General features: G+C 41.9%; 1 protein-coding gene across 1 annotated transcript; it reads right to left on the minus strand.

Annotated features, from left to right (window-relative positions):
• Positions 1-386: 386 nt before the first annotated feature.
• Positions 387-45,737, minus strand: HSD11B1 (hydroxysteroid 11-beta dehydrogenase 1). The gene is made up of 6 exons (XM_027565702.1): positions 45,545-45,737; positions 44,659-44,789; positions 43,831-43,942; positions 43,521-43,706; positions 2,897-3,040; positions 387-1,003 (listed from the first exon to the last, which is right to left on the minus strand). The coding sequence occupies exons 1-6, from the start codon at positions 45,630-45,632 to the stop codon at positions 786-788; spliced, it is 879 nt and encodes a 292-aa protein (XP_027421503.1). The 5' UTR covers positions 45,633-45,737; the 3' UTR covers positions 387-785.
• Positions 45,738-59,866: the final 14,129 nt, after the last annotated feature.

Below are 59,866 nucleotides of genomic sequence, written 5' to 3' on the forward strand. Positions count from 1 at the left end.
AAGTGTTGGATAGATATTTGTTGAATGAATGAATGACTAAATGTGTGAGTGACATGATTTGAACTCCAGCCTGTCCTCAACAAACGTCTAATATTGAGTGTTCACATGTAAATTATAGATGCTTGATGCACTGTGAGTACATTGAACAGGTGTAGATTCTGTGGCTTCATAGAACCACAGGGACCTCCACTTCTCTGCGTTTGCTCTGTTTATTCACGTTCAGATGTTCTCCTTTCCAGATGAACAGTATGAAAGAATATAAAGAGCATCTGAAATATACAAAATTGTGAAGATGCTATGTTCACTAAATGAAGTAGGATGATTTCTTCAACTCAGAAGCACATAAGAGGTTCATATCACAAAATAAGAAATGTACACTAAAAATCTCACGTGTATAGGTTATAGTTTTTAATGGAATCATGCTGAATGAACTGAAGTTAAAGCCAATGAGGTATGAATTTACAAAGTTTATGTAACCTTTATCAGAATTAATATTGATTAAATATAGCCTTATTACCTTTGAGGTAAACTTGATGTAAGTATCTTGTAGTTATATCTATGGTTACAGTCAATTTCACAACTGTTGATTCATGGCATTCATTATGATCACCTTTCCACAAATGTTAGAGGGACTCCTTTAAATTGTGGGATGTGCTGTGTGACTTGCGGTCCCCTGGGGGCACTCACTTATCTCTCTGGGGAGATACCTTCATGATGGAGCTCGGATAAATACCAGGCTGGATTGTTCCAAGCTCCCTTTATGATGCCTAGCCCTCAGGAAGTGCCTAGTTGTTTATAAATCTTTCCATATTATATTTCTTCAAGAAGAAAAATTCCATGATCTTCCTTCCTGGATTTCTCAGCAGGAGAGGAGTCAAGATTGAACTGTCATAATATACTTCATCTTGGCGCAGAGTTCCCCCTTTGATAATCTCCAGGGCACATTCTTCCTTTGGAGATGCTTTTGCATTAAATATCCCAGCAACTGCCTTCATGGCTGTGTCTGTAGAGCGAGAAGAGAAGAGTGTGGTTATCCAAGACGAGTAGAGTCTATGTGATGGAAGGCCTGCAGACACCAGCAGCTTAGCTTTTATGGGCTGCTGGCCAGTGCTTGCTCGGGCCGTGTTGGGAATACATGGAGAAGACTGGGTATGTTGAGGGCCTATTAGGCAAAGAGAATCTTAGTGTTCATATGGACTTTGTCTTCCTGGATGGAAATTTGTGGGGGCAACTGGAGGTTACTAGTTGAGTGATTTGAATGAATCAGACTCCTCTCTTGGGTGTTTTGGTTGGAGTGAGGGAGTAATATTGGGGAGTAGAATGCAGATAGAAGTCATGTGATGGGAAGAGTCAATGAGCAAAACCAGAGTGAGGTGTGATAATGAGGACTGACTTGTAAAAGGAAGAGACACAGGAATCCAGGCCTTTGCTCCCTTGGCAACACCAACCACTTTCACTTGGAGGGAAACTATTATTACCTGCTCTCTCCTCCTAGGATTTGTGTCCTTCTTGCCCAGCTTCTCTGTTTCTCCACCCCTTCTTGTTTCACTGTGTGTCTGTGTCTTTCTCTCTCTTTTGTTCTGTAACTACTACTCACTGTATTCAGTTTTTTAAAAAATTTATTTGGCTGTGCAGAGTGCGGGATCTTAGTTCCCTGATTAGGGATCAAACCCATGCCCCCTGCAGTGAAAATGTGGAGTCTTAACCACTGGACTGCCAGGGAAGTCCCTTCAATAAAGTTTTTAAAATCATACCTATCACATATTTTAGATAAATTTGCATTTGGACTTACAGAAAAGTTTTAAAAATTGTGCAAAGTCTTTCCTTATATCTTTCAATCAAAACATCATACATAACCATTATACAACTATCAACAACAGATATGATAGAATTGGAACAAATTACTAATGAAACTGCAGACTTAATTTTTTCACTAATGTCCTTTGTATGTTCCAGGATCTTATCCAGGAGTACACTTAGTAGTAATTTTTTCTTGTTTTCTCTCTGATCTATGACAGGTTCTTACTCTTTCCTTGTCTCTCATAGCCTTGACACTTTAGAAGAGTTCTGTTCAATGGATCTGTATGAAAGAAAGTGAAGTCGCTCAGTCGTGTCCCACTCTTTGCGACCCTGTGGACGGTAGCCCACCGGGTTCCTTTGTCTATGGGATTCTCCAGGCAAGAATACTGGAGTGGGTTGCCATTTCCTTCTCCAGGGGATCTTCCTGACCCAGAGATAGAACCCCGGTCTCCCGCATTGCAGGCAGACACTTCACTGTCTGAGCCAACAGGGAAGCCACCAGGATCTATATAAACCCCCTCAATTTGGGGTTTTTTCCTGTTGTTCTCATAATTAGAATGAGATGATGTGTTTTCGACAAGAATACCTCCCCCAAATGATGCTGTGTCCCTCTCAGCACCATGTATCAAAGGATTTGTGACATCTGTGACTTATTACTGATATGTTATTAAGGAAAAAAAACTCATATTTAATAGTCTCACATAGGAAAGTAATGGCCGTTGAGTTTTCATGAGGGACATACGGTGTTCAGAATAGGGTCAGGTGAGGAATGTGGTGTTACTCAGCACAGTTGGCAGTCAGAATGGAGAGAAGGGTCAAAGAGCAGTCAGAGGCTCCACAGGTGACAGAACACTTCATCAAAGGGGGACTAGTATTCTCGCCTGGAGAATCCCAGGGACGGGGGAGCCTGGTGGGCTGCCATCTACGGGGTCGCACAGCGTTGGACACGACTGAAGCGACTCAGCAGCAGCAGCAGTGCTGTCACTGGTTTTCAGTGCCTGACACACGATGACGTCAGGGAGCTCAGCGCCCTCTTTACCCACCACAGTAAGACAGACAGTCCTGCAGGCCATTTATTCCAATTTCTTGACCTTACCTGTGTCGATGAGGCCAAGAATACAGAGGGTGATTGACACATTGACCTTGGTCGCCTCATATTCCATCCTGAGAGAGGAGAAGAACCCATCCAGAGCAAACTTGCTTGCAGAATACGCAGCAACAAGTGGACAAGCTATTTTCCCTGAATGATACAAAAGTGGGTTAACATGGTCATCCATTGCAGCTCTGACAAAGCTGATCTGTGCTTTATCTGTAGCAGGCTTTGTAACCTCCATGAAGTGCCTCTACCCTTAGTTTCTCTCTACTCCCCAAAGAGATTACCCTGCTGTGCTGAATTTCAGAAAGAAAGAAACATGATGGTATCAAAGAAACTCCCCTCCACGGACTGGGATACAGTGTAGAGTGGGCTGCAGGAAAACTTTCATTGAAGAGGGATTAGTTAGATTTTTAGTAAAGGTGGTAAATAAGTAGGATTACAAAAGAGCCATGCAATTTCACACCTGGTAACTCTTCCACCTTTGACCCAAGAGCGCTGGAAAGCAGGTGTTTGGCAAGAGCTCTCTACCAGCACAGAGACCTGTCACTGGTCTTGCTACTCAAGGGGAATGAAAACTCCTGTCTTTATTTTCTATCCCAAATCACTTTTCTTACTTTCATCAGCCTGGTTAATTCTTAGTTAGTTATCAGTATTTTGGAGGATGTGTGGGCATATGCCCGATCAGTTCAGTTCAGTTGCACAGCTATGTCTGACTCTTTGCGACCCCATAGACTGCAGCATGCCAGGCCTCCCTGTCCATCCCCAACTCCTGGAGTCCACCCAATCCCATATCCATTGAGTCGGTGATGCCATCCAACCATCTCATCCTCAGTCGTCCCCTCTCCTCCGGCTTTCAGTCTTTCCCAGCATCAGGGTCTTTTCCAAGGAGTCAGTTCTTCACATCAGGTGGCCAAAGCATTGGAGTTTCAGCTTCAGCATCAGTCCTTCCAGTGAATATTCAGGACTGATTTCCTTTAGGATAGACTGGTTGGATCTCCTTTCAGTCCAAGGGACTCTCAAGAGTCTTCTCCAACACCACAGTTCAAAAGTATCAATTCTTTGGCATTCAGCTTTCTTTATAGTCCAACTCTCACATCCATACATGACTACTGGGAAAACCATAGCTTTGACTAGACAGCCCTTTGTTGGCAAAGTAATGTCTCTGCTTTTTAATATGCTGTCTAGGTTGGTCATAACTTTCCTTCCAAGGAGTAAGTGTCTTTTAATTTCATGGCTGCAATTACCATCTGCAGTGATTTTGGAGCCCTGAAAAATAAAGTTGGTCACTGTTTCCCCATCTATTTCCCATGAAGTGATGGGACCGGATGCCATGCTCTTAGTTTTCTGAATGTTGAGCTTTAAGCCAACTTTTTCACTCTCCTCTTTCACTTTCATCAAGAGGCTTTTTAGTTCTTCTTTGTTTTCGGCCTTAAGTGTGGTGTCATCTGCATATCTGAGGTTATTGCTATTTCTCCCAGCAGTCTTGATTCCAGTTTGTGCTTCATCCGGTCCAGCATTTCTCATGGTGTACTCTGCATATAAGTTAAATAAGCAGGGTGACAGTATACAGCCTTGAAGTACTCCTTTTCCTATTTGGAACCAGTCTGTTGTTCCATGTCCAGTTCTAACTGTTGCTTCTTGACCTGCATACAGATTTCTCAGGAGAAAGGCCAGGTGGTCTGGTATTCCCCTATCTTTAAGAAGTTTTCACAGTTTGTTGTGATCCACACAGTCAAAGGCTTTGGCATAGTCAATAAAGCAGAAATAGATGTTTTTCTGGAACTGTCTCGCTTTTTCAATGATCCAACGAATGTTGGCAGTTTGATCTCTGGTTCCTCTGCCTTTTCTAAATCCATCTTGAACATCTGGAAGTTCCTGGTTCATGTACTGTTGAAGACTGGCTTGGAGAATTTTGAGCATTACTTTACTAGCGTGTGAAATGAGTACAATTGTGCGGTAGTTTGAGCATTCTTTGGCATTGCCTTTCTTTGGGATGGAATGAAAACTGACCTTTTCCAGTCCTGTGGCTACTGCTGAGTTTTCCAAATTTGCTGGCATATTGAGTGCAGCACTTTCACAGCATTATCTTTCAGGATTTGAAATAGCTCAACTAGAATTCCATCACATCCACTAGCTTTGTTTGTAGTGATGCTTCCTAAGGCCCACTTGACTTCACATTCCAGGATGTCTGGCTCTAGGTCAGTGATCACACCATCGTGATTATCTGGGTCATGAAGATCTTTTTGGTATACTTCTTCTGTGTATTCTTGCCACCTCCTCTTAATATTTTCTGCTTCTGTTAGGTCCATACCATTTCTGTCCTTTATTGAGCCCATCTTTGCATGAAATGTTCCCTTGGTATCTCGAATTTTCTTGAAGAGATCTCTAGTCTTTCCCATTCCATTGTTTTCCTCTATTTCTTTGCACTGATCACTGAGGATGCTTTCTTATCTCTCCTTGCTATTCTTTGGAACTCTGCATTCAAATGGGTATATCTTTCCTTTTCTCTTTTGCTTTTCACTTCTCTTCTTTTCACAGCTATTTGTAAGGCCTCCTCAGACAGCCATTTTGCTTTTTGCATTTCTTTTCCATGGGGATGGTCTTGATCCCTGTCTCCTGTACAATGTCACGAACCTCCTTCCATAGTTCTTCAGGCACTCTGTCTATCAGATCTAGTCCCTTAAATCTATCTGTGACTTCCACTGTATAATAGTAAGGGATTTGAATTAGGTCATACCTGAATGGTCTAGTGGTTTTCTAATTGGTTTTCTTCAATTTAAGTCTGAAGTTGGCAATAAAGATTTCATGATCTGAGCTGCAGTCAGCTCCCAGTCTTGTTTTTGCTAACTGTATAGAGCTTCTCCATCTTTGGCTGCAAAGAATATAATCAATCTGATTTCGGTGTTGACCATCTGGTGATGTCCATGTGTAGAGTCTTCTCTTGTGTTGTTGGAAGAGGGTGTTTGCTTTGAACGCACCCCAGTGCATTCTCTTGGCAAAACTCTATTAGCCTTTGCCCTGCTTCATTCTGTACTCCAAGGCCAAATTTGCCTGTTACTCCACATGTTTCTTGACTTCCTACTTTTGCATTCCAGTCCCCTATAATGAAAAGGACATCTTTTTTGGGTGTTAATTCTAGAAAGTCTTGTAGGTCTTCATAGAACTGTTGAACTTCAGCTTCTTGAGCATTAATGGTCGAGGCATAGACTTGGATTACTGTGATATTGAATGGTTTGCCTTGGAAATGAACAGAGATCATTCTGTCATTTCTGACATTGCATCCATGTACTGCATTTTGGACTCCTTTGTTTACTATGATGTCTACTCCATTTCTTCTAAGGGATTCTTGCCCACAGTAGTAGATATAATGGTCATCTGAGTCAAATTCACCCATTCCAGTCCATTTTAGTTCGCTGATTCCAAAAATGTCGATGTTCACTCTTGCCATCTCCTGTTTACCACTTCCAATTTGCCTTGATTCATGGACCTAACGTTCCAGGTTACTATGCAATATTGCTCTTTACAGCATTGGACCTTGCTTCCATCACCAGTCCCATCCACAACTGGGTGTTGTTTTTGCTTTGGTTCCATCTTCTCATTCTTTCTGGAGTTATTTCTCCACTGATCTCCAGTAGCATATTGGGCACCTACTGACCTGGTGAGTCCATCTTTCAGTGTCCTATCTTTTTGCCTTTTCATACTGTTCATGGGGTTCTCAAGGCAAGAATACTGTAGTGGTATGCCATTCCATTCTCCAGTGGACCACATTCTGTCAGACCTCTCCACCATGACCCGTCTATCTTGGGTGGCCCTACACGGCATGGCTCATAGTTTCATTGAGTTAGACAAGGCTGTGGCCCATGTGATCAGATTGGTTAGTTTCCTGTGATTGTGGTTTTTAGTCTGTACGCCCAATAGCATAACTTATTCATTATACCCTTTGTAAGAGGAGAGAGGTGTCCTGAGACCCTTGAGCATTATTATAGTGAAAAGTGAAAGTGAAAGTTGTTCAGTCATGTCCGACTCTTTGCAACCCCATGGACTATGCAATCCATGTAATGTCTAGGCCAGAATACTGGAGTGTGTAGCCTTTCCCTTCTCCAGGGGATCTTCCCAACCCAGAGATCGAACCCAGGTCTCCTGCATTGTAGGCAGATTCTTTACCAGCTGAACCACAAGGGAAGCCCAAGAATACTGGAGTGGGTAGCCTACCCCTTCTCCAGTGGATCTTCCCGACCCAGGAATCAACCCAGGGTCTCCTGCATTACAGGTGGGTTCTTTACCAACTGAGCTATCAGGGAAGCCCATTGTTATAATATCTACTTTAAAATCCTTGTCTGCTGATTCTAAAATCTGGGTCATTTTAGTACTGATCTCCATTGATTGCCTTTCCTCTTGAATATGGGTCACATATCGTATTCTTGTATGTGCAGTGACTTTTCATTGTATCCTTGATATTGTTAGAAACTTTGGATTCTGTCATATTCTTCCAAAGACTATGATTTTTATTTTTTGGTGGGCGGTTAATTTGGCTTCCCTGGTGGCACAGATGGTAAAGAATCTGTCTGCAACGTGGGCTTGATCCCTGGGTTGGGAAGATGCCCTGGAGAAGGGAATGGCTACCCACTTCAATATTCTTGTCTGGAGAATTCCATGGACAGAGGAACCTGGTGGGCTACAGTCCATGGGGTCGCAAAGAGTTGGATACGACTGAGTCACTAACACTCAGTTGGCTGAAACTCTGGTCTCTTGCAGTAGGTGCCAAGTGAAATCTCTGTTTAATTATTTGAATCTTAACTGAGCTTCTTGATGTCTACACTGCCCTGTGAGTATTTCAGGGGATTAGCAGAGATTTGAGAAAAGTTTATATATAGAATTTGGTGTTCTTCTACTGTGGCTCTTTTCTTTCTGGGATGTCTTTCTTCACTTTCCACCTGCTACAGAAACCCCAAACTATTCCTTTTGCTTCTACAAGGTAGTAAGATGGCAGATTTCTGGCCTAAAAATGGCACTGATTGGGACCTTCTCTTGAGCATAAGCTACAAAATTGGGAAAAATCACCCAGTGTCATTTCCCTCTTTCAAGTACTAACAGCTCTCCAGTTTCTGTCTTCTTTTTCTTCTTCTCTTCAGTGTTTTCAATGGTTGTTTTCTATATTTTTTCCAAGTTTGCTATCTGGGGAAGGTTGGTCTATTAGGTATTTCCCTGCTATTATAGTTAGAGAATTTGCCTGCAGTGCAGGAGACCTGGGTTCGATTCCTGGGTCAGGAAGATGCCTTGGAGAAGGAAATGGCAACCCACTCCAGTATTCTTGCTGGAGAAATGGCAACTCACTTCAGGATTTGCCTGGAAAATCCTATGGACAGAGGAACCTGGCAGTCTACAGATCACGGGGTTGCAAGAGTCAGACATGACTTAGAGACTAAACTACCACCACTGTTATTATTGGAATTGGAACCTCTATGTGTTTTTAAAAATAATGAAGTTGCATTCCAAATCAATAAAGATGTTGAGAAAGTTGGTTAACTAATTGGAAAAAAGATTGTCAACTCCTTGTTTCATATCATATATCAAAAAATGATACATGGAAAATTATGGCAGGTGATGTTGCCATGTCCATTTCCCTTTGTTTAATAAAAGAATCTAATTTTATTCAGGATAGCAATGTGTTGAGATAAAAATATTTACTTCCTCAAGATTCCCTTGCTCTTTTGGGTAGTCATGTGATCTCGACCTGGCCAGTGAGAAATGTAGCAGATGGGTCTCCAGGAAAGATATCGATTACCTGTTAAAAGAGATGGATTCAGGTGGCATGTAGCTTTTATGTTTTGCCCTTTCTTCTTCTTTCTAAGTAGACTACAGATTTGATGCCTAGAATTACAGTAGTCATTTATGAACTTGAGGAAATGCTATATATTAATTATGTAATTAAGGATTATAGTACAAAAATGTGGAATGAGCTTAGACTTTTGAAGATCTAGTACATCCAAAAAACCAGTTCTGGACTACTTATTGCCCGAGAAAAAGGAAAACTTATTTAGTGTTAAATCATTGTAAATTGAGTTGTTACATGTACAGCAGGATGCATCTCCTGACTGATTAAAAATTTAATCATAGAAAGAGGATAATAGAGCCAAATACTTATCAGATTCTTATTTATGGAAAGTCATTCTAGCATAAAAGTTAAAAAATGTTAAGGCCAAGAATATTTGATTATAGAAAATATAAAATTTCTGAATGTCACAATGGTCACTATAATAATTTCACTATAAAGGTCAAGGGTAAAATGATAAACTAGAAAATCGTTTTCTACATATTAGGCAGAAAAAAGCTTAATATCCTCAACCTTTAATGTATAAAGAACTCTTAAAAATGCAAAAATACAAACAAATCTCTGTAGGGAACCACTCCATCCTCAGTCCTCAGTCATGAGTTTGGGGTTGAGATAACTCTGTAGTCAAGTTCTAGGAATGGGTGTGTGACACTGGATGTGCAAACAGGGAGGAGGAGCTAAGATGGCAGAGGAATAGGATGGGGAGAACACTTTCTCTCCCACAAATTAATCAAAAGAACATTTAAACGCTGAGTAAACTCCACAAAACAATTTCTGAATGCCGGCAGAGGACATCAGGCACCCAGAAAAGCAACCCATTGTCTTCGAAAGGAGGTAGGAAAAAATATAAAAGACAAAAAAAGAGACAAAAGAGGGAGGGACGGAGCTCCGTCCCGGGAAGGGAGTCTTAAAAAGAGAGAAGTTTCCAAACACCAGGAAACATTCTCACTGCTGAGTTTGTGCTGAGCCTTGGAAGCACAGAGGGCAACATAACAGGGAGGAAAAATAAATAAACAGTTAAAACCCACAGATTACAAGCCCTATGGTAACTCCCCCAGCGGAGAAGCAGCGCAGACGCCTGCATCCACCATTAGCAAGCGGGGGCTGGGCAGGGAGGCGCGGCGCGGGCTGCATCACTTAGAGTAAGGATCTGGCCTGAATACCCCGAGCGCTACCTGAGCGAAATAATTTGGGCTAGCAAAGCAGACTGTGGGATATCTACCATGTGAAAAGCCAGCCCTAACCTAAGACACTGCCAGGCCTGCGCATGGAACAAAGGACTGTACAGAGATAGCTGGCTTCAGACGGTCCCCCTCTGGTGACAGGCAGCCAGAGCTGGAAGGGGGCAATCGCAGCCCCAGAGAGACATTATCTACAAAACTATAAGCAGGCTTCTTTGCTAACTAAAACTTCTTGGGGTTCTGGACAGTCAACATCCGCCTGAGAAGGTGCGCCGGTTGTACACCCAGATAACTGAGCGGCAGGGAGGCGATAAGTCACAGCAACCGCGCTCGCCAAACACCTCATCACCTGAGCTACTTGGACCTGGGAAGGGCACAAAACGCAGGCCCAACTGAGTCTGTGCCTCTGAGGACTATCCGAGTGCCTGAACCTGAGCGGCTTAGACCTGGGAGGTGCAAGCAGCCCAGGGTGGGCCACGGATGGTTCCCAGCGGAGAAACCTACAGCCTGAGAAGTGTGGGCAGGGAGGCTACACGCGCCGTGAGCGGGCGCAGACCCAGTGTAGCCGAGGCACTGCGAGCACATGCCAGTGTCATTTGTTTGCAGCGTCCCTCCCTCTCCACAGCATGACTGAACAAGTGAGCCTTAAAAAAAAAAAAAAGTGTCCACCACCGCCCCCTTTGTATCAGGATGGAAATCAGACACTGAAGAGACCAGCAAACAGAAGAAGCTATAACAGAGGGAAACGCCTTGGAAGCGACAGGCAATAGATTAAAACCCCGTGGTTAGTACTGACTACATAGGAAGGGGCCTATAGATCTTGAGAAATATAAGCTGGAACAAGGAACTAGCCGAAAATGAACTGACCCCACAATACCCACCCACAACAACATCAGAGAAAGTCCTATATATTTTTTTTTACTATTTTTATGATGATTCTTTCTTTTTTTTTTTTAATTTTTTAAAAAATTTTAAGTCCTCTATTACTCCTTTAATTTTCACTTTTATAACCTACTATTACTTTGCAAAAAAAAAAAGAGACCCTTTTTTTTTAAAAAGCAAACTTCATATATATATTTTTTATAACTTTTGTGACCTTGTTTTTTTTTTTTTTCTTTTTCTCTTTCTTTCTTTTCTTTTTTTTTCTTCTTTTCTTTAACATTGTATTTTTGAAATTCCAAACTCTGCTCTAGATTTTTAATTTTAGCTTTTTGGTATTTGTTATCAATTTTGTACCTTTTTTTTTTTTTTTTTTATAACTTTCGTGACTTTTTTTCCCTCTCTTTCTTTCTCTTCATCTTTTCTTTAACATTGTATTCCTGAAACTCCAAACTCTACTCTAGATTTTTAATTTATGCTTTTTGGTGGATGTGAGTCTCAGTGAACTCCGGGAGTTGGTGATGGACAGGGAGGCCTGGTGTGCTGCGATTCATGGGGTCGCAAAGAGTCGGACACGACTGAGTGACTGATCTGATCTGAACTGGTCAATTTTGTACCTATATCTTCTTTATAATTTTTGTGACTTTGTTTGTTTTTGTTTTGTTTCTCTTTCTTTTCCTTCTTCTTTTCTTTAACATTGTATTTTTGAAATTCCAAACTCTACTCTAGATTTTTAATTTTTGCTTTTAGGTATTTGTTACCAATTTTGTCCTTTAAGAACCCAATCTTCAGTACCCATTTTTTACTAGGGAGCGAGATTACTGGCTTAACTGCTCTCTCCCCCTTCAGACTCTCCTTTTTCTCCACCAGGTCGCCTGTGTCTCCTCCCTAACCCCTCTCTACTCTACCCAACTCTGTGAATTTCTGTGTGTTCCAGACGGTGGAGTACACTTAGGGAACTGATTACTGGCTGAATCTGTCTCTCTCCTTTTCATTCCCCCCTTTTATCCTCCTGGCCACCTCTGTCTCCTTCCTCCCTCTTCTCTTCTCTGTATAACTCCGTGAACATCTCTGAGCGGTCCAGTTGTGGAGTGCACATAAGTAAGTGATTACTGGTTAGCCCGCTCTCTCCTCTATTGATTCCACCTTATCTCATCCGGGTCACCTCTAACTCCCTCCTCTCTCTTCTCTTCTCCATGTAACGCTGTGAACCTCTCTGGGTGACCCTCACGGTGGAGAAACTTTTCATCTTTAACCTAGATATTTTATCAATGGTGCCGTATAGAAGGAGAAGTTTTGAGACTACTGTAAAAATAAGACTGATAACTGGAAGCAGGAGGCTTAAGTCCACACCCTGACTCCAGGGAACATTAATTGACAGGAGCTCATCAAATGCCTCCATACCTACACTGAAACCAAGCACCACACAAGGGCCAACAAGTTCCAGGGCAAGACATACCAAGCAAATTCTCCAGCAACATAGGAATACAGCCCTGAGTTCAATATACAGGCGCCCAAAGTCACCCCAAAACCATAGACATCTCATAACTCATTACTGGACACTTCATTGCACTCCAGAGAGAATAAATCCAGCTCCACCCACCAGAACACCGACACAAGCTTCCCTAACCAAGAAACTTTGACAAGCCACCTGTACAAACCCACACACAGTGAGGAAACACCACAATAAAGAGAACTCTGCAAACTGCCAGAATACAGAAAGGACACCCCAAACTCAGCAATTTAAACAAGATGAAGAGACAGAGGAATACCCAGCAGGTAAAGGAACAGGATAAATGCCCACCAAACCAAACAAAAGAGGAAGAGATAGGGAATCTACCTGATAAAGAATTCCGAATAATGATAGTGAAATTGATCCAAAATCTTGAAATCAAAATGGAATCACAGATAAATAGCCTGGAGACAAGGATTGAGAAGATGCAAGAAAGGTTTAACAAGGACCTAGAAGAAATAAAAAAGAGTCAATATATAATGAATAATGCAATAAATGAGATCAAAAACACTCTGGAGGCAACAAATAGTAGAATAACAGAGGCAGAAGATAGGATTAGTGAATTAGAAGATAGAATGGTAGAAATAAATGAATCCGAGAGGAAAAAAGAAAAACGAATTAAAAGAAATGAGGACAATCTCAGAGACCTCCAGGACAATATTAAATGCTACAACATTCGAATCATAGGGGTCCCAGAAGACGAAGACAGAAAGAAAGACCATGAGAAAATACTTGAGGAGATAATAGTTGAAAACTTCCCTAAAATGGGGAAGGAAATAATCACCCAAGTGCAAGAAACCCAGAGAGTCCCAAACAAGATAAACCCAAGGCGAAACACCCCAAGACACATATTAATCAAATTAACAAAGATCAAACACAAAGAACAAATATTAAAGGCAGCAAGGGAAAAACAACAAATAACACACAAGGGAATTCCCATAAGGATAACAGCTGATCTTTCAATAGAAACTCTCCAAGCCAGGAGGGAATGGCAAGACATACTTACAATGATGAAAGAAAATAACCTATAGCCCAGATTATTGTACCCAGCAAGGATCTCATTCAAATATGAAGGAGAAATCAAAAGTTTTACAGGCAAGCAAAAGCTGAGAGAATTCAGCACCACCAAACCAGCTCTCCAACAAATACTAAAGGATATTCTCTAGACAGGAAACACAAAAAGGGTGTATAAATTCGAACCCAAAACAATAAAGTAAATGGCAACGGGATCATACTTATCAATAATTACCTTAAACGTAAATGGGTTGAATGCCCCAACCATAAGACAAAGACTAGCTGAATGGATACAAAAACAAGACCCCTACATATGTTGTCTACAAAAGACCCACCTCAAAACAGGGGACACATACAGACTGAAAGTGAAGGGCTGGAAAAAGATTTTCCATGCAAATAGGGACCAAAAGAAAGCAGGAGTAGTGATACTCATATCAGATAAAATAGACTTTAAAACAAAGGCCGTGAAAAGGGACAAAGAAGGTCACTACATAATGATCAAAGGATCAATCCAAGAAGAAGATATAACAATTATAAATATATATGCACCCAACATAGGAGCACTGCAATATGTAAGACAAATACTAACAAGTATGAAAGGAGAAATTAACAATAACACAATAATAGTGGGAGACTTTAATACCCCACTCACACCTATGGATAGATCAACTAAACAGAAAATTAACAAGGAAACACAAACTTTAAATGACACAATAGACCAGTTAGACCTAATTGATATCTATAGGACATTTCATCCCAAAACAATTTCACCTTTTTCTCAAGCACACACGGAACCTTCTCCAGGATAGATCACATCCTGGGCCATAAATCTAGCCTTGGTAAACTAAAAAAAATTGAAATCATTCCAAGCATCTTTTCTGACCACAATGCAGTAAGATTAGATCTCAATTACAGGAGAAAAACTATTAAAAATTCCAACATATGGAGGCTGAACAACACACTGCTGAATAACCAACAAATCACAGAAGAAATAAAAAAAGAAATCAAAATTTGCATAGAAATGAATGAAAATGACAACACAACAACCCAAAACCTGTGGGACACTGTAAAAGCAGTCCTAAGGGGAAAGTTCATAGCAATACAGGCATACCTCAAGAAACAAGAAAAAAGTCAAATAAATAATCTAACTCTACACCTAAAGCAACTAGAAAAGGAAGAAATGAAGAACCTCAGGGTTAGTAGAAGGAAAGAAATCTTAAAAATTAGGGCAGAAATAAATGCAAAAGAAACAAAAGAGACCATAGCAAAAATCAACAAAGCCAAAAGCTGGTTCTTTGAAAGGATAAATAAAATTGACAAACCATTAGCCAGACTCATCAAGAAACAAAGGGAGAAAAATCAAATCAATAAAATTAGAAATGAAAATGGAGAGATCACAACAGACAACACAGAAATACAAAGGATCATAAGAGACTACTATCAGCAATTATATGGCAATAAAATGGACAACGTGGAAGAAATGGACAAATTCTTAGAAAAGTACAACTTTCCAAAACTGGACCAGGAAGAAATAGAAAATCTTAACAGACCCATCACAAGCACGGAAATTGAAACTGTAATCAGAAATCTTCCAGCAAACAAAAGCCCAGGTCCAGACGGCTTCACAGCTGAATTCTACCAAAAATTTAGAGAAGAGCTAACACCTATCCTGCTCAAACTCTTCCAGAAAATTTCAGAGGAAGGTAAACTTCCAAACTCATTCTATGAGGCTACCATCACCCTAATACCAAAACCTGACAAAGATGCCACAAAAAAAGAAAACTACAGGCCAATATCACTGATGAACATAGATGCAAAAATCCTTAACAAAATTCTAGCAATCAGAATCCAACAACACATTAAAAAGATCATACACCATGACCAAGTGGGCTTTATCTTAGGGATGCAAGGATTCTTCAATATCCACAAATCAATCAATGTAATACACCACATTAACAAATTGAAAAATAAAAACCATATTATTATCTCAATAGATGCAGAGAAAGCCTTTGACAAAATTCAACATCCATTTATGATAAAAACTCTCCAGAAAGCAGGACTAGAAGGAACATACCTCAACATAATAAGAGCTATATATGACAAACCCACAGCAAACATTATCCTCAATGGTGAAAAATTGAAAGCATTTCCTCTAAAGTCAGGAACAAGACAAGGGTGCCCACTTTCACCATTACTATTCAACATAGTTTTGGAAGTTTTGGCCACAGCAATCAGAGCAGAAAAAAAAATGAATCCAAATTGGAAAAGAAGAAGTAAAACTCTCACTGTTTGCAGATGACATGATCCTCTACATAGAAAACCCTAAAGACTCCACCAGAAAATTACTAGAACTAATCAATGACTATAGTAAAGTTGCAGGATATAAAATCAACACACAGAAATCCCTTGCATTCCTATACACTAATAATGAGAAAACAGAAAGAGAAATTAAGGAAACAATTCCATTTACCATTGCAACGAAAAGAATAAAATACTTAGGAATATATCTACCTAAAGAAACTAAAGACCTATATATAGAAAACTATAAAACACTGGTGAAAGAAATAAAAGAGGACATTAATAGATGGAGAAATATACCATGTGCATGGATTGGAAGAATCAATATAGTGAAAATGAGTATACTACCCAAGGCAATTTATAGATTCAATGCAATCCCTATCAAGCTACCAAGGGTATTCTTCACAGAGCTAGAACAAATAATTTCACAATTTGTATGGAAACACAAAAAACCTCGAATAGCCAAAGCTATCTTGAGAAAGAAGAATGGAACTGGAGGAATCAACCTGCCTGACTTCAGGCTCTACTACAAAGCCACAGTCATCAAGACAGTATGGTACTGGCACAAAGACAGAAATATAGATCAATGGAACAAAATAGAAAGCCCAGAGATAAATCCATGCACATATGGACACCTTATCTTTGACAAAGGAGGCAAGAATATACAATGGAGAAAAGACAATCTCTTTAACAAGTGGTGCTGGGAAAACTGGTCAACCACTTGTAAAAGAATGAAACTAGAGCACTTTCTAACACCATACACAAAAATAAACTCAAAATGGATTAAAGATCTAAATGTAAGACCAGAAACTATAAAACTCCTAGAGGAGAACATAGGCAAAACACTCTCCAACATACATCACAGCAGGATCCTCTATGACCCACCTCCCAGAATATTGGAAATAAAAGCAAAAATAAACAAATGGGACCTAATTAAACTTAAAAGCTTCTGCACAACACAGGAAACTATAAGCAAGGTGAAAAGACAGCCTTCAGAATGGGAGAAAATAATAGCAAATGAAGCAACAGACCAACAACTAATCTCAAAAATATACAAGCAACTCCTACAGCTCAATCCCAGAAAAATAAATGACCCAATCAAAAAATGGGCAAAAGAACTAAATAGACAATTCTCCAAAGAAGACATACAGATGGCTAACAAACACATGAAAAGATGCTCAACATCACTCATTATCAGAGAAATGCAAATCAAAACCACTATGAGGTACCTTTTCATGCCAGTCAGAATGGCTGTGATCCAAAAGTCTACAAGCAATAAATGCTGGAGAGGGTGTGGAGAAAAGGGAAGCCTCTTACACTGTTGGTGGGAATGCAAACTAGTACAGCCACTATGGAGAACAGTGTGGAGATTCCTTAAAAAACTGGAAATAGAACTGCCTTATGATCCAGCAATCCCACTGCTGGGCATACACACTGAGGAAACCAGAATTCAAAGAGACACGTGTACCCCAATGTTCATAGCAGCACTGTTTATAATAGCCAGGACGTGGAAGCAACCTAGATGTCCATGAGCAGATGAATGGATAAGAAAGCTGTGGTACATATATACAATGGAGTATTACTCAGCCATTAAAAAGAATACGTTTGAATCAGTTCTAATGAGGTGGATGAAACTGGAGCCTATTATACAGAGTGAAGTAAGCCAGAAAGAAAAACACCAATACAGTATACTAACGCATATATATGGAATTTAGAAAGATGGTAACAATAACCCTGTATATGAGACAGCAAAAGAGACACAGATGTATAGAACAGTCTTTTGGACTCTGTGGGAGAGGGACAGGGTGGGATGATTTCGGAGAATAGCATTGAAATATGTATAATATCATATATGAAACGAGTCGCCCGTCTAGGTTCGATGCACGATACTGGATGCTTGGGGCTGGTGCACTGGGACGACCCAGAGGGATCGTATGGGGAGGGAGGAGGGTTCAGGATGGGGAACACATGTATACCTGTGGCAGATTCATTTTGATACATGGCAAAACCAATACGATATTGTAAAGTTAAAAAAAAAAAAAAAGGATGTGTAAACAGTTTCTGATACCACTGGGTTACTGACTAGTCTAAGGCTGAACCAAAGCAAGACCCAAGCAGGGCTTCAAGATAGGTTGTTGCCAAACCAGAGTTTAGTTTCTTTTTCTTCCTCTGTATCAGAACCCCAGATGAATTCATGTTTCCACCTGTTGCAGAAACTATAGTATTGTCTCCATGTATCTTCTGCCCCCCTTCCTTAGTGGTAGAATCCAAGATTTATAGCTGGGCTCACAGTTATCTGGAACAAAGTCCACATTTCTCAGCCTCTCTCAGCCAGATGTTGCCAGATGACTCAGTGCTGTCCAATAATTTGTACACAGAAGCATGTCATGTGATTTCTGGGATACATCCTTAAAGGAAGAAATCAGTCTCTCCCTTCTCAATCCTTCCTCCTTCTTGATTCCTCAAGAAGGAGGTTGTGACTGTTGGCTGTGACTCCAGAACTATCATGGATCATGAAGTAGAAGCCTCATGTTGAGAATGGCGGAGCATTTAGAGAAAAGGAAGGAACCTGGTTGACCGTGAGCTGCCATCCTAGCCCTATACTGCTTACCTCCAGACTTGATTTACCTTTTTAACTTGTTACACCTGCTATTATTTTAGGTTTTCTGAGTCAGAGAGCCGCACTTCTCTGTTGAGAGTCCCTGTTGCTTTTATGTAGCCCATGCGCCAAAGGGAAACCGATACTATCTCTTAATCTAGGGGTGGCTTGTATGATTTATTTAATACCATCCTCCATGCCCACAGTTGATACAGGGATGGGCATAGTCCCCATTTTGGACCAGTGAGGCTCGACGGGAATTTTGTTGGAGTGTCTGGGAAAGTTCTTTGTCCTTTTAGGAGAGTTTCTTGAAGTAGAAATCCTGTTTCTCTTCTGCTGGATGTTTTTGTGTATGGCTGAAATTGCTTCAGCTATCTCATGATCAGCCTGAGGGTGAAGCTGCATGTGGAAGAGCACAGAGCCAAGAGAGTCACAGGGACACTGAACTTGAGCCAAGTCAACTGTGAAGCCCGCCCTGCATCTGGACTTCCAGTCATGTCAATAATTTTCCTTATTGTTTAAGCCAAAAATAGACCCAAATTGCTTACAAGAATAGCATAATGGTTAAAAGTATGAGCTCTAGAGTGAGATGACTGGGGTGTGAAATCCCAAGCATACCATTTCTTAGCTATAATATGTGGATGATAATATTACTAAGCTGAAGTAATCCATGTATTAGATTTAGCACAAGCTGACACATAGAGAACACTTAGAAATGCCATTATTATTAGTATTTCAAATTGGTGAGAAAAGTGTAAGCTGTTCAAAAAATCATGTGAGAATGAATAGCTAGCTACTTAAAGAAAAGAAAAATGCCATTCTAATAAACAGATTCAAATTATATTAGGCAGTACTTTGTGGAAACTAAAAGAATACAGTACGGGTGAATATATAATCTCAAGGTAAGAGATACTTTTAAAGCATGAACTCAAAGGCATATGCTCTAAAGGAAGAGATAAAGAGATCTGAATATATGAGATTTAAACAGTGGCAGTGTACTAGAAATTCTCACCACTGCCTTCCTACACGGATCCCCTTCGAAAAGGATTTGCATTTCCATGCACAGAAGATCAGGCCAGTGGTGGTTAATGTGCACAATGGTTTGAACACGCATCATGTCTCTCTCAAGGAACTGAAATAAGAAACTCTAGGATTCTAATTAGCTGCTGTGGACTTTGAACTAAAACTTTATGTAAGACTGGGACTTGAGTAACCATTTACAGTCATGGAAAGGGCTAAGTAAACAGACAAACAAAATAGGCAGTGACATGGAGGAGACAAAGCAAATGAGCTTTAAAATTGGAGCTAAATAAGAGCTAAAGTTTATTTAGCTCTTATATATAATTTAAAGTCTCAAGGCTAAGTCATTGCCTACAGTTGCAGAATTGGAGAACTAGAATTCAAATCAGAATTCAAATTTGATTCTAGTGGCTCACACACATATGGTGGGGTTTGCTCTATAGAAGTCATTCTTCTTTATATGAGTGTTTCTTAGGAGCCATGTGTCAAATCCAACCTTTCCTGGAGTGGGTGAAGATGCTCTGTACTTGACAGTTAAGCCACAAACAGGCAAAATTTATGAAAAGCAGAAATATTTGCACTTTTAAGCTGGCAGCTGCTGTGAAAGTGCTGCACTTAATATGCCAGCAAATTTGGAAAACTCAGCAATGGCCACTGGACTGGAAAAGGTCAGTTTTCATTCCAGTCCCAAAGAAAGACAGTGCCAAAGAATGTTCAAATTACCACACAATTGCACTCATTTCACATGCTAGCCAAGTAATGCTCAAAATTCTCCAAGCTAGGCTTCAACAGTACGTGAAAAGAGAACTCCCAGATGTTCAAGCTGGTTTTAGAAAAGGCAGAGAACCAGAAATCAAATTGCCAACATCCACTGGGTCATAGAAAAAGAGAATTCCAGAAAAACATCTACTTCTGCTTCATTGACTACGCTAAACCCTTTGACTGTGTGGATCACAACAAACTGTGGAAAATTCTTAAAGAGATAGGAATACCAGACCACCTTACCTGCCTCCTGAGAAACCTGTATGCAGGTCAAGAAGAAACAGTTAGAACTGGACATGGAACAACAGACTGGTTCCAAATTGGGAAAGGAGTACATCAGGGCTGTATATCATCACCCTACTTATTTAACTTCTATGCAGAGTACATCATGCGTATTGTCAGGCTGGATGAAGCACAAACTGGAATTAAGACTGCCGGGAGAAATAGCAATAACTTCAGATATGCAGATGACACCACCCTTCGGCAGAAAGTGAAGAGGAATTAAAGATCCTTTTGATGAAGGTGAAAGAGGAGAGTGAAAAAGCTGGCTTAAAACTCAACATTCAAAAAATGAAGAGCATGGCATCTGGTCCCATCATTTCATGCAAATAGATGGAGAAACAATGGAAACAGTGACAGACATTATTTTCTTGGGCTCCAAAATCACTGCAAATGGTGATTGCAGCCATGAAATTAAAAGACACTTGCTTCTTGGAAGAAAAGCTATGACAAACCTAGACAGCCTATTAAAAAGCAGAGGTATTACTTTTCTGACAAAGGTCCACATTGTCAAAGCTTTGGTTTTTCCATTAGTCATGTATGGATGTGAGAGTTGGGCCATAAAGAAGGCTGAACACTGAAAAATTGATGCTTTTGAACTGTGGTGTTGGAGAAGACTCTTGAGAGTCCCTTGAACTGAAAGGAGATCCAACCTGTCAATCCTAAAGGATATCAACTCTGAATATTCACTGGAAGGACTGATGCTGAAATTGAAGCTCCAATAATTTGGCTACCTGATGGGAAGAACTGACTCATTGGAAAAGACCCTGATGGTGGGAAAGACTGAGGGCAGGAGGAGAAGGGGACGATAGAGGATGAGATGGTTGGATGGCATCACTGACTTGATGGACATGAGTTTGAGCAAGCTCTGGGAGGTGGTGAAGGACAGGGAAGCCTGTTGTGCTGCAGTCATGGGGTTGCAAAGAGTTGGACAGGACTGAGTGACTGAACAACAACAGCAGAGCTGACAGGTGAGGGTACCCATAAATAGATAGGGCTACTTACTCCTGGTCCTTTTGTATTAGTTTCCCAGTACTGCCATAACAAATTTACAGAAACTTGGAGGCTGAGACAACAATTTATTCTCTCATAGCTCTGGAGGTTAGCTGTCTAAAACCAAGGTATCAGCAGGGCCACATTGCCTCCAAAGGCTTTTGTGAAGAATCCTTTCTTATCTCATCAAACTTCTAATGTCTGCTCCTCATCTTTGGTGTTCCTTGGCTTGCAGATGCATCACTCCAGTCTCTGCTTCCATTTTCACAAATTTGGGTGTGTCTTTTGCTCATTTTATTAAGCCACTTTTCATTGGATTTAGACTCATCCAGATAATCTGGGATGACCTCATCTTGAGATCCTTAATTACATCTGCAAAGATCTTTTTTTCATATAAGCTGACATTCACAGGTTCCACGTGGACAATGTTTGCGGGTGGGGGGGTTACCTTTTGGCCCTTATACTCTTGTAGATGATGATAAAGATATTGACTGTGGCATTTCTTAACGTATCTGTCCAGATAGCAACAGAAATGCAGGAGGAAGGGACCATGTGAACCTATAGTCTGCATTCTTGTAGCAGTGATATTCGTCCCACTAATGGAGCTTAGTGTATCCCATTTTCTAGTCTTTTTCTACAAAATTAGTTAATTAATTAGTTTTTGGCTGTGTTAGATGTTCATTGTTATGCACAGGCTTTCTTTAGGTGGCAGCCAGTGGGGGCTGCTCTTGTAGTGCCTGTCAGCAGAGCATGGGCCGGAGAGTTCGGCTCAGTAGTTGGGATGCAGAGGCTTAGTTGCTCCGCAGTGTGTGGGACCTTCCCAGACCAAGGATTGAACCTGTGTCTCCTGCATTGGCAGGGGGATTCTTAACCACTCAACCACCAGGGAAGTCCGCACATTCTATTCTCTATTATGACTTAGGTAATGCTCAAAGTACAGAAAAGGATTCTAAATTGTTTTGCAGGAGAAAGGGAGACAGATTTTTGTTGTTGTTGTTGTTGTTGTTCCTAAAGGGAAAGAAGAAAAAGGAGAGGGATAGGGAAGGAGCCAGACGTGGCAGAAGAGTTTTGAAAAATTCATCAAATAGATGTATAGTTTCAAAAAACAGTTTAAGAGGTGAAGGAAAATACTGAATCGACATACGGACGACCAAGAGGCACGTGAAAAATGCTCAACATTGCTAATTTTTAGAGACATGCATATTAAAACTACAATGAGGTATCATTGCACACTGGTCAGAATGGCTATCACCAAAAATTTAGAAACAATTAATTCTGGAGAGGGTGTGGAGAAAAGGGAGCCCTTCTACACTCCTAGTGGGAATGTAAGTTGGTCCAACCATTATGGAGAACCGTATGAAGTTCCCTTAAAAACTGAGAACAGAATTACCATATGACCCTACAATCCCACTTCTGAGCATATATCCAGAGAAAACTAATTTGAAAAGATACTCATATCCAGTGTTCTTTGCAGCAGTGTTTACAATAGCCAAGACATGGAAACACCCTAAATGTCCATAGACAGGAATGGATAAAGAAGATGTAGTATACATATACAATGGAACAGTCCTCAGTCATAAAAAGAATGAAATAATACAACTTACAGAGACATGGACAGACCTAGAGATCATCACATTAAGTGAAGTAAGCTAGGCAAAGATAAATTTCATGTAATATCGCTTATATGTGGAATCTAACAAAATAATAAAAGTGAACTAATTTACAAAGCAGAAATAGACCCGCAGACAAAGAAAACAAACTTATGGTTACCAAAAGGGAGAGAGAGGGAGAGATAAATTAGGAATTTGGGATTAACAGATACACTATTATATATAAAACAGGTAACCAACAAGGACCTACTGTATTAGACCAGGAACTATACTGGATATTTGGTAGTAACCTGTAATGGACAAGAATCGGAAAAAGAATAGATATGTATACATAGCAGAATCACTTTGCTGTGCTCCTGAAACTAACACACATGCATACACGAAGAATACGGAATTATTAGATAAGAGTCAAGGCTGAACTGACTGCTGAAAGACATTCATCTTTATTATGAAAAATTATGCATGAGGTACACTGTAACCTAATTACGTATGGGAACTGTCAGTTTTTCAGAAGGCTGCAGCTGTCACTAACATTTATTATAACCATATTTCATCTCTCAAATTTTCTGGCCTGCCATTGATCTGCTAACTTTAACCCAGTAGTTCTCAGATTTAATTCCCACAAGGACTATGTGGGGAGAATCTGCAGATCTGAGTCCACCTCCTCCTCAGATTCCTGTAGTTGGTGTTCTGGGTTGGAGGGCTGTGCTGAAGGGTTCAGTGGGAAAGAGGGTCTCTATCCACTAATCATATCTAGGATGTTTTTCAGGGTGGTTATGGCAGAAGGAAAGGCATGGTGACATAAGCTTACTGAACCTGACCTAAGACCTCACAGGAGAAATGGAGGGGGAGGTCTTTGGAAGGAGGAGCAGTCTCTCACAATGACAGGTGGACGGGCTGTCAGTAAACTATGAGTTGTTGTATCTCTTTAAGGCTCAAACTAGTACGATCGGGGTAAACACATGTCCAAAATCTAAAGCGAATATTCAGGTGAAGAAAGATGTTGAGCTAATTAGGAAACTTCAGCTGCAGGTGGTAAATTCTGAACTCTGATTTGATGAAAGAAAATTCAGGAACAGCCAGGGTGGTGGGGGAATGGCTTGTACAAAAACTAGACATGAGAATTGGGTTAGTTACAATGAAAAGCCAACAGAGCAGGAAAAATAATAACAAGGTTTGTCATATTTTCTCCTCCGTAAAAGTATAGGCTTATAAGCACTTGTCCTAAACCCTTAGGGCCTGACGTGTTATGGAATTATTTTTGAAATTTAGAAGATGGTGTGAAGCTTACACTGTATATGGTGGTGGTGGCCGTGATGGTAGCTTAGTCACTAAGTCATGTCCGACTCTTTTGAAACCCCGTGGACTCAGCCCGCCAGGTTCCTCTGTCCATGGCGTTTCCCAGGCAAGAATACTGGAGTCGGTTGCCATTTCTTCTTCAATAATGTTTATTGGTGTATACAATATGAAAGTGAAAGTCATTCAGCCGTGTCTGACTCTTTGCAACCCCATGGACTATACAGTCCATGGAATTCTCCAGGCCGGAATACTGGAGTGGGTAGCCGTTCCCTTCTCCAGAGAACCTTCCTAACCCAGGAATCGAACCCAGGTCTTCCACATGGCTGGCAGATTCTTTACCGTCTGAGCCACAAGGGAAGCCCAAGAATACTGGAGTGGGTAGCCTATCCCTTCTTATCCCTTCAGGATAAGCCTATCCCTTATCCCGAATTGAAGCAGGGTCTCCTGCATTGCAGGCGGATTCTTTACCAGCTGAGTTACCAGGGAAGCCCGTCGACAATGTACAGTATTGTTTACTCTGTGTATAACACTTCTAGTAGAACCTGGGGAGGCATCCTGTAAGCAAACACAGAATTTCTGCACTGAGATATTTGAACGTTCACAGTGAGATGAAGGCTTTAAGTGGCCTCACTTCAGTTCAAATTAAATTAATTTTATATAATTAATTATTTTTTAAAAGTTCTTCCTTTTCAGAGCCTTTCTCTTTGCCCCTCCCTGCCCTGCCGCCAGTTTTTGGGTTTTGAAACTGCAGATAAAGGATTGTAAAACAGTGGAGGCTCACTGAAGGGAAGCAGAAATGTATCAAAAAATAGAATAAAGAGGGAAAAGCCTCCCAGGTTCTCACTGTTCTAAAACAATCTGGGTGCATTTCACGAAAGTCTGTTTTTCTCTTCAAAGCACTGTTCTCACTCACTTCCCGACACCATGCCACTTAGCTGTGTGAGGAAACCCTTGCATTCGAAGTTTCAGAGAGCTAAAAAGGGCAGAGTCCCTTTTAAAAAGCACAGACTTCTATTTTTCAGAAAGGATCTTTGAACTAAGGGGAACTGGTCAAAATGGAATAAATAATACGTAAGAGGATGTTAAAATTTGACTTTTCCTGCTCTAGTTTCAGCTGAGGTTCAAAGATTGAGAATGTAGTAAACTTCAAAGGCCTTCACCTTCTGAAGGAAGGTTCCAGGCTACCTGTGCAACTTATTTCGGATGTGGCAACATGAACAACAGCCGCCCCACCACCACCCGCCCTGCAAACCCTAAAATACAAAATCAAGTTTGCAACACGTAGACCCTTAACCATCCCGAGGGAATAAGAAGGGCCGAAGGTGAAGAGGTCAGAGAGGACAGGTATTAGGGTGAAGAAATGAACAGTGTCTCGCTGAACTTCCTAGAAGAAGGGGTTGATCCTTATAAAAGAGTTTCAGGGGCATCTCATGGAGACCTTGTCCACAGGAGTTTGGGGGGCACTCAGGGCTGGGATTTGACCCAGCCTGGGAGGCGCTGGTTACAGGCAAGGCCCCTGCAGAGCTAGTACAAACTGTCATACAAAAGGGCACTCTCCCTGTAGGGGCCTGAAATGCTGCCCAACTCTGCTCACTTCCCTATGGGCCTTGACCCAGGCCTCATCCTTTCTCCCCTGGAGTCATTTCCAGTTCCTGCCCGAAAGGACAGCAGTATGTGGTGAGTGTTTCTGCCTGCACTCCCACTGTGTTCTCAGAGTCTGAGGGAAATGACACAAGCAACTGCTGTCCAGCTCACTGGAAGAATTCAATATCCCAGCAGGGACCTCCAAAGAAAGTGCATGAACCTCCAAAAACCCACAAAAGCACCCAGTGACCGAGGCAGGTGTGGTCAGCCTCCCAGTCCAGAGAACATGAGATTTCAACATGGACCAAAGAGTCCAGAGGACACCGAGGCTGTAAGCTGGGCACCAGCCAGGGAACTCTCTATCCTGCATTGTCCCCTTGCTTTTCTAGGAACGGCCAGAGGGAGCCTGGTGAATAGGAGGAGACCGGGAGCAGGAGTTCAGGCTGAACACGTCTCTTTTCTATCCCGGATTTCCTAAGACAACAGGTTCAAGCTTGACGAAGAGGGAAACTTTTTTTCCCCCTTAAAAAAAATATTACTTATATACTTAGTCTATGCTGGGTCTTAGTCGAGGCACTCGAGACTCTTAGTTGCAGCATGTGGGGTCTAGTTCCCTGACCGGAGGCCCCCTGCATTGGGAATGCAGAGTCTCAACCTCTGGGCCACCAGGCAAGTCCTGGGAGAAGCTTTGCTTAGAGTTAAATTACAAACGGGTGGATGTTTTAATTACTGAAGTGAGGCCTTTCCTGAAACTGGAAGCAGCCAGAAGATCCTTTATTATTCTAGAGTGTTGCTGTCTACCCTTGATTGTGTCCAGGTTCAGAGAAGAACTCACCCATAGAACAGGTCTGAAGGAATGAATAAATTTGTTTTCTGATTGCACCCTATGAGATCCACTTGGTCAACTATTGTTCATAAAAAATAGGCTGGAATACGAAACTAGTTACATCAAATGGATAAATAAATAAATGACTGTTCTGATATGGGCTTCCCAGGTGGTTCAGTGGTAAAGAACCTGCCTTCCAAGCTGGAGAAATGAGTTTGATCCCTGGGTGAGGAAGATCCCCTGGAGAAGGAAATGGCAACCCACTCCAGTATTCTTGCCTGGAGAATCCCATGGACAGAGGAACCTGGTGGGCTACAGTCCACGTTGCAAAAGAGTCAGACATGGCTTAGTGCCTAATGGCTCAGCTGGTAAAGAATCCGCTTGCAATGCTGGAGACCTGGGTTCAATCCCTGGGTTGGGAAGGTACCCTGGAGAAGGCGAAAGGCTACCCACTCCAGTATTCTGGCCTGGAAAATTCCATGGACTGTATAGTCCATGGGGTGGCAGAGTCAGACACGACTGAGCGACTGTCCCTTTCACTTTCAATAGAATATGAAATGATGAAAGACATCTAAGATGAGAAAACCACCACCACCACTGTTCTAATATGCACTAAGCAGTCAGCAAGTGAAGGGATTAGAAGTCTGAGTGCTTTTGCTCAGGGTTAAGTTTTGGTTTATGTAGGGAGAATGGAGCCAGCAGTTAGATTTATCTTCTGGGAAGTTTTAGACCACAAAGAAACAGAACTATGGTGACCATATTTTCTAAAGCAAAATATAGGACATGGAGTCTGACAAGTAAGGGTGCAGACTTAGTGATAAATGGGCCAGCCTGTTTGCAATTAGCTCTGTCCCAGAAACGCAGGGACTCAGCCACTGTGGAAACAGCAAGAGCCAGGGAACTGGCAGCCTAGCTGTGTGCTGGAGCTGGTTAGCTGAGCAGAAGAAGAGGTCAAAAGCAGGCCTCCGTGCTTGATTTCAGACTCTTGGTCTTCAGAACCATGAGAAAATACATTTCTGTTGACCTCAGACCTGGCTTATGGTAATGTAGCACAGCAGGTGTAAGGAACCAATAAACTGCATTCCTCACTTGTATGGTTATTTAGGAGAATGTCCTTACTTGTAGGAAATGCATGCTGACATATTCAGGAATGATGGGATATCAGGTCAGCAACTACCTCAATTAAAATAGCAATTACTCTCAAATAATTCAGTTACGGGGCGACGGGGAAGTCATTTGTCCTATTCTTGCAACTCCTCCATAGGTCTGAAATTATTTCAAGAGACCAAAAAAAAAAAAATCCCTATCTTAGGGTTCTAGTGACCTGGAAGAAGTGATAGTGTATTTTGTGGGGCTTTTTATGGGTTCCTCAGAGGTCCCCGAGACTCCCTTGGCATAAGCAATGATTCCTCTAGCTCACTTCCCTAAGCGCCCTCCTCGTTCCAGGGCTCCAGTCAGTCCAGCCTTCCTGACCCAGTCCATCCACCATCTCTGAGCAGGTGGCCCAGGCCAGTCCCCCTCACCCCTCCCAGGTCTCTGGGAAGCCTGCTATGTGTAGATATATTTGATCCAACGATGCTCGCAGCTTCACTCTCAAGTGAAAACAGTTTCAGTCCTGCCTCTTGCCTTTAGACTTGCAAGTATGAGTCAAATACCAATCCCCAAACTCCAGGGACACTTGTAAAGGTCTCCAAATAATCCTCTTGAAGCCCCTCTCATGTGACATAAAGTGAAGGCGATGCAAATGCCTACCCTGAAACCTTCGTGGATGAACCTGACCCTGGTGGATGAACACGTGTGTACTTAGTCGCTCAGTCATGTCTGACTCTTCCCAACCCCATGGACTGTAGCCTGCCAGGCTCCTCTGTCTATGGGGATTCTCCAGGACAGAATACTGGAGTGGGTAGCCATTCCCTTCTGCAGCAGATCGTTCTGATCGATCCCTGACCCAGGGATCAAACCTGGGTCTCCCGCATTGCAGGAAGACTCTTTATGGTCTGAGCCACCAGGGAAGCCCATGAATACTGCAGTGGGTAGCCTATCCCTCTTACCGGGGGATCTTCCCGACCCAGGAACCAAACTGGGTCTCCTGCATTGCAGGCAGATTCTTTACCAGCTGAGTTACTAGGGAAGCCCTGGATGAACACACAGGACACTGACAAGTCTCTCTAAGCACAACTATTTAGGCCGCATGTGGGAGATTTGGTGATGTTGGTGGAATTGGTTTGGGTCCACCCTTCAACTGTGGGGATTCTTAGAATCTCTTTTTTTATTCTTGTCGTGGGAGAAGTGCTGAGTCTCTAAGGCAATCGGAGGAGCCACGTTTCCCAGGCCCTCCTGTACCTGCACAGAAATGCTCTTGCCAAAGTCACCTTGTGAAATTAAGCAACAGGCTTTATCTTATCTCCAAAGGATTTTTGGGCTGATTCAACACCATGCACTGCCTCGTCTTCAGCCAAAACCCTCCCCTGGGTTTCCTCCAGCTACTCTGACTGCCCCTTTCACTTCTCTCTTATTGGTTTCAGCCAGTCCTTCCAATGAATATTCAGGACTGATCTCCTTTAAGATGGACTGGTTGGATCTCCTTGCAGTCCAAGGGACTCTCACTAGTCTTCTCCAACACCATAGTTCAAAAGCATCAGTTCTTTGGTGCTCAGCTTTCTTTATAGTCCAACTCTTACATCCATACATGACTACTGGAAAAACCACAGCTTTGACTAGATGGACCTTTGTTGACAAAGTAATATCTCTGCTTTTTAATATGCTGTCTACGTTGGTCATAGCTTTTCTTCCAAGGACCAAGCATCTTTTAATTTCATGGCTACTCCATTTCATCTAAGGGATTCTTGCCCAGAGTAGTAGATATAACGGTCATCTGAGTTAAATTCACCCATTCCAGTCCATTTTAGTTCACTGATTCCTAAAATGTTGATGTTCACTCTTGCCAGTTCATTGGAAGAAAAGTTATGACCAATCTAGAAGCATATTAAAAAGCAGAGACATTACTTTGTCAACAAAGGTCCATCTAGTCAAATCTATGATTTTTCCAGTAGTCATGTATGGATGTGAGAGTTGGACTGTGAAGAAAGCTGAGCACCGAAGAATTGATGCTTTTAAACTGTGGTGTTGGAGAAGACTCGTGAGAGTCCCTTGGACTGCAAGGAGATCCAACCAGTCCATCCTAAAGGAAATCAGTCCTGATATTCATTGGAAAGACTGACGCTGAAGCTGAAACTCCAACACTTTGGCCACCTGATGGAAGAACTGACTCACTGGAAAAGATCCTGATGCTGGGAAAGATTGAAGGTGGGAGGAGAAGGGGACGACAGAGGATGAGATGGTTGGAAGGCATCACCAACTCAATGCATATGAGTTTGAGTAAACTCCAATAGTTGGTGACGGACAGGGAAGCCTGGCGTGCTGCAGTCCATGGGGTTGTAAAGAGTTGGACACGACTGAGCGACTGAACTGAAACTGAAAACTGTCACTGGGTTTAGGCCCCACCCAGGTAATCTTGGATGATATACTGAAAGATGCGTAACTTAATCACAACTGAAAAGGCCTTTTTTTTTTTTTTTCCAAATAAGGTCACCTACACAGGTTCAAGGAGTTGGATGTAGATGTGTGTTCTGAGGGCCACTATTCAACCTCCTCCATCAACACTGATTTATCCCTTCGTCTAATCCACAGGTGCCATTCAAGTTTGTCCCAGTGACATTCTTTACAGCAGAGGATTCAGTCAGGGATCATATTTTGCATTTTAGTTGTTATAACTCTTTAGCTTTCTTTAGGCTGCAGAATTCTCTTAGTTTTCCTTGACTTTCGTGACTTTGACATTATCAAAGAGTACTGCCAGTCATTTTGTACCAGAGCTGGCTTATCCTGGATGATGAGTGCTGGTTGTGCAATGATCATGAATTTTGCAAGCAGGTTGACCTCTTGTTGATATGACTATCAAGAGATTATTTATACCATGGAAATGCTACAAATCAGAGTTCTTAATGTTCCCTTTCTAGAGAGCTAGTTGGTAACCGTTTACCAGCACACTGCTGATGAATGTTCCTTAGTTTGGATTTCTGTTTCCTTATGATTTGATTCAGGCATCTATTTTTGACAGGATCATTACCAATTAGCTTCTCCCCTTCACACTGTATCCCGTCAGATGATGCATGATTTCAGTTTATCCCAGAGCCTGGGATATTAAGTAACTTTGATCATTTGGTTCAGGTGGTGTCTGTCAGGTCTCTCCACTATAACATTACTCATTTCATACCCCACCCCCCGTAATCAAGAAATATTTTGTAGGATCATACTTTTTGTTTCATTTTTCACTTTCTCATTTTTTCAAATGACCTTAACCATTTTAAAGCCTACGGTTCAGTGGTACTAAGTATTAATGCATTCATGGTTGTTGTGCAACAATCACCGTCTTTTATCTCCAGAACATTTGCATCTTGCAAACCTGAAACTCTGTACCTATAAACACTAACTCCCTCTTCCCCCTCCTCTGATTTTCTGGCAGCCACCATTTTACTTTTCTATGCGATCCTGACTACTCTCCATACCGCCTATAAATTTGATTATGCAGTATTTGTCTTTTTGTGACTGACTATCTTCACTTAGAATAATGTTCTCAAGGTTTATTCATGTTGTAGCACATATCAAAATTTCCTTTCTTTTTAAGACTGAATTGTATGTATGTCATAACTCCATAATTCAGTTTGCTTATCTGTTATCTGTCCATGGACATTTGGATGGCTTCCGTGTTTTAGCTATTGTGAATAATGGTTCCATGAGGGTACAGATATCCCTTCAAGACTCTGCTTTCTGAAAATATTGAATCACTGTGTTGTACACCTGAAACTAATATCGCATTGTAAGTCAACTATACTTCGATTTGAAAAAGGAAGGAAAGAAAAGAAAGACTCTACTTTCGGTTCTTCTGAGTATATAGCCAGGAGTGGAATTTCTGCATCATGCAGTAATGCTGTTTTTAATTTTTGAAGGAACCTCCATCTATTTTCCACAGTAGCTGTACCATGCTATGTTCTAACCAACAGTGCACAAGAGTTCTGATTTCTTCACATCCTGTCAACAGTTGTTATTTTTTGTTTCTGTTTTTGATTTTGGCCATCTTAACAGTTGTGAGGTGACATATTATGGTTTCAATTTGAATTTCTCTGGTAATTAGTGATGTTAAGCATTTATTATGCAACTCTTGGCTATTTGTATGTCTTCTCTGGGGAAGTGTCTATTAAAGTCCTTGCCCATCAGGACTTTAATAGACACTTCCCCGGAGAAGAATAGAATCAGGCTGTTTTGTTGTTGTTGTTGAGTAGGGTAGTACTTTGAGACTACATAAATACTGTATTTCTTATTAAATTTTACCCACTAGGTTTAGCATTGATTGATACTTCTTGGATAAATGACTACTGTGATGGTTGCCAAATGGTTGCCTAATTTCATTATTCCTTCTGTATTTATCACTTGGCTTTTTATTGTATGGGAAAACCTTATTCTCTCCCTGCTTATTTACTCATGTATTTATTTATATCATTATGAATTCTTATTGTCTGTAATAGCTTATAATCTGTTTTTATCATTATTATTATTTGAAAGTCCCAATGGTCCTAGATTTGTTTCACGGGAGCCCTTGAAAAGTTTCTATGTTCTAATAACATGTCATTATTCTTTGAGCAGTTTTTTCTTTATAGGCACAACACCATTTCTCTGAGAAGTCTTGGTTTCTTTTAGTACAGAATGATATTTAGAAACTAAGATCTGGGTGCTAAGTGTGCTCCCAAGGCCTCTCAGATGACAGAGCTGGAGAATATATGCACACACATATAGACACATGTATCTCTATTTCTGTATCTATCTATGTAGGTTAAAAGTTATTGATTCATACCAACACCTCCAATTCCAATTGAACATCACATAATTCATTCTAATTTTCTTCCTTTTCATATTTATAACTCCAGAAATGAGAACCTAGCTTTTGTTATCCTCAACATACACCACTTATTTGATTAAGGTGGTTAATCTGCGGTTGCTTCTGTGCCCTTTACATGGATGTCCTTTCCAGTACACCTGGGCTCTGACATCCCATGCCAGGACACAAGGATGCCCTCTGCAGTCTACGTTGGGCTGCCCCATTACAGCCCCCTTGCACATACCTTCTCTGCCTCTCTCAGTTCTGAAGCCCCATGCCAGGTGCCGTACGGACACCCTCTGCTGCCCACTTGAGGTCTGAAACTTTACACCAGACCACCACTGCTGCCCCTGTGTGGACACCCTCCTTATCTCAGTCTCAGTATCTCAAGTTAGGCAACCACTGCTTCTCGACAGAAGCAGTATTTAAGGAAAATCATGCAAAGGCTAACTTCCTAGGTTGCGCAGTTATAAAGAATCCACCTGCCAATGCAGGAGACACAAGAGACATGAATTTAATTCCTGGGTTGGGAAGATCCTTTGAAGTAGGAAATGGCAACCTGCTCCAGTATTCTTGCCTGGAAAATTCCATGGGCAGAGGAGCCTCATGGGCTACAGTTTATGTGGTTGCAGAGAGCTGGACACTGCTGAGCACACATGCTGCACGCACACCCAAAGGCTGTTAAGGAACTCAGGCACGTCTACAGCATTGCCTGCCTCGCTTCTAGTCCAGCTCTGTCTTCCCTCAGCATCGCCTCACTGTGACCTGAGTCAGTGACTATACGTCTCTAGGCTGGTCATCGTAAATGATTTGGGGGCTTGACTTATACAATTCAGCTGACCAGTTAGATACCTCTTCTCTGGAGGGAGTTTAGAGTTGGAAAATGGAGAGAGCAAGAGAATAGGCAATGGGGCTGAAGTCAAGGGTACGCTAAGGGCTGAGAAAGGACTGTGACGGCCAGATTGACTCTGTCCCAAGTGAAGCAGAGCTTAACAGGGAGAGCGGGAGGAGGAGCAGACATATCGAGGGAAGCAGGAAGGGCCTAGCCATGCTAGCTCTGGGAGAGCCTAGCCACAGTTCCCTCGAGGCCAGCTGGGAAGGACTGAGACTGATGTTGCCCAATGTGGGCGAGTGATTTGGTGCCTCTTCAAAATAATATTCTTTAAATATCATTCATTACATTTAATTATTTAGTGCGTGCTGGAAAAGTCTAGCTTTCTAATGCTAGAAATAAAGGATTTATGATATGCACTTATTACATGGAAGTTCCTGAACAAGACAAGTTCATGGGAAAATGTTAAATGATTTAAAACTCATATAATACACTCAGCTCAGTCATATGTTAATTTGGAACCTGACTTCAGGCACATGGCCATTGGCTGTTTTCAGGTAGGTGTTGGTAGTTTTCCTTATAGGTGTATAGACAGGTTGAAAAAAAATTCTACAAAAAGTGTTTTGTTTATATATCTATGATTGGATTGATGATTATTCCTTGATAGATTCTTAGCATTGTATTTGTTGGGTGAATTTGGGACTCACCAGAACACAGCAGGCTCCCCCCTACCCCAGATACAAAATCCCCTCTATGTCTCCCACCTCTTGTTTTTAGAAAAGTTGAAGTCTCCCAGGATTCCAAGAGTTATGAAAGAGCAGGCTAGAGCAGTTAATGATTAGGAGAGTACAGTCCTAATAGCCTCGGTGTCTGATGCATATTCCTGAGCTGTGTTTCAGATGCTATAACAGCCACAAGGGGACATGACATAAGCTGTTCCATCGTGGGCAGCACTGACTCTGTGACTAATACAATTCTAAGAACTGGCCTCAAGAGAATAACATTAGTACTCATAATGATCTCTATCTTTCTGGGCATCAAAATAATTATAGCTTGCTCTGACCGTATTCACAAAAGCAGACGTTTAAAACTGTCAGCAAAGAGATGCTACAGACCCATGATGGCATCTTGAACTCAGAAAATATGGAGTCCTTTGTCAGCATAAAGAAATTAGAGAAGACAGACCTTCACTCCTAAACCCGTAGAAATGGAATGATGTTTGACAGTGAGGAATTGAAACAGCTCTTTTGCGCCTTTCCTGTTTGCCCATTTCTGTTCCCCTCTAGCCTCAAAAGAACCTAACTATAGGAATGAGGTCACTAGGCAATTTAAACTAACTTCTGAGTTATGCTATCCTGAATGCATACCATGCCTGCCTAACTTGTAGATTTTTTTCCCTAGATTAAAAGAAGTAAGAATGAAGAATTATATATTTGAAGAGTAACTACCTAGCTTTTTACCCTCATTAGTCCCCTCAGTTATCCTGCAGGCAGATTATGGGGACAAGATAATCTCTGAAAGAGAGTCAGCCAGTCTGCATACAATGGAGAAGGATGCAGAACTCAGCCTCCTGCCTTGATAATTCACTCAGATTCTTTCCCTCCTTTTCCCTTCAAAAACTGTCATGGCTGAGCAGAATCTCTGGAGTTGGTCTCAGGACATGGGTCCACTTTCTCCCAAGATTGTTGGCTCTTCTGATGGAAGTAACTTTCCTTTCTACTGACACTTGCCTCTTTTGAGCCAAAATTATTGGCTTTTGAGCAGCAAGCTAGCCGAACCAGAGCTCATTAACAAAATGATGGGAAAATTCAAGGCTACATACTGACTATAGAATGTTCATATTCTACATATGGAAGACACATTGCCAAATTGCTTTAGGTACAATGGAAACTGAAGGACAAGACTTTTAAAGATCAATAGTGAAAACCAGTAAGAGTGCCCATCTCATACCCACTTTGTAGAGTTAAATATAGTCTGCAACAGTGTTGTAGGCAAGCAAAAAACCAACTAAACAAGAAAGACACCCCCGCCTCTTCACGGTATTCCGTGTTTCAGTAGTCTCAGTCATCTGAGTTTATTTGTTTACTTGTGAGATTGAGCACAATCTCTGTCCTCCTAAAGTTCGCCATCCCGAGAGGTGAAACATTTCGCTTTTGCTTGTTGTACAGAATCCTCTCCCTTACTTTTCTTTAAAAGAAATTATTCTAACAAAATTCATACCCAGCTTGTTGTACAATAAGCAGCTCCAAAGTGAATAAAATGAAAAGTGAAAGCCTGTTTCTTTAAACACAGGTCAGCTCACACTACATATACTGTTCCGTGAACATATAGTTCTTATAGTCAATACTCATACAAATTTACATGGCATTTCACTTCCACTTAGGAACCTGCCCCTGGTGGTGGGTATTCAGGTTTCTTTTGGTGTTTTTATGACCATGAAGAATGCAGTGAGGGTTGCTTGCACCGGGATGTGGGCTTCAGGTCATAGGTGCCTGGCCTTCCTCTCTTGCTTATGGCTGCAGCCCCAGCATCTGCAGCTATGCCTGGATCAGCGTGGACCCACCATTCATATTTTTTGATAACCGAATCGACACACTTGGGAAGCATTTATGCAAATTTACCTGTAGCATAAATTTCTCAGGTGTAGCGTTAATCTCTCTCTACCCAGCCATTCCTCATTTTGAAGTACCTTTGAGTAGATTTCTTCTTTTTAAAATCAAAGCTTTTTTCAAGAAGAAACCTCCCTGGGTCAAGCTCAACCATCTAAAGCTATCTAATGTCACCAGGTCAAATTCACTTTTCACTTTATAACTTTAAATTCAGCTGTTTCAGTGATATACCTTTGTCAGACTTTGCAGCATGAAGCTGCATGCAACATTGATTCACTGTATTTACTGTTAGAAAAGTTTTGTTAATATCTTAATAGGCAATGACATGGAAAAACAGCTCACAGAATAGAAAATATAGATGACCTATAAACACACGAACATGAAATTCACTCATTAATTACCTGACTTTTATGAAATATCCACCACAGGCCAGGTGCTATTGTAGGAAATAAGTAAATAAGTATAACCAAAAATAGAAGGCAATGGCACCCCACTCCAGTACTATTGCCTGGAAAATCCCATGGATGGAGGAGCCTGGTGGGCTGCAGTCCATGGGGTCGCACAGAGTTGGACACGACTGAAGCGACTTAGCAGCAGTAGCAGCAGCAGCAGCTCTTAAGGGGACAGGGACCTCACATTCCATTCCATAAGTAAACAAAGAAATTCAAACTGTAACCACTGAATGCCTTGTTCCTTTACTTACAGAACTGTCAATTGCTGAAAACTTGGTTAACTCTCCAAAGCAGGTGTGAGATGAACACTCATATATACTCAAGGTGGGAATGGAACATGATGTTCATATTCATTTAAATGGGTTTTTATTTTTGTGTATTTAAAAAGTCAGGTCTTTTATTTTTCACTTTTATATAAAGCAATTTGGAAATACATACCAATAGCCTTAGAATCATCAGTTCCATCATTTCACCCAGTAAATCTAGTACTAAAAATTTATCAAGGAAATACTCATCAACCAAGTCACAGATTTATGTATAAGATTCTTGTTTTAGGGTTTTAAAAATACATTGAGAGTAACTACATCCAAGTCCTCCTAAAACAGAGTTCCCCTGCTGAGCTTATGATTAACCTTTCTATTCAAAACTTTATTCCCTTTCTTGTCCCACCTTAGTTTCCCTCAGGATTGAGGTGTATCAAAGAAAAGGGGGGATTGAAACCAAGTAGGACCCTGTGGGGGCATTCCTGGGTTCTATGGGCCTTCCATGTCCTCTATTTCTTATCTGTAGAAAAAAAGGCTTTTGTCTCTTAGGCCTTCTCCAAGTTTCAAAGAACAAGTAGCTAATGATTAGGACAAGAGTCACAGGACTCCTATATCCTCCTAAAGGGATATAAGTTATAATCTGATGCTTATCTTTGATTTGTTCTGCAGAAACTGTGCCCGCTCCCCGACCCCACTCAGTAGAGGATGATGAGTACATGCTGATTACAAGCACATAGACCCAGACTCTTGAAACTAGAAGGCTGATGATTGAGATCCCAGAAACATCACCCTGTTACCTCACCATCAGCCAGTCAGAAGAAGGTCCTCAAGCTAATCCTATGACAGTTTCCACAGCACTGTCTTAAAAAACCCTTGTCTAAAAGTCAGTGAAGAGTTTGAGTCTTTTGAGCATGGGCTGCACGTTCTCCTTGTTTGGTGCCCTGCAATAAACGCTGTACATTCCTTCACCATAACCTGGTGTCCGTAGATTGGCTTTGCTGTGAAACAGTGAGCAGACCTGAGTTTGTTGTTGTTGTTGTTCAGTCACTCAGTCATGTCTGACTCTTTGTGACCCCGTGGACTGCAGCACGCCAGGCTTCCCTTCCTTCACCGTCTCCTGGAACTTGCTCAGATTCACGTCCATTGAATTGGTGTGGCCATCCAGCCATCTTGTCCTCTGTCATCCCCTTCTCCTGCCTTCAATCTCTCCCAACATCAGGGTCTTTTCCAATGAGTCAGCTCTTTGCATCAGGTGGCCAAAGTATTGGAGCTTCAGCTTCAGCATCAGTCCTTCCAATGAATATTCAGGGTTGATTTCCTTTTGGATTGACTGGTTTGATCTTCTACCTGAGTTTGGTTCCATAAGAATAATTGTTCTGTATTTATATGTATCTAGAAGTAAATTCTTCAAAATATTGGCACGATTATGGAGGAGTTTTATTCTCAGCTTTGTGCTTCTCTTCATTTTTCCCAATTTTCATACTCTGTGTGTGTGTGTATGTGAAGCTTTTATAATCACAGAAATATTTTTAAAAAGTGTTAGGGCCATTATTAGTTCCATTATTTTGTGCCTTTAATTTATAATCTTTTATGAGAGGTGTATTTCAGAATTTGCTTCCTATGATGCTTCCTTCTTTTGAATATAATCTTGTCTATCATTGATTCTGTTTTATTCCTTTTTTTGTCAAGAAACTCAAGAGTCAATTTAGAAACTTAAGCACAGCATCTATGTTGAGTCTAATTTTGGCATTTTTATATTCTTCTCTTAAAACCTCGTTTTTTACTTGGGTATTTCCAAATAAAGGGTATTTGTTATAAGCCTTTTCAAACTCTTTGGTGAGTGGACATAAAGGCATGGATGATGGTAGAACTCTGCTATTTTCGTCAGGAACAGTACTTGAATGAAAATAATGGTCTAGCAGGATTAAGGAGCCATGACTACTTAAGTTTTTCCAACCCACCCCTTTCAAGGGAGTAATGGTCACATGAATAGCATTATTTTTTCAACCTGCACTAATAGCATTGTTTTCAACCTTCACTAAATTGTCGCGGTCACAGCAGGGAGTCTTCTCCCCCACTTTAAAGTCTCCCCTCACCGCTCTAGGGCAGCAGATGCGACACTGAACTCCAATTCCAGTGTGCCAAGTTGTTTGAGTCCTCCGGATTCCGTCTGAGCACAGTCTCTTGAATTTAGGCAACAATGACTCCTGCAGTTTTTATGTGCAGGTGGTTGGTTCTTCCTCTGAACTCCTTTCGGTCTTCTCCCAGGCCCTACAGAGGACAAATCTATACACACACACACACACACACACACACGCCTCACCTTCCTGGTGTTTCTCCCCACGCCCCTCGACACTGTTCAAACCTGCAGCATTCCCCTCATCACGTAAATACCTACATCTATATGTAGAAATACTTCCACTCACCTTGGCAATTGTGCACCCTGAAAATTATTTCTGAGGAAATCAGGTTTAAGAGTAAAGATTCATCTTAGAAAAATTAAGACAATTGGGTGAGGGATAAATTACCTCATTTTACTGTATTTGCTAGGCTTATTTGCATCCTAGGCAATGGCACCCCACTCCAATACTCTTGCCTGGCAAATCCCATGGATGGAGGAGCCTGGTGGGCTGCAGTCCATGGGGTCGCTGAGTCAGACACGACCGAGCGACTTCACTTTCACTTTTCACTTTCATGCATTGGAGAAGGCAATGGCAACCCACTCCAGTGTTCTTGCCTGGAGAACCCCAGGGACAGGAGAGCCTGGTGGGGTTGCACAGAGTCGGACACAACTGAAGCGACTTAGCAGCAGCAGCAGTTTGCATCCTAGATCTTGGTTGCCACCCTCCCTGCTTCCCTTCAAGTCATATCCATACATTAAAAATGAGCCTATATTTCAGGAACAAATGAATGTCAGAGCTGAAGGCTCTGAGATTAACAGCTCTAAACTCTTCCCCTTGTCTGTATGCAAAGCGGAATTTTGCATAATCCAAATCCTGTTAGCTGATCAGTTGAGAAACCTGTTTCTTTTTCTTCTTTGTAATGTAGAATTCTTGAAATAGGTTTAGACCACACAGCCAGTCCACAACCAACAAGTGGGTTAAAGTCCAACAAATAACTTCATGCACTGGTTTGAGTTTTCCCAGGAAAGCATTGTCTTACAGGCTATTTGCCTCTGGCTAGTCAGCTATAATGTGATTGAAATACTACACGTATGTATACAAAATAGTAGGAAACAATGCTGGGAATGAGTAAACAGGGAAAGGAATACACTTGAATAATTCTTATAAAATATATAGGAAGCTGATCTTTTTAAAAGATTTACTTGGAGAATAATGAATAGGTAACTGGAGACATTTTATGGAGCTTCCAAAGAGAGATATGAGAACTCAGAGGTTACTGACAAGGTTCTTTTACTCCTTTTGGTGTGTTTTTCATTTCGAATATTTGAAGAAGCCCCGTGTTTTATTTCGTCTAGTTTCATTTCAGAATAGGCCTTAGATTTTTCTTGCTACGGAAGAATCACGACCCCTACCCTTATACTGGCCCAATGCAGTTAACATTTGTACTCTAATTATTGCTAATATTTGTATCACCAATGAAGCGGAAAAAGAGAGAGGAAGTAGGGTTTCTAAAGGTAACTTAGCAAAATGAAGTAGGTAAGAATAAAGAGGAAACATTGAAAGGAATCTGGTGAAGACTGAAAAGTCTTTACAGGAGATAATGTTAAATGGATCCTCCGGGGAAAGCCAGGGTGGCGGGGGCGGTGGTTTGTCCATGATTCCCTTGATGGGGCATAAAGGAGGGGCAGAGAAGCAGTATCAGATGCTGGGTGCCAACTGTCGTGTGTGTAGGTGACATGGTTATGGGGTTCACAGAATCAGGGGATTCAGAAATGGAATGACTTTTACTTTTCTAAAATTGAACCTAAGATAACTTTTTTGACTCATGGCCGATAAGCTTTCTTCAGATGTTTTCAAATGTTCTCTGCCTAATTCAGTGATTTCCGCGCCGCCCCCCCCCCCACCCCAGTCATATTGGAGTATTAATCTTCCTGTCTCAGTTTGTTTCACAAATACCATGCAGGTATTTTCTTTCCATTCTTTATCCTACCCCACTGTCCCCTGTTTCACTGCCTGATCTTTTTGACTTCATGATGGATCTTGGATGTGACAGAGATTGGGTCCAGAATGTGTGTGTATGGTGTGAGGTACACGTGTGGGGTGTCCTAGAGGGAACACCACCTCTAGTCTTATACGCATGGGTGATGTAGGGGAGACTGTTGTTTATCAACATCAGTGTCTTTTATAGAAATAGAACCCCTGATTTTCAGCTGGACACAAGTCCATCCTGAATCAAGACCATAACTACAATTAGCTGTAGCAGAAGTGTGTGACATTCAAGTTCTTCTTCCTTGAAAGTGTTCTTCTTTCTTCATTTTCTCTAGCTAGAATTCTGACATGATAATGAGCCATTTTGGACATACAGGTGAGGATAATAATGCCCAGATATGCTGGTTTTGGGATAGAAAGTTCCCAGATGATTCCACAGATAGAACTTCTGTTGCAGCTCTAAACTCTTCCCCAGGCTGTTCCATGTTAGAAAAATAAATTTAGATATGTTTAAGCCATTGTAAATTTGGGATTTTGTGACACTAGTTCAACATATACCCAAACTAGCACGTGGTGAGAAGAGGGAGACTAAGCAGTGTAACTAGATATTACACACACATAGAGACTTGAGCAGTAGGTGCCAGAAATGGTGTTGAGTGGTAGATGGATGTGGACAGTAAGGACCTTCCCAGAGGTGACAGTACTGTCTCTGATGATGCAAAAGAAGTAGCCAATGTTTTAGAGAACGTATTAAAAGTGTAGGATTTCTATGTAATGCAATACATGGAAATGCACTGGGGAGAAAAACAATTGCTGATTACTGCAATTCAATAAACCACTTAATGCAGTCCCTGGAAAGAATTATTAAAAAGCCATCCCAATGCTCTTTGGCTGACCTTAGGTTTAATCTGAGGTTTTGCGTCCCCCTGTTTGTGGGATTCAGATTTTAAGGAGGAAGGATTAAGGAACACATTTGCTGACTGTCTGAAAGAACAACAAAACTTCAATTAAAAAAATATATATAGTCTAGAGCAGGGAAATTCTTCAATTAGGGTGCGAAAGGAAAGTGCTTGTACTTTGCAGATTCAGACATTGTTCAAAACAAACAGGCTGGATTTTTGGCTATACAAACAACAGACACGAAGGACAGCAGTCCAGCTAGGTTTCTACCTCCCAGAGTCCACAGAGACCACGAGGCGACATTTAGTCATCGGAGAAGACGTGCAGAAACAGAGGTTATCAGAATTTCATCATGTCCCCAGCCTGCTGCGCTAATTCTGTTCCTTCTGAGACTATTTCGGCCGCATCTTACACAGAGTTAAACTCACCAGATAAAGCACACCCTATGTCCAGAGTGGCTGTATCAATCAACCGAGATCATAAAAGCCACCTACACCATGACCGACCCGCGGGTTTTGGCCGATGCCCGAGGAGGGGTTGGGGATGTGCCCAGCACCCTCTCACTCAGTATGCATCCAGATGCTCTCCCTTCCTTTCAGTGCAGAGAGAGGCTGTGTCTGGGGAGGGGTGGGGGAGTCTGTGTTGTCCAGGAAGCACAGGGATGCATATCAATCACTCTGTTTGGCGGGTAGCACAGACACACTGCCCTTTTATCCTATCACTATGCAGGCCTTTCCCGTCCGTCCGCGAAGTAGGACTCTTTACAATATAGATGGTGTTCTGAGTCACAATAATAACGCGCGTTTGTGAACTACTCAAGAAATTACAGAGCTTCTAGGTGATTCATTTTCACATTGCCAGGAGCCACATGCAGATGGCCAATTCTGATCCTGGTGTTTGCGTCTTCCAGCCATGTCCCTCTCACTGACTAATCAACAAATAATGTGTGGCAATTCTCTACTGCACCCGTAATGAAACGGGCCTAGGAATCCCCAAAGTTGGAAACTCTCTGGCTTTTCCCTGGTGATCCCTTCAAATGCTGTCACCATCAAAAGCACAGGGGGCCTCTCTTGATTTTGCAGCTTTCTCTTTCTGAATATTTCTCTGGACACACTTTCTCCCTACCCTGTTGGTGGATTAAAATGAACTTTTGATGTAGCAAGTTCAGATTTTGGAGAACACCCCCGATATAGGCAGGTCTGTTATAATTTGGTTTATTTGTTTTCGTTGTTCATTTTGCCTTGGCTTAACCCACTTACCAGTCAACTGTGTGTTGTTAAAATATTTCACCTCTCAGTTCTCCCTTTGCACCAACTAACTTCAGCAACCTATAGCTCTGGGTCATGGAAGAAGCAAAATCTTCTTTACGATGACCAAGTCTGTCTCTGAGACTCAGGACAGGCGGCAGCCTTTCAATGACCCTAGGACTCCAGCTTGTTGATCACAAACCACCTGGCGAGTTCAGGGAAGCTCTCTGAACTGCTGTTCTCTCTCTGTAACTTCCAGGAACTCTGTAGTCTACCCACTCTGAACAGTCCTCATCTCTCTCATCTCCCTTGTTCCAAACACTCTCTCTGTTTCTCAGCATGCACGCTCCTCAGTGAGTTTCCTTACCCAAGGCTCTTATTCATATATCTGCTGGTCTACACATATGGGCAAGCTGTTCATCAGCTTTTGTTTAGTATCAGCCTAAACATTTCAACTTCTGGTTTCTATTGTGTTCCTTCTCGGCATGCAAATGGGCAAAATGCATGTTCACTGCAGAGCCCTCAACGCCATCATCCCTGGCACTCGGGCCACTCCTGCCCTGCGCACTGGCCCCTGGCCCACTCACCGGCTATGGAGGAGACGACCACAATGCTCCCGTTGGTCTGCTTCAGCATGGGCAAGGCGGCTGTGCTCAGGACCACATAACTCAGAAGGTTGACCTCCAGGGTTCTGCGCAAGAGATGGATGTCATTGCTAAACACCCCCAAAGGCGTGTAGTGGATGTGGTTGAGAATGAGCATGTCAAGTCCCCCTGCAAGAGACGGCTGTGGTGAGAGAAACCATCTGAGGTTGATACCTCCCCCTCCCAGGTCTCAAAAGCTCCCTGGTGACCCCTAGGGCAAAGTCCAGAGGGGAGAGAGGAGACGCTGTCTCACCCACGAGCTCTCCAGCTTTGGCAACAAATTGTTCTGCGAAGGTCATGTTCTCCATGGTGCCCGCCACGTAGTGTGCTGAGGCCGCCCCCAGCTCCAGGCAGCGGGATACCACCTGCAGGGGCATAGTGGCAACTGGCGTGGGTCTTGGCTGCAGACCTTTGGTGGGGGCAGTCTCTGGCATAATGGGGGCTTAAATGAGAGGTTGCTCACAGCCCTGAAAAGTGTGTGTACGTGTGTGTCATTAAAGGCAACTGACATAGCATTTGTCCTCTGTTTGAAATACTGTCTGGAACAAGGTCGGGTTAGAGATGGATAAATCGCAGTGCTGGAGTTTAAGTCCATGGTTTGTGCTCATGAGTCTCTGTGAACAGATGGTTCTGAACACATGATTGATATGGATGCTAGTTTCCATGTGGGTAGTCTTAGGTTTGTGCGTATTTGTGTATCCTTGGATTTGTGAGTCTGAGTATGTAAGAGGGCGTGTGTCTGCATGGTGACCAGAATGTGAATTCTTGAATAGGTACTGGAATGTTGGTATCTAAGTACATGGCTATATATCTGTAACTCCATGTGTCAGTGTGTGTGAATGGGCATGTCTGTGAGCATGCAGAGCCCAAGAACTTTGTGTCTAGATATGTATGCATGAGAAGGAACACTTAAAAGCATACTTTGGTATTCCTGTGGGTGTTTGAATCCTCTGTGTGTGTGTGTGTGTGTGTGTGTATCTGTGTCTGAATGTGCCAGTTCTGTTGGCATGTATAAGCGAGCATATAAAGGAATACATCTGGGCACATGAGGTACATATGGCTGTGGGCACAGGACCCTCACCTTCTTTAGACTTTCTTCTGACCTCGCTGTCACTACCACATGTGCTCCCATCCTTGCCAGGTGATAGGCCATTTCTCTTCCGATTCCCTTGCTGGCCCCCGTGACAATCACTCTCTTTCCTCGAAGCATCTCTGGGAAACCCCAAAAGGAAGTGAGGACCATGCATGGCACCAACATTCCTCCTCCCACTCTAGAGGTGGAGAGCTTTATCTCAGTGTCTGAAGGTTATGAGCCCACATCAGCTCATCCCAAGCTGCATAAATCAGTGAAGGGACAGACCCGTCTTTCGGAAGCATTTTCTGAAATGGGAATTTGCTTTGGTGGCTCAAAAGCAAGTCTCCCTGCTGCCCTTTTTGAAAACCCCCATGGACAGAGAGTTTAGCTAAAACACTGGAGTTCCAGACGTTTCTGGACTCATCCGATTGCTCAATTGAAATAAAATTCAAAAAGTCATCAAAACACATGTGCTCATAGAGATTCCAGGGATTTTCTCTCACTTCTATTTAGTCATCAACTCCAGAATTCTTTCTTATTTCCCACTTATCCACCCCTTCACAGAGCTCAATTATCTGGTGAAGTTGTGAATTTTGGAATTACCCTCATTTTTTTTCCTTTTTTTTTTTTTTGCAGGAGATCTAAAATTGCTTTCAATTTAATGTGCCAAATAAAACATGGATTATTTAGCAATCTTTTAACCTCCTCACATCCCATAAACAGAAGCATAGTCTTACCTCAGGGTCCCGTCTTGTCCAGCAACTCTGGGGATCAAGAACTCCTTCTGATCCTCAGAAACATTCCAGCCATCCCTGGGTGTTAAAATCAATTCCTCCAGCCATCCCTGGGTTTTAAAATCTTTTCCTCCAAAATTAAACACATTGGTACTTACCTGGTCTGAATTCCTCATTCGCAGAATAGTAGTAGTAGGCCAAGAAGATCCCCAGGATGGGGAGGAGGTATTTTTTCATAAAAGCCATCAGACAGGGATCTGGCACGAGGAGCCCTGTGGGACACACAGAGAGAACCTACAGAGCTTTCTACAACCTCCTAGGCAGGCAGCAGCCTCCGAATTGTGACATCAGGGACGGGGGAGGCTGGAGTAGTCTCAGGCAGTGCTAGCCAATTTCCCTGTCAGAGCCGCGATTGGCTTTGGGTGGGATCCCATTCGTCCCTGGCAGCCTGTGTGGTAGATTTCATAATGGACAATGTTTACTCCATTTCATTGAGCAAGAAGAGACTTCCAGATGGCCAGGCTCATGACTGTACAGAACTGGATTCCTGAGCATCCCTACCCCGAGCCCATCTTCCTTGTAACGCCATTTATGCCAGGAATCAACGGCCTTTCAAAAGTGGTATATCAAAGGCTAGAGAGAAAGCGTGTGTGGGGCTTCTGAGGGAAGTGTGACTAATAGCAAGGAGAGCCAGAGTCAAGCAAATCTCACTCTCAGCCCCACCTCCCAGTCAGAAGCAATTAAAAATAACAGCACAACACAGAAAAATAAGCTTATGAAAAAAAAAAGGTGCACATCTTGGAGGGGAAAAAAAAAGCAAACAAGCCTTATAAACCCCACATTCAAGTTCAATGAACAATATTACAACATCAAAGGAGAATGCAAGCCAGCTAGAACCCAGATGGCGGGAAACCCATGACCGGTCAAGACTCTCAGGCAAGTGCAACGGAATGTGCACTTATTACTTTAACAGCAAATAAAGAAGAAATGATGAGTGTCAAGGGAAAAAAAAGGCACTAAGCTATTAAAGTAGGTCTTTTAAACACTATAGAGAACCAAAAAAAATGTGGAGAGGATAATAGGAAGAGGGGAACTTGATGTAGAAGAAAAAAGAATGAGCATCGTTGAAGCAAAGCTAGCCTGAAAAGCCCACATCCAGTTAAAAATTGATCTAGTTAACAATCAAAGGACTAGGGGGAGAAATCCCTAGTAATTTAGAATTTATCACAGAAATATAGAAATAGCCACATTGGTATGTCTGTCACAAGGATCAATGCTCAAATAATTTAGGATATTGTAATTGTTAAGTTTTTCAATTTAAAACCCACTATCGAAACCATACCCACTATCCTATCACAGAGAAAATCCAGAATTTTGCAAGTTGCCAATGGAGGCAAGGAAATCAATTTAATATGGCAGTAAGGGTGGGTACCAGTGCTTTGGAGGAGGAATGTAGGTTGAGGGTGAAGGATTCACATAAGATTAAGAGAAATTGAATTATGACTCCCAAGTATAGTATCTGGAAACATTCACTGAATTTTCACTTCAGAGCAAGGAAAAATAATTTAAGACCCAGAGGAGATGAAATAATTTGTCAACAAAGGCCCACACCTGCTTTCCAGGAAACAGTTCAGATCTGAGAACAGTTGAGGGTCAGACAGTTCACGGAGAACAAAATAGAAAAAATATTTTTAAAATTCAACTGGAAAATTACATTACATAGTGTCAGAACTATAAGATACAGACACACACACATATATGTATATATATATATATATATATATATATATACACATATACATATTTCTTTTCTTGGTCACAGCCCGTGGCATGTGGAATCTTAGTTCCCTGACCAAGGATGGAACCAATGAAGTGTGGAATCTTAACCTCCGGACTGCCAGGGAAGCCCCTGATGAAATAATTTCCCATCATTAAAATGCATTGATGAGAATGAGGATGCTACATAATGGTTGATGACTTTAAATCTTAGCAGTTTTTAAAAGTTTTGGTCTAAGGATCTTTTTTTTTTTTCTTTTTTTAATTGGAGTACAGTTGCTTTAAATAGTTTATACTGTACAATAGTTTATTTACTTTAGTTTATACTGTACAATGAAGTGAATCGACTATATGTATACATACGTTCTCTCCCTCTTGGACCTCCCTCCCACCATCTCCACTGCACCCCTCTAGGTCATCCAGAGCACTGAGCTGAGCTCCCTGTGCAATGCCGCAGGTTCCCACTAGCTATCTCTTTTACATATGGTAATGTATCTGTGTCAAACCTAATCTCCCAATACATCTCACCCTCCCCTTCTCCTTCTGCATGCACATGTACATTCTCTATGCTTGCATCTCTATTCCTGCCCTGGAACGAGGTTCATCTGTACTTTTTTCCTAGATTCTACATACATGTATTAATATTCATTTGTTTTTCTTTCTCTGACTTACTTCACTCTGTATGACAGACTCTATGTCCATCCACATCTCTACAAGTAACCCAGTTTTGTTCCTTTTTATGATAGAGTAATATTCCACAATGTATATGTTCCACATCTTCTTTATCCATTCCTCTGTGGATGGACACTTACATTATTTCCATGTCCTGGCTATTGTAAATAGCGCTTCTATGAACACTGGGGTATATGTGTCTTTTTGAATTATGGTTTTCTCAGGGTATATGCCCAGTAATGGTATGCTAGGTCATATGGTAGTTATATTTTTAGTTTTTTAAGGAACCTCCATTCCATTCTCCATAGTGGCGATACCAGTTTATATTCCTACCAGTAGTATAAGAGGGTTTCTTTTCCCCACACCCTCTCCAGCATTTATTGTTTGTACGTCTTTTGATAGTGGCCATTCTGACTGGTGTGAGGTGGTACCTCATTGTAGTTTTGGTTTGTATTTCTCTAATAATTAGTGACATTGAGCATCTTTTCATGTGCTTCTTGGCCATCTGTATGTCTTCTTTGGAGAAATATCTATTTAGATCATCCCCCCATTTTTCGATTGGATTGTTTGTTTTTTGATATTGAACTGCTTGAGTTGTTTGTATATTTTGAAGATTAATCCTTTATCTGTTGATTCATTTGCAAATATTTTCTCCCATTCTGAGGGTTGTCTTTTCATCTTGTTTATGGTTTCCTTTGCTGTGCAAAAGCTTTTCAATTTAATTAGGTCCAATTTGTTTATTTTTGTTTTTATTTTCATTACTCTAGGAGGTGGATCAAAAAAGATCTTGCTGTGGTTTATGTCAAAGAGTGTTCTGCCCATGTTTCCTCTAAGAGTTTTATAGTGTCCAGCTTTATATTTGGGTCTTTAATCCGTTTTGAGTTTATTTTTGTGTATGGTGTTAAGGAGCATTCTAATTTCATTCTTTTACATTTAGTTGTCCACTTTTCCCAGCACCACTTATTGAAGAGAGTGTCTTCTCTCCACTGTATATTCTTGCTTCCTTTGTCCTAGATTAGGTGACCAGAGGTGTGTGGGTTTAATCTCTTGGATTTCTATCCTGTCTCATTGATCTATATTTCTGTTTTTGTGCCAATACCATACTGTCTTGATTACTGTAGCTTTGTAGTATAGTCTGAAGTTGGGGATCCTGATGCCTCCAACTCCATTTTTATTTCTCAAGGTTGCTTGGGCAATTTGGGATCTTTTGTATTTCCATATAAATTGTAAAATTTTTTGTTGTGATTCTGTGAAAAATGCCATTGGTAATTTGATAAAGATTGCATTGAGTCTGTAGATTGCTTTGGGTAGTATTGTCATTTTGACAATACTGATTCTTTCCATCCAAGAACTTGGTATATCTCCCCATCTGTTTGTGTCATCTTTGATTTCTTTCATCAGTGTTTCATAGTTTTATGAGTACAGGTCTTTTGCCTCCTTAAGTAGGGTAATTCCTATGTATTTTATTCTTTTTGTTGAGATGGTAAATGGGATTGTTTCCTTAATTTCTCTTTCTGATTTTCATTGTTTTAGTGTATAAGAATGCAAGATATTTCTGTGCATTAATTTTGCATCCTGCAACTTTACTAAATTCTTTAACTAGCTTTAGTTGTTTTCTGGTGGCATCTTTAAGATTTTTATGTATAGAATCATATCATCTGCAAACAGTGATAGTTTTACTTCTTTTCCAATTTGGATTTCTTTTATTCTTTTTCTTCTCTGATCACCATGGCTAGGACTTCTAAAACTATGTTGAAAAATAGTGGTGAGAGTGGCCATTGTTGTCTTGTTCCTGATCTTAAAGAAAATGCTTTCAGTTTTTCACCATTGAGAATTATGTTTGCTGTGGGTTTGTCATGTATGATCTTTATTATGTTGAAGTAGTTTCTCTCTGTGCCTACTTTCTGGAGAGCTTTTTTTTTCTTTTAAATGATAAATGGATGCTGAATTTTGTCAAAAGCTTTTTCTGCATCTATTGAGATGATCATATGGTTTTTATTCTTCAATTTGTTAATATGGTGTATCACATTGATTGATCTGCATATATTGAAAAATCCTTGCATCCATGGGATAAATCCCATATGATCATGATATATGATTCTTCTAATGTATTATTGGATTCAGTTCAGTTCAGTTCAGTCGCTCAGTCATGTCCGACTCTGCGATCCCATGAATCGCAGCCCACCAGGCCTCCCTGTCCATCACCAACTCCCGGAGTTCACTCAGACTCACGTCCATCGAGTCAGTGATGCCATCCAGCCATCTCATCCTCTGTCATCCCCTTCTCCTCCTGCCCCCAATCCCTCCCAGCATCAGGGTCGTTCCCAATGAGTCAACTCTTCACGTGAGGTGGCCAAAGTACTGGAGTTTCAGCTTTAGCATCATTCCTTCCAAAGAACACCCAGGGCTGATCTCCTTCAGAATGGACTGGTTGGATCTTCTTGCAGTCCAAGGGACTCTCAAGAGTCTTCTCCAACACCACAGTTCAAAAGCATCAATTCTTCGGTGCTCAGCCTTCTTCACAGTCCAACTCTCACATCCATACATGACCACTGGAAAAACCATAGCCTTGACTAGACGGACCTTTGTTGGCAAAGTAATGTCTCTGCTTTTGAATATGCTATCTAGGTTGGTCATAACTTTCCTTCCATGAGTAAGCATCTTTTAATTTCATGGCTGCAGTCACCATCTGCAGTGATTGGAGCCCAGAAAAATAAAGTCTGACACTGTTTCCCCTGTTTCCCCATCTATTTCCCATGAAGTGATGGGACCAGATGCCATGATCTTCGTTTTCTGAATGTTGAGCTTGAAGCCAACTTTTTCACTCTCCACTTTCACTTTCATCAAGAGGCTTTTTCGTTCCTCTTCACTTTCTGCCATAAGGGTGGTGTCATCTGCATATCTGAGGTTTGCTAATATTTTGTTGGGGAATTTTGCACCTATATTCATCAGTGATATTGATCTATACTTTTTGTGTGTGTGATATCTTTGGTTTTAGTATCAGAGTGATAGTGGCCTTGAAGAACCAGTTTGGGAGTGTTCCTCCCTCTGCAATCTTTTAGAAGAGTTTGAGAAGGATAGGTGTTACTGTTCTCTAGATGTTTGATAGAATTCATCTGGGAAGCCATCTGGCCCTGGACTTTTGTTTGTTGGAAGATTTTAAATTATAGTTTTAATTTCATTACTTGTGATTCATCTGTTTATATTTTCTAAGTCTTCCTGGTTCAGTCTTTGAAAGTTGTAGCTTTCCAAGAATTTGTCCATTTTCCCCAGATTGTCCATTTTATTATCATATGGTTGCTTATTGTAGTCTCTTATGGTCTTTTGTATTTCTCCAGTGTCAGTTGTAGTTTCTCCTTTTTCATTTATAATTTTATTGATTTGAGTCCTCTCTCTTTTTTTTCTTGATGATTCTGGTTAAGCCTTATCAATTTTGCTTATCTTCTTAAGAGAACCAACTTTTAGTTTTATTGATCTTTGCTATTGTTTTATTTATTTATATCTCATTTATTTCCTCTCTGATCTTTATGATTTCTTCTGCTGACTTTGGATTTTGGTTTTTCTTCTTTTTCTAGTTGCTTTATATGTAAGGTTAGATTGTGAATTTGAGAGTTTTTTTGTTTGTTTCTTGAGGTGAGATTGAATTGCTATATACTTACCTGCTATAACTGCTTTTTTTGTGTCTCATAGGTTTTGGATCATTGTGTTTTTGTTGTTATTTATGTCTGTGTATTCCTTTTTAATTCCTTTTGATTTCTTCAATGATCTCTTGATCATTCATCAGTGCACTGTTTAGCTTCCGTGTGTTTGTGTTGTTTTTTTTTTTACAGTTTTCCCCCTCCCCGTGATTGCTTTCTAATCTAATAGCATTGTGGTTGGAAGAGATGCTTATTATTATTTCAGTTTTTAAAAATTTTCTGAGGTTTGACTTGTGACCCAAGATGTGATCTATCCTGGAAAATTTTCTGTGTGTACTGCGGAAGAAAGTGTATTCTTCTGCTTTCAGGTGAAATGTCTTATAAATATCAATTAAATCTGGCTGGTCTACTGTGTCCTTTAAAGCTTGGGTTTCCTTACTTATTTCTGTCTGGATGATCTGTCCATTAGCGTAAGTGCAATGTTAAAGTCCCCCATGGTTACTGTGTTCGTGCTGATTTCCCCTTTTATAGCTGTTAATATTCACCTGATGTATTGAGGTGCTCCTATGTGAGTGCTTCAATATTTACAATTGTTAATTTCTTCTTGGATACGTCAACTACAAATTGGCACTTGCCATCTACCTCTATACAAGTGCTTCAGCTGAACACCTGATTTTCAACACCTCCTGAAAAGAGTTCAGGTTGGGGAGCAGAAACAGGTACTCCAGTTCTTGTATCTCCTCATTGTCTAGAGAAGCACTGAAATCCTTCCTGGTGACATCTGCTGCTTGTCACTAGCAGTGACCTTCATGAGACTGCACGCACTCCCCCTTCCTCAAAAATCACACATCTACTCACCTTTCCCCCTAATTTTTTGGAGCAGTTTCTCAGAGCTGTCTGAGGTGCTGTCTCCTGGGTTATTGTTCTCATTTTGCCCCAAATAAAACTTGACTCACAACTCTCAAATTGTGCATTTATTTAAAAAGTCAACAGATGAATACCTTGATCATTATGTAGTATCTTTCCATACCTCTTGTAGCAATCTTTATTTTGAAGGCTATTTTATTTGATATGAGTATTGCTACTCCAGTTTTCTTTTGATTTCTATTTTCATGGAGTATCTTTCCATCCTCTCACTTCTAGCTCACTTATCTGTTCTTCAGCTTCAGTTATTTTGCTATTGATTACTTTTAGTGTATTTTAAAATTTCAGTTAATGTGTTATCCATCATTGTTTGTTCTTTAGATCTTCTAGGTCCTTGTTAAATATTTCTTGTATTTTCTCAGTCAGTGCCTCCATTCTGAGATTTTGAATCATCTTTACTATCATTACTCTAAATTCTTTTTCGGGTATGTTGCCTATTTCCTCTTCATTTACTTGGTCTTACAGGTTTTTACCTTGCTCCTTTGTCTGTAACATAGATTTTTGTCATTTCATTTTTTTGATGGGTGGGACAGGGTGTTCCTGTCGTATTGGTTGTTTGGTTTGAGGCATCCAGCGCTGGAGTTTGCACTCAGTTGGACTGAACCAGGTCTTGGTGCCAAGATGAATACTTCCGGGATAATTCATGCTGATTAATATTCCCTGGGGTCTGAGGTTCCCTGTTAGTCTAACAATTTGGACTTGGCACTCCCACCATAGGAGATCAGGCCCGGTCGCTGGCCTGGGAACCAAGATTCCGCAAGCTGCTCGGCATAGCAGAAAAAACAAACAAACAACATATACACAATAACAAAGAATAAAAAATAAAATTAGAAAAATAAAAAAATACATTCTTTAGAGAAAAATAAAAATATAATGAAACAACAACAATAAGGTGAAATACCACCACCACTACAACTATAAAAATTAAAAACAAAAATACCCCGAAGGAAAAGGCCTTGGCTATGGGGGTTGGGAGCGAGTCTTTGGTGGGGTGGGTCTTAGGTAGGGTGGGGGCCTAGGTTCAGGACCAGTGCTGCTAGGAAGGTCCCGGAGGGCAGGGATGGGTTGAGGCTCAGCACCACTGGAGCGGGCCTTGGAGAGCAGCGGTTCAGGCTGGGGCCCCAGTGAGCTCCTTGGGGCCCAAGGAGGCGGGGGATGCTGGCCAAGTTGCCTTCTCATCCTCCCACCCTGTGAAGGTCCTTTCCCTGCCCCCACTGACCCCCTTGCGGTCCGTGGGCCACTCCAATTGCGGGCACCTCTCATCTCCCTCCACCACTCCTCAGAGGCCCCGGTCCCGTCCACTTCTGCTTCTTTTCCTCCCAACCCTTCATGTCCCACTGGTTCACATGGGGGTTCCTCCCGTCCCCTCAGGTGTCCAAGGTCCCTGGCCAGTGCCTAGTAGCTGCCCTAGTTGTAAGGAGACACGGACTCTGCTTCCTTCTATTCTGCCATCTTGACTCCATCTTCTAAGGATCCTCTTAATCTTAAAAATCATCAAGGCTCTCAAAGAATTTTTACATATGTGGGTTTACCTATTGATATAGATGTATTAGAAATTGAAACTGAGAATTTCTTGTTTTAACTCAAGAATACAGAAGCATCCATGTATTAAGCTTTGTATTATTACGCATCTTGTAGGCTAGGGAAACTCAACAGAGAAGGAGAAGGAAAGAGGATGAATGATGTTTTAATACAATTATGAAAACAGTTGTGACCTTTCAAACTTCCAAGAGGGTCTCAGGGACCCATGGGGACCACCCTTGGATCCATTACTTGGATCCACTGTGTGTTTGCAGTTACACGGCTGGTCCTCTCGTTAGCTTGGGAACTCCTGGAGGCCGTGGATTATGTCTTTTTCGTCTTTGTCTCTCTTCATTGCCTTCTAACTTTGCTCCAAAATAGGCATTCAGTGAAATTTTGCTCTTTTAGTGTTTGCAAGGCACTGCAGCAAAGAGAGCATTGCTATCTTTCTGGAGCCTGATTTAATCTAGGGAAGTCACTGAGATTTAGCATTTTGTCCAGAACTGATCAACCCCCTGCCCCCTAATCCTCTTCTGTGGTGCTCAACAATTTGAAAACTAACAAATAATAAAAATGAAAAAGACAAAAGGAGATATGAATGTTTCACCTAGCACTTGTTTGGACTAGATTTTCACAAATCAAGTAAAGTTTCTTTCACTGCCATAGCAACGAACCTGAACTGTTCATTCCTTCACGCTGCTCCTCCTTCGTAAGGCACTGACCACCTACACTTCAGAGTAGGCTTTCAGTGAAATGCCCTCGGCAAGACCCACGCATGGTCAAAAACCCACATAGAATGAGTCGCTTTCAGCGGAAGGTGCATGGCTGAGCCCAGCCAGGAATTCTCTCTGACTTGATTACCCCCATCTTAAATGAATGAGGTCAAGAAAAACACGGAGGGGGAAAGAGGTCAGGAGCAGCCACAGGGCAATTTCTGAGCATTTGGTATAACATGAAGATCACAAATGGAGCACCTGTCATTTCTGAGGCAGCCGTGGCCAGAGTGCTCTTTGGAACTCTTTGGTAGCTTTGTTAAGGAAGCAGTCTCTTCTGTCTAAAAACTCATCCTGCCAGTAGAACTGTGAATGGGCAGACCTTGGAGTAAAAGGTGGGTGAACTCTATCTGTTTGGAGGTTCTGCCTTCCCTGGGAAAATAGTACCAACAGGTTGAAATGGGAAAGGATCTTAGCATAATGTTGTAGGATGCATAAACTTCTCCCCTTCTCTCGGTCTTCCCACCCTGCTCCCCACCCCGATCTGGTTCCTCAGGTCTGATTTTTTTTTTTTTTCCTGTTAAGAACTGCTAGGTCTGTCCCATCAGGAAATTGCAACCTCACTCCAGTATGCTTGCCTGAGAAATCCCATGGACAGAGGAGCCTGGCAGGCTCTAGTCCATGGGGTCGCAAGAGTCGGACACGACTAAAGCAACAGCACAGCAAGTCTGTGCCATGGCTACCAAAATCTGTTCCTAGCCAGGGAAACAGCTGAGAAATAAAATTCATCTTTTATGGCAAGATGAGAAAAATTTAAACAAAAAAATCTTCTCCATCCTTTGGCCTCCTCTTTCTTCCCACTAGGCATTGTATATCTGCACTGTACATCGACCAAAACACCCCCATTGACATACATACCTGCTCAGCTGCAAAGAGCCAGTCTCCCATTGTCAGTAGGACAATTTCTTAAAGATAACATTTCTTCATGGCGCTTAGATCTGGCTTATGTAAACTGTCAATAGTGCATCATTCTTTGTACATCAATATAACATCTCTCTCTCAGAAAACTTACATAACTGTGCCTTGAATTCTAACAGGTGGAACAATTCTTAGAGCTTTCCGAGATGCTCTTCCCAGCTTATAATCCTCAAATTTGGCTCAAATAAAATTTTCCTTTTCTTTCTTAGGCCAGCTGATTATTTTTTTTGTCAACACAACTATCATTTTACATCGTTTTGTCTGATAACATGGACTTCCTGCCCTCCCCACCCCAACCCCCTTCTCCCTCTCCAGTCTCCCTAACAAGAGGGAAAGTTCTATTTGCCAGCGCTTCTGCAGGACACTATTCCTAACAGACAGATTTACTCATATTTTCCAACTAATGGAAGCTCAGATGCAGGAAAATGAACTAGAGGTGGGATAACCTGCCCTGCACGCGCCGTCTTGACCCTGCTGGTCACATGTAGTCGGGTAGCAGGGGGACGTGTGAGGCAGACTAGCTGGTGTCTGTTTGCCTAGGAGAGCTGAGAGCCTCTTGGGAAAGGAGGCCTGGAGTTTGGCTTGATCCTCTCCCCTCAGTGGGGCAGGCAGAGATAATTCTAAACAAGTCTTGCGGTTTTTCACGTTTTCCCCTGGCCCATGGCATGTGAACTTGCACTGGGGCTCTCAGTAGCCTCACACAGTAACTAAAAATCACTCCCCAGGAAGTCTGGTGAGACACGGTAGCACTCAGGCACCGTGAGAGAGGCCCACACAGTGGAGAGCACTGACCGGCCAAGCCGCCACACAGCTTCGGCACCCCCAGCATTTCCTCTTGGTTTTCAGCCTGGTTTTCAGGAGGCACGTTGGGTGGGCATAGGAGCCCCTGCCAGGCGGGCTGCTTAGGGTGCCCGTGACTACAGTGTTAGAGGGAGGCCACTTCCCTCTGGGGAGAAGTAGAGTCGCCACATATAGCAAATAGCAAGTCAGGCCAGCCAGTCAAATTTGAATTGCAGATTGGCAACACATCCTCTTTAGGATCTGCATAATCTCAACTGTTCCATGGATTATACTTATGCTAAAACATTATTCATGGTTTATCTGAAAGTCAGATTTAACTGGGTGTTCCGTGCTTTTTCCTGGCAGTCCTACAAGTGGCCAGAACTTTGGGGACATTGAGAGATCGTGCCTTATGTTATGGACAAAGTATCTTTGATCGTAGTAGCTCCTGAGAGCAGAGGTGAGAACACCATGTGTACCTTCGTCACAGGCCGACCCAGCCACCCAGCCGCAGACAGCCCCCAACGGGGCCAGTAGCAAAGGAGGAAAAGGCTACGTGCCGCGTGGCGGCTGAGTGATTTAATCTACTAATATTTATTTAGGGCCTTCCACAGATCAGGTCCTGTGACCTCTGAAAAAGCAAAATGCTTTCCAAGCCTTAGAAGGAGACAGACATGGCAATCAATGAAATGGGATGCAGAGGGAGCTGTGTGAGAAAACAGAAGAAGGTGTGGAAGAGAAGGCAGTGTTTGGGAAAATGCAAACAATTCCACACAGAGGGATCACTGAATTGCAAGGGGTGGGGTTACATGGGGAGAAATCAGTCCAGAGAAGCCGGCAGGAACCACACCCCTGAAGGCCATCCACCTAACCACTGGAACCACTGGTTCGGCATTTACTTCCAGACGTGAAGCCTCTGCACCCTCGTTGCATCCCAGAACCCTTCCTGTTCAGTGGCCTTTTGTACCCCTCCCAGCCTTAGGCTGAGCATTCTGGTTCACCTGCCCACCTCGGGCTCATCAATCCAGCCTCACTCTCTCCATCAACACTTCCCTCTCCCGGTGCTGTTGGGGTGCTGGGTCTGGCTGTGTCCCTGGGTGGCTTGCAGCTCTGGAGCTTTGCGCCTGCTCCCAAGCCTCTTCTCCCCTGGACTTCTGTCCATGTATAGCCTCTGGCCTTTCTTCCTTCCTCTCTGACTGCTTCCTCTACCGGGAGGCACCCTGTAGAGGTCTGGATCCCTTGAATGTTGGGGTTGGTCTTGCTTCTCTCCTCATTCTGTCCTTCTCTTTCTATCTTCTCTGGGCATTTCCCCTCATTCTTGTGGTTCCGGTCGCTTTCTTTAAGCTAATGTGTATTAAAAATCTCTCTCTCCTGGACTGCCTTGTATCCTAAGCTTCAGGTTGCATAACCACCTGTTTACTCAACCTCTCCCTCTTCATGCCTCCTAAACACCTCAAGCTCAACATGCCCAAACTGACCTGATTATTATTATTTTTAAACAGCTTTTGGGAAGCAGTATTTACAGACCAGAAAAGCATCTCATGATAAGTGTACAATTCAATGGTTTTTTTAAACAAATTTGCAGAGTTGGGAAAATATCAAAACAATCCAATTTTAAAACATTTCCATCACCCCCCAAAGATTCCTCTCGCCCATTTACGATTACTTCCTGCCCCTATCCCCAGGTGTGGCCAACCAGTAATCTAGTTTCTGTCTCTCATATTAGTGGAGTCAGATAATATGTGATCCTGTGCCTGGCTTCCCTGGCTCATGGTTTTGAGGTTCATCCTTGCCTCCTTGCGGTAGCATGTATCAGTGCTTTGTTCCTTTTTATCGCCCAGTCGTTTCACATTGTATGGACATACTACATTTTGTTTACCCACTCACTGACTCACAGACATTTAGAATTTCCATTCTTTGGCCGTGATGAACAGTGCTGCTAGGAACACTGGCGTCAAAGTCCTTGTGTGGCATTGCTGGGTTAGGTGATAAATTTATATTTAACTCAAAGAAACTGCCAAACTGTTCTCTAGTGACTTGGTGATGTGTTTCAGTCAAGGGCTTCACCATCCCCCCAGTTAATGCTTCAGAACCCTGGAAATCCTTCTTTACTCCTTCCTCTCCATCTTCCCACATTCCATTTCTCACCAAGCCCAGTCGATTCTATCTCCTAGATATCTCTAGAACCATTTCCCCATCCTCACCCTCGCTATGACTCTCCTAACTTGGGCCACTGCTACTTCCTGCTTTAGCAGCCTCCTCACTCTTCTCTCTGCCTACCCCACCTTCTCCAATCCATTGATATATTTTAAAAAAAAAGCTTGTGAAACATTTGATATGCACAAAAGAATAGAAGAAGCCATAAATAACTTACGGGGCAATAATAAAGCAAAAGCCTTATTGGCCGACCATCCAAATTAAGACCTGACTGTTGCCAAAACTGTAGAAGTGCCCCGTGGGCCTTGATGCACCCCGTTCTTCTTCAGTGGCTCCTTATTGTTCGTAAAGTTCAAACTCATTAGCTTTGCAAGCTCTTTAGAACCTTTGAAATCCTTTCCCAGGATCCTCTCACCATTCCTACCCCTGTTTCTTCTTACCATTCAGGTTCTTCTCCCTTTCAAAGTCACCCTCCCTTGGACGTGTAAGGTGCTCCCTAAGCACTGGGTGTTTCTCTGATCACAGCTCCCAGGACTTGGTAGTCACAGTTGCTCATTTTTCCCCCCATTACACACAGGTCTGAGAAGCCAGTGTATCTCCCATGCTTAGCACAGTGCTTGCACATGTTAGATGCTAGAAAGCATTTTCTGAGTGTTTAATGGAAATTGACTCATACATAGAGATGAAGATGCTTGTTAGATATTTGAAGGTCAAGAGAAATGTCTAGGCTAGATATATTGCTTTGGGAGAATGAAATCATATAAACTAAAGTTAAAACCATAGTAGATGACACCCCATCTAGAGGGCGAAGGGTACAGTGGGATGTTACAGGAGAGGAGAACTAGTAGAAAGGGGCAAGGAGAAGCAGGGAGCAGGGGGGCCTGAGGCAACAGGGAGGTGGGCTGGGGTGGGCAGAGGGTGGTCTCTATGAGGTGCCAGAGGTCACAGCTTGGAAGCTTCTGAGAGGTCAAGGAGGATAAGTGACAAAAATACATTGGGTCTGGATATAGGAATCGCTGACCAACCTAGACAGCATATTCAAAAGCAGAGTCATTACTTTGCCAACAAAGGTCCGTCTAGTCAAAGCTATGATTTTTCCACTAGTCATGTATGGATGTGAGAGTTGGACTATCAAGAAAGCTGAGTGCAGAAGAATTGATGTTTTTGACCTGTGGTGTTGGAGAAGACTCTTGAGAGTCCCTTGGACTGCAAGGAGGTCCAACCAGTTCATCCTAAAGGAAATCAGTCCTGAATATTCATTGGAAGGACTGATGCTGAAGCTGAAACTCCAATACTTTGGCCGCTTAATGCGAAGAACTGA

The sequence above is a fragment of the Bos indicus x Bos taurus genome, chromosome 16 (genome assembly GCF_003369695.1).
Source record: "Bos indicus x Bos taurus breed Angus x Brahman F1 hybrid chromosome 16, Bos_hybrid_MaternalHap_v2.0, whole genome shotgun sequence".
NCBI lineage: Eukaryota > Metazoa > Chordata > Mammalia > Artiodactyla > Bovidae > Bos > Bos indicus x Bos taurus.

What these genes read in the sequence shown, in the direction of transcription:
- HSD11B1 (XM_027565702.1), bottom strand. Translation starts at nt 45,632, where the DNA reads ATGGCTTTTATGAAAAAATACCTCCTCCCCATCCTGGGGATCTTCTTG. An exon ending in GGTCGTCTCCTCCATAGCCG is followed by an intron (nt 3,041 to 43,520) that starts GTGAGTGGGCCA and finishes TGTATCATTCAG; the next exon opens with GGAAAATAGCTTGTCCACTT. An exon ending in TCTTGGCCTCATCGACACAG is followed by an intron (nt 1,004 to 2,896) that starts GTAAGGTCAAGA and finishes CTCGCTCTACAG; the next exon opens with ACACAGCCATGAAGGCAGTT.